This window comes from Corapipo altera, unplaced genomic scaffold, assembly GCF_003945725.1.
Source record: "Corapipo altera isolate COAL_440 unplaced genomic scaffold, ASM394572v1 249, whole genome shotgun sequence".
Lineage (NCBI taxonomy): Eukaryota > Metazoa > Chordata > Aves > Passeriformes > Pipridae > Corapipo > Corapipo altera.
The window spans coordinates 313645-385733 of record NW_020884982.1 but is presented as its reverse complement, the minus strand read 5'-3'; the positions used below and the strand labels follow the sequence as shown (position 1 = coordinate 385733).

The following is a 72089-nucleotide window of genomic DNA, read 5'->3' as shown; positions in this document are numbered from 1 at the left end:
CAATGGGTTATGATTGTAAGGGACAAATATCACACAATCTTGAGCTCAGGAGAAGCCTTATATAGTAACTTAGGTACTGTTGGAGGGACAAGCATGAGAGCAACTTCCCTTGGCTGGTGGAATCCCTCTAACCTCTTTTGGGATCACTTAGAGAGAGCCTGGCATGCCAGGCTCTAACTCTGCTGAGGGCTTTTCTGATGAACAGTCTTGTAAAATACTGTTCCAGCACAGGGGACGTGCCCATAAAGGTGTCAAACAAAATTCCTTAATTACAATGTTGATGCTTAGTTCTTTAGAAAAAAAAAAAAAAAAAAGAGTGGGAACATCTCCTTCAGGCTCTGTTCTCTCTCCCAAGACTGAAGAAATTTTAACTTTTTACTCTAATAACCAGAACTATAAAAGCCTTTTTCCTCTCAGAATATCGAACATCTTTTTAATAACATGTAATGAAGAGGATGTGGTTGAATAATGCAATTCTTTTGCCCCAGTTCTAATACTTTTTTTTTTATAGTGCTCATCTAAGTCACTAAAAGGAATTAATATTTTATTGCTTTCTATGAAAAATGCATAATGCCTTTCCCACAGCAGGGTTTCAAACTAGTTGCTGCAGTTCAGAATGACATCTCTTTCTGATTTTGCTCTAACTGGAGTCAATAAACCTCTGTGGGAAAATACCTAAATTATTTGTTAAAAGATTAAGAGGAGCCTCAAAATTCTCATGGAAATTGTTTTTGAGTTTTTACCATTAAGCTACTGTCCTGTTTCAGTTTCACAGCTCTGAAAAAAACAGAAATTAAAGTTTCTGCCTGTACACATCATCATATATTAACCCTTTCTAGACCTCTGGTTTGAGGTCTGATATTAGGAAAGAGGCTTTCTTTGCAAAAAAAAATATAATCCCCTAACCTTTTCCTGTTATATCCTGTCTGTGCAACAGGCAAGTCAAACCATGAGAACTAAGTATTTGCAAACAAGCCTTTTATCAGCCTAACACTGTCAATTCAACAAACACAACCAAGCTGACAGGTCTGTGTAATCAGAACTATTGTTGGCATCTTGACATTGGAGGAAAAATAAGGAACCTCACTTGGTTCTATGAAGAGCTTAAGCATCCCTAAAGCAGCCAGATTCATTGCCAGACATCTAAAAATAAATGATGTATTCTGGGCTTTTAAAAGCAAACAGAACCCCTCTCATTTCCAGTAGGTTCTTGGGAACAGCTTCTCCAGGATTTTTCCCCAAGGGAATTGTTTCACCCCAGGATAGTGGTCCCAATCCTGCAGGTTTTTACCCTGTTGAGAAGTGCTCTTTAGCATAACTAGCACCTAACATGAGGAATGGCTTGGCTAATAATTGGAAAGTGTGGAATTCTGAACTTCATATCTTTTGAAGAGACATTGCTATTAATATTTAGGAATAATAATTAAAAAAAAAGATCAGCTCAGGACAGAAATAGCATTAACTGTACTTCATTTTGTAAGGCATTTTGAGCTGTCATCAGAGCCAGCTATTGGAGTGGAGCCTTAAGGATTCCATCTATTTTTGTGAGCCCAAACTGACCAATAATTCTGAGGTAATTCTGCAAATGCTGAGGTCTTTGCCGCACGTCTTAGCCGATTGTAGCCCAGCAAAATTCTCTGTGTGTGCTCTCTAAACAAGAAAAACATTTCCCAAGCCCTCTGAGGAGGGCTCTTGCACAGATTCGTTCTCCTGCAGCCAACCAGTGCTCTCTCCTGAGCAGGGATACACATATCCCACAGGAGCACTGGAAGGATCAGGCTACTTTCCACTCCAGTGGGCCCATTTGGCAGAGCTCCTGCAAGGTGATGCAAGTATATGTTCTGAAAAAGGTCTGCTGCTCCTGCAGCCTCCTGGAACATCTTCTGTGGGGCAGCATTGAGCTGAGGGTCATTCCTCTGCCTGTGTTATTAGAAGAGCATTAGTGCTACCAAAAACCCATTTAGTGGATTTGCTTCCAGCATTCCTTCAGTTACATGTAAGCCTATCCAGTTTGTACTGACAGATTCAGAGTTATTTTTGACCGTGCATATCCTTCTATGAGGAGATGTCTTATCTGCTGTTTGTCTCTGAGTTCCATGGAAAATTGCAGCTGGATCCAGCTGAGGCAGAACAGATAGCAATGAAGCACTATCAAACCACATGGCCTTCCAGGACCTGAAGGAAGCCTACAAAAAAGATGGAGAAAGACTGTATTTACAAGGGCCTGGAGTGACAGGGCAAGAGGGAATGGCTTCACACTGACAGAGAGGAGGTTTAGATTGGATATTAGAGAGAAATTCTTCCCTGAGGGTGGTGAGGCCCTGGCACAGGTTGTCCAGAGAAGCTGTGGCTGCCCCATCCCTGGAAGTGTTGAAGGCCAGGTTGGATGGGGCTCTGAGCAACCTGGTCTAGTGGAAGGTGTCCCTGCCCATGGCAGGGGGTTGGAATGAGATGATCTTTTTGAGATCCCTTGTAACACAAACCCTTTTATGATTCTATGCCACCTCTTACCTCATGTCAGATGAATTCACTTGACCTATGACATCCAAGCAAATGACAACCTGAAGGAACACCATGTGTCTGTCTCCCATTTTTTTATTACTTTGCTGAACCAGAAATATTCTAGTGGAAACTCTGGATGCTTGTCATTAAGGAGTTTGGTGCCTTATCTGTCCATTTATTTCTGCATTTTTCCTGTCTGCTTCTAAGGAGGAAGGGAGTTCAACAGCAGTTCTGTGTAGGAACCAAAAGTCTGAGCAGCAGACCCCTGTGGTTTTCTGCTTCTCCCCTTTTCCAGTACTTGGCTTCCAAGGATGCTGCTGAGTGGGACAGGCAGGAGAGTGGTTGCTTTTCATCCCCACTTGAGAATTGCTTTTGAGTTTTTATGTTTCTCTGAAGCTGGAACCTTGTGAACAGGTAACCAAGGATTCCTTCTCTAGTCATCCGGGGGAGAAAGGGAAAAGTAAAAAGCTGTTTTCCTGTAAAATCTTGGTGTCTGATTACATGCATTTCCATCAGAAAACTGTCCCCATGGAGGATTCTCAGTCAACCCTGGTTAAAATGTAATTCCCAAATCCTTGCAAATAAAGGATTATTGTCTTCAATGTTTGAAAGAAGGTTTGTCTGATCCCCGATTTTTAATTCACAGAAAGAAAAGTGAAGGAAACTCTAAGAAAGAATCACTGTTTCTGAACCCAAAGTGTTATTGATTATCCCTGGACATACATGCAGAAATTTGCTGGCAGTCATCGGGATTACATTAGGATAACTGAGGTCCAAGGGACCCACAGGACACTGGGGTTGACTCCTCAGTTCCCAAAAGGCAACTGTATGCAAGATTTGGAAAATGAATGAACTAGGACCTTTTAACAGATATAGATTTAAATTGAAAATATAAACTTGATAGTTATTTAAAACCTGGCAGGGGGCTTTCTCCAGAGCCCAGCCCCAGTAGCTGCTCTTTTGAAGGTAGTACAGCAGGTAAAATTCATGGCAAGGTTACCAAAAACCTAAACACTTCTGAGGGCCGGCATTTGTGTGCCCCAAAATCATTGCAGTGGATGTACTGCCCATAAAATCAGAGGCACAGACGAATATCACAGTTATGATAATTGGGTGAGGAACAAAAATTAGAGATAATAAAATGCATTTCTTTCTCTGCTGTTCCCAAGTGATTACCATTACCTGCAAAAGCAGAACCACACTAGGGAATTCCATAATGAGTTCCAAGCACTACATGTTACTGAAACATTTTATTGATTTGAATCTGGGCCACTAAGATAATCAGATGATCGGAGCAGCTCTGCTGTGAGGAAAGCTTGAGAGAGTTGGGATTGTTCAGCCTGGAGAAGAGAAGGCTTTGGGGGGATCTAATTGTGGCCTTCCAGGACCTGAAGGGAGCCCACAAGAAAGATGGAGAGAGACTATTTCCAAGGGCCTGGAGTGACAGGACAAGGGGAATGGCTTCAAACTGACAGAGAGTAGGGTTAGATTGGATATTAGGAAGAAATTCTTCCCTATGAGGGTGGTGAGGCCCTGGCACAGGTTGCCCAGAGAAGCTGTGGCTGCCCCATCCCTGGAAGTGTTGAAGGCCAGGTTGGATGGGGCTCTGAGCAACCTGGGATAGTGGAAGGTGTCCCTGCCCATGGCAGGGGGGTTGAGATGAGATAATCTAAGATCCCTTGTAACCAAACCATTCTTTGATTCTATGATTTCTTAGGAAATATACCACTATTTCCACAGGGGGGAAAAAAAAAAAAACAGAACAAAACAAAAAAACCCCAAACAACAACAACAAAATGCAAACGAAAAACCAAAAGAGACTTACTTTTTTTTTCCTCCTATTCTTATTACAGAGGCACTACACTTGTTCTCAAGTTCAAATTCTTATCCCAGACACAAAGAATGATGTTTCCAGAGAAGCTTGGACTTAATAATGATGAGCATGAATTCATTATTCCATTTCCACAAGGAACTGCTGTGTTTGTGTATTTTTGGTATGTGTTGAAAAAAGGAAGTCTGACTTTCCAAATAGCTTCTTACCACTAGTCAGGACCACTGTCAGGTGCCTGACTTTGGACATTCAAAGTTAATGCTCTTCTGAATAATTAATCCTTTTTTTAAGAAAAATGGTGCATAAATGTTCTCAAACTGACTTTAAAGGAAACGTTGTGCTGAGTACAAAGATCATCTGATCAAGTTTTAAAGGAGGTAAAACACTTCACCAGCAAAGTGACAGGAGGTGAATACCTCAGGATTCATATAAAACAAAAGGTGTATTAAGCTCGAGTGGTTCAGATGAAAGAATCCTTTTATTCCAGGGTAGTTTGGGTACAAATTAAGTGAGTAGGCTCTAAGAACAGAACTATCTTTTCTGTATTATATTCAGTCATGTCAGACTCAGTGCTGAAAGTTTTCTGGAACTGTGTGTAAGTCCCTATTTTTAAGGGTCACCTTAGACATAATAATTCCATGTTTCAGTAATGCCTTCCACCCAAACTTTTTGACTCATCTTTAGAATTGCTGTCAGAGTCCCCTTTACTCTGCCCAGACACGTGGGTAGTTATTAAGCCAAATAACTGCAGGCTATGTACAAATCTTTAAGTGTATCTGGGTATGTTTACATGGCATACGTTTGGTTGCAAGGCTCTGCTTATTTGTAGAATTATTGACTGGTTCTACAAATACATATCTTTGCAATTTTATGCATGAAAATATTCTTGAATCATTTAGCAAGCTTTTGCACAATGCATCTGGAACTGCACCTTAGCAAGTACTGCAATCACTATTCTCTCTTCATGGGTTATTTTCTTGATTTAGTGATTCCAGACAGCGGAGAACAAATGACTGATGCACAGCAAGAACAGGGAAGGGGGCTTATTTTAAGGCAAACAGTTCAGAGACAGACTGTAGAATAACATGAATTTACATCACTGCAAAGTTTCAAATATTTATTTCAAGAGAAATCAGAATCGGGTGGCTCCAGACACTGAGGTAAATTTGTTCAATAATTTACTCAGAAAACAGCTCAGTGAGCTTTAAATCAAGGTTTTAGAAGAGGAACACTCTTAGTTTTGGTGCAGGGATGCTCAGTATTCTCCATAAGTTATCCCTATAGGAATCTTCTCCAGACAAACTCCTAAACCCTAGATGTTTCCCTAAAAAGCACACAGCCTTGGAACAGGCCAACCTTAGAGATGGGCTCCATTTTGTAGATGGAGAAAAGGCACAAGAGAAGTGCCAGAGGACACCAAGCAGAGCTGAGGTTACCTTTGCTTCAGTCCCATGCTCTAAAATAAGCCCCCAAGATGGGCATCCCAGATGCCCTTTTCTCCTCCTGGAGATGCCCAACTTGCATCTGTCTTTCAGGAAGGGAGAATGGCAAAATTATGAAACTACAGAAATCTTTCCCATCCTTTAGTGTGACCAGGGAAAGAAATTATATATTAGAAGCGAGGTCTTGCCTTCAGAGAAAGAAGCAGTGTTTTTCTAACATCACAGAGAACACCTGCTTGCTCAGCATCAGTCAGAAGTAATTCACCTGCAGGGAGCAGGGCAGAATAAGTGCTGAACTCACTGAAAACAGGTTCAGGCTCTTTAAAGGACATACACAATATATTCTGGCACTCGGCTCCCATTTCACAACAGGCGGATGGGAGGAAAGCGAAGCCTCCAAGTCTGCCACACTTCTCAGAGCTTCAGAGACACTGAAGGGAGTGTGAGAGCACCAAGTATAGGTTTGTAATTTAATTTATGTTTATTTTGGTCCAAGGCTGAGGTCAATGCACAATGAGGAGGTTATCAGATGACTCATATTAGCCTGAGCACTGTGCTGGGATAAAGTTAGTACTGTGCCTACTGGGAAGATGTAAGATTGTCAGATGGCCAGGGTACAGCCTTATATAATTCATTTCTATTCCTGAAGTAATTTTCTTGACCAAGTCTGAGAAGGGAACGAACATTCTTTTGTAGTGGTGTGGCAGGGTGGAAGTCTGGGCTTTACACATAATGTGCTCAGCTGCATTGGCAGGAAGACTCATCATTAACATGAATTACTTGCCCTTTTTAACACTTACCATGATAAGACACATACAGCACTATCCAGTTCTTTTTTCTACCTGGAAATGCACATATTCATTTCTAAGAAGCAGTTTTTTGCTGGTTTGCCTAATTAATGACACAAGCAGTAGGAGTAAGACAAAAACTGAAAGAAACCATATTTTTTTCTGCATTTAAGTCCAAGGCAAAAACTCCATGTTTTCTCCAGGACTCCTGTGTGTCATGGGAGAAACACAAAATCACAGACATGGCCCAGAGAGGACGTCAAGGAAACATGAAACAGGTGCTCTGCTCATGTATTTGAACGCAGGCCTGAAAAACAGACAGTCAAAATGTTTTAGCCATGATTACTCATCCTTTTGAATGAAGCATAAAATAATCCTCTTAAAGCATAAAGAGGGAATTTTTAGAAGTAAATTAATGTAATCTTGAAAAAATTCTTGCACCTGAACCTGCTAAGGGTTGTTTGGCTTTGAAAATGAGCCAGAGGAACTAGTGTCCAATCGACTAAGCAGAGATCAGCAGTGCCCCTTGACCATGGTGAAGGTTAACAGCTGGATTATAAAGAGGATGGTGAGTAGATAAATGAAAATCATTATTTACTTCAAAATTTTTCCAGGTTTGGATCCTTCAGGGCAAGAAAATATTGGTAACCTGGACAGAGTTCAGTGGAGGGGCACCAAAATGGTCCAGGGGCAAGAGAACTTGTCCTGTGAGGAGAAGCTGAGGCAATGGAGCTTGATAATACTTAAGATAAAGCTTTGGAGATATGTTTAAATCCACCTTCCAGTTCCTGACAGGCTTGTATCAGGAGCAAAGAGCAAGGGTCTTACGTGCTCAGCTACAGAACAAGAGATAATTGCTCTAATTTGAAGCAAGAGATGTTGTTACTGGACCTAAGGGTGGGGAAAAAAGGCACAACAATATAACAAAGCACAGGTACAGCTTACAAACATATGGAAACTAATTAAGAACAGTATGTGGCTCCCTGTCTTCAAAGGCTTCCCAGAACCATCACCTGGAAAGACAGAGAACAAAATGGGAGACAAAGGCCATGAAAATTTTTTCTTGAAACTGTGTATCCATGGTGGAAAAGAGACTGTTTCCAAGCACCTGGAGTGACAGGACAAGGGGCAATGGCTTAAAACTGACAGAGAGCAGGTTTAGATTGGATAGTAGGGAGAAATTCTTCCCTGTGAGGGTGGGGAGGCCCTGGCACAGGTTGCCCAGAGAAGCTGTGGCTGCCCCATCCCTGGAAGTGTTCCAGGCCAGGTTGGATGGGGCTCTGAGCAACCTGGGCTAGTGGAAGGTGTCCCTGCCCATTGCAGAGGGTTGGAATAAGATGATCTTTCAGGTCCCTTCCAATCCAAGCCCCTCCATAACTCTATGATTCTATGCAAATCCACATTTTTGGGAAAAACAGTTGGGCTTTGAGGCTTTCAAAAGTCAGGAAAAATTCTGAGCCCCTCAGTTTCTAAATAATTAACTCCCCTAACCCACATTGCGTGTCCTGATCTCCAGTTTGAGGCCTCATTATCCTAAGGATCAGTGGAACAAAAGCCTTTTAATCTTTTCTAGAAGTGTAGGTGCTAAATATAGATCTGGCTTAAACTATTAAAGTATAATACTCCAATTCATTTTAAAAGCAACAAAGCAATTAATCTTTATTTCTGCAGTTGTAGACCCAGTCTCTTCTTTAGACATGGATTCCTGCAGAGCTGCTTCTCCTTACCTTTTGTGGGATGATTAGTTAACACCAATGGCAGGGTATCATTTTCAAGGGCTCCCGTGTCACAGAAACTTTATCTCCAGAGGTCTTGAAGATTTAGAGAGGCAAAGCCAGGACTGATGTGCCCTGGTGTTGGCTGGCAGTTTGCCCTTGCAGGAGGACAGGCTGGGGATTCCAGAGGTGCCCTCCAGACAACACTTCTGTGATTTTCCAAAAGCCCCTCAACATGACTCTGGTAACTCATTGGTCATAGAAAAATCACACAGAATGGACCTTCTCAAATCCTCCAACTGCTCCACTCACCATCCTAATGCTAAAAGTCCTTTTTCCAAAAGCAAGATGGGGAATGACATCTGCATGGACAAGAGTAAACTCTGGAGAGTCAAAGGACTGATACCTCCTCCTGTTAAAGAGCCAGACAGAAAAATTACTGTGTGTGTCAGCTTAAAAAACAAAGGTCTTTTCTGCTAACTTCCCTAACTAGCCCTCAATGAAAAAAAAAAATATAAAGTGCTCTTTGAAAATTCTCTTGGCTACATCTGTATAAAACAGATTATGCTTCTTTTTCATTAACTTCAGATCAAAGCTCTTCACTTTTTAAGTATGGAACCAAAGGGATCAGGTAAAGTAAATATCATCTTCTCTCCAATTTCATGTACAAACACTGAGTTCTCAGGATGAGAAGACATGATTTAGTAGCATTTCTACAAAAGAAAAATCTGCATTTATATCCTGATTTTCACATGGATGGCTGGGCTCTCACTATTTTTTTATTGTGATGATTATATTTAACTACAGAGGACCCAGCTGACATTGTCCTGGACATTGTCCCTCTGCCAGGGACAGGCTGAATAGGAGTGAGGGGAATAAGCTTGTGCCTTGGAGCAGGTCTCACGTGAAGGGGACTAATGGGGGCATAAAGTCCCATCCTCACATGCAGGATGTACTTCTCCCCCTCCATGCAGTCACATGAATAAGTTTCTAAAAGCAGGACCAGATGAAGTGTTTACCCACCACCATTAGACATGTTGGACTAGATGTACTATTCTATGACATCTGCAAAAATAAAGTGAGTAGATACTTCAAATCCATATTAAAACGTGGCCCAAAGGCAACATCCAAGCTGTATTGCGCTCCACCACTGTACAAACACTGACAAAGATTTTTCCTGCCCAATCCAGTCATTCAGATTTAAATCTCACACAGCTGAGGATTGTCAGACTCTTGTTTTGAAACTTGTCTCCTGATGAGAAGTGCACAACCAGCTCTGCTCCCATCAACTGTATTAAAAATAAAAGTTTGATCCTGAGGTTAAACCAACATTTATGTGCCAGCTGCCAAACTTAAATGAACTTTCCTAACCAAGGCAAAAAGGCCAAAGATTTGTGCTAAGAAATCTATTATGAAATTTTATTCCCCAAATGGATGGTGCTGTTCCCATCTAAAAGAAGGGAACTGTACAAGTGCATGTTTACATCTCATACCCTCATTTGAACGCTATCATATGGAGCTGAATTTATTATTGGGGGTGGGGAAGAAATACATTTCAGACATGTTATCTATTATTTAAGTATCTATTCCTCAACTTTTTACTATTTTGATAATAATCTGCTAAGGAGAGAGACTATTTACAAGGGCATATTGGCTTCCAAAGTTTTCAAAAGCTATCCACAGAGAGGGTCATGGCCCTGTACACAAGGTAACATACTCCACTGAGAGGCCCTTTGAGTGATTTGGTAAGTGGAATGTGGCAATCCTGGAAGTTACACAGCAAGAGGAAAGCAAAGATGATCCAATAAGCCACAGATTCTTCAAGTTCACTCTAAATAGTACAGCTCTGGGAGAAGGCAGGTCCAACCTTCAAACTGGCATGGTTTATGTTAGTGTAAACTGGATTTTAAAATAATTGAGCCTATGTTGACATTTTTAGACCAATTCCCCAAAATTACTAGGAGTGAATGCAAAGTTACCATTTGTCTGAGAATCTTGAGGCACCAACCACTTGCAGCCAAGCTCCAACAGCTTCTCATATCTGTGAGATGCAAACAATTCCCCAGGAGCACTGGTGCTCCCACATGGGATACAAGGGGCTCCTGTAAGAAAGACACTGAACAGCATCAGAACAAAACCAGCCTGAGAAATCCTCATCAGCTTTTTTCCTGGCAGCTCTCATGCCTGCACATCTCCAAACAGGTCATAAAACACGGCCTCAGAGCAAGACCTGTGCTAAAAATGTCCAAGATCTGTGATTTGCTCGAGTGCCACCTGATTGCTCTCTGCCCAAACAGCTGCCCTTGTCTCTCTAGCAGTTCCACCACTGCCTAATTTCAACAAAATGCAACAGGAAGACATAAATCTCTGATACAGCAAGATTCCACAGAGGAGAGAAAGCCTAAAAGTTTCCCTTCTGAAGAAAAAAACCCCAAACACCTCAATAGTTATTAACAGGGAGAATTCTTCCACAATTCGTCCTTGAATGCACGTATAGGAAATAAGATGTGAAAGATTCCAACCCTCAAGTGGCTCCTGATGTGTGTCATGGGGTGTTTGCCCATGTGTTCCATGGGAAAACATAAGGTTTGTAGTGGTTCCACAAGTGGCTGGTGAGCAAGAGAAGCAGCACACAGAGCCTGCATTTTGATCTGTGTTTAAGAGATTCAGCAAAGGGTTTTCCTGCTGGATGGCCACATTTTAAGCCTGCTGTGAACTTGTGTAAGTGCCCTGTTAACACTTACAAAAGGTAAGGAGACACATTTGGGGCTAAATCCCTGTCTGTCTATCTCACTGCATGTTCCTAGCTTTAGTCAGTGGTGAATACAGACAGAAGTGGGAGGGGGGAGGAGATACAGTTCAACTATTTAGAAAACAGAACTCTTTTCTGATGGGTTATGCAGCTTCCCTCTATAATTTCAAAAAGTACTTCCAAGGAACAAGTGGGAGTTGCATTTCTCAACCTGAAAAGACCTAAGGCTTTGGGAATATCTTGTCCCACAAAAAGATAGGGTGTAATCCCCATAGAGAGATAGACATTGATTTCAAAGCTGTAGGAATAGCTCCTGAAGCACAGGGATATCACTTGGATGATTTACTTTTTATTAAATTAAATCAGTAGTAGGCTTAGTTTTTCATTAAAAATGTTGTTTAAGGAGGGGAAGGAGAGGTAGCCCCACTTTAAAGTTTTCCAAGTGAGATTTGGAAAAATTTAACAAAGAAGAAAACCAGACAAACAAAACCCATAAAACTTCATGGGAAATTGGGGGGGGGGGGAATGGCACTTCTGCACGGAAAAAGAAAACAGGAAAAGCAACTCTACCATCAATAAATTCTGAAGCTCACCTAGAATTTCTTGACAAGCATATCTCTTCAGTATCTACAGCAAGGCATAGTGCTGAAACTAAGGAGATTTGTCAGCAAATCCAGCCAGGTGCCTTAAACCTCATGGCTAAGGAAGCTATCCAACACAGAGCACTTCAGATCCACAGCTCACAAATCTGAAGACAAGCAGCAGCTGAGGCAGAGAGTCCCAGGATGTTTTATAGTGATTAAACAGGAACAAAAAAAGCCACAGGAAAAGAAAAATCTCTTCAATTAAAAGGATTAATTAATTAAAAGGATGACTCCTCCTCTGCAGCAGATCTATTTTTCCTTGGAGGGTGCTGGAGAGCCCGGGCAGAGGGCAGTGGCTGTCCTGGCTTTGAGGTGGCACAGCAGGCACAGGAACTCTATTTCCTGGGTGAATTTCAGCTCCTTCCATCCCAAAGTCAGGTCCTAAATCTGTCTAAATTGTGGTCTAGAACTATCTCCAGGCTCTGTTTAGACTGCAAACAGCTCTGGGTGATTGCCATCCACATACAAATGGAGATGCAATTGTGTGGTACCCAACGCCCCAATTTCCCAGCAATCACAGTGACCACACCACCACTCAATACATCACAGTGGTTTGATGCAAACTAAGCTTTTTCAAAGGAAGAAACTAAACAGGTTGGTGTACCTTTCCTTCCTGTAAGGCCACACTGTGGGGCGGATCACCACAGTGCCCAGGGAGAGGCCTGAGCAAGAGGCAGTGGCTCTACAACAAAATCATGTAGTACCAACTGTGAGAATTAAGATGAGGAGAGACCTCTGGAGGTCATCTAGAATTCCCTAGGCCATAGACTCAAACTTGGAGAGTAGATTTAGATTGGATATTAGGGAGAAATTCTCCCCTGTGAGTGTGGTGAGGCCCTGGTACAGGTTGCCCAGAGAAGCTGTGGCTGCCCCATCCCTGGAAGCATTCAAGGCCAGGTTGGATGGGGCCCTGAGCAACCTGGGCTAGTGGAAGGTGGCCTTGTTCATGACAGGGGGTTGGAACTGGATGATCTTTTAGGTCCCTTCTATCCCAAACCATTCTATGATACGGTTCTATGAAAAAACCCTGGTTTTGAAACTCCTCAAGGATGGAGATTTCACTGCCTCTTAGAGCTTTGCCAACAATGAACCACTGTCACGATGAAAACATTTTTCCCTTATACCACGTCAGAGAAGATACAGGAGTCACCATTACAGACCTGACATTGCAGGCTCAGAGCTTTTTACTTCCCACACAATTAGGAATTTAGACTGGAGCTATGCACAGCTGCATATCTATACAGAAATCTAAAATTAGTAATATCTTCTCTAATTTCTAGTCTACCTTATGACCCTCTCCTGCTGCAGATGTCTAAAATATACCAGTTTCTGCCTGAAGACAGCAAGCCAGGATTTGCAGATAAATGTTAAAATCCCAGAATAATCAAAACTGCTTAATCTCAGTCCATAAAAGGAAGGTGAATATCTACATACACTTTCCTTTGCTTACTCCCTCTTAACATCCCTTTCAGACTGAATAGAATTCCATCAGCTGTTCTTGGCCCTTAAGATAAATATCCTGCATTACTGCTACAGGTTCCTGTAACTTTCGAGTGCCCAATGAGAAACATTGTCAGAATTGATACATTTTTTCAAAAGCTCTGGTAATACTCTCAAGAGAAAAGGCTTTGCACGTTTATGAGCAGCAAATGCAAGTATTTACATGTTAAAACTGGATTGCAAGAGTCCTGGGACGGCCCCAACAAGCAGGACCCATGACATAGAGAATTCCCTGTCCTCTCTCTGCCTGACTGAGCAGGGTGATTTAAGGGATAGGAGACAATGGTGTGAGTCCCTCACAAGTGCATCTCCTTTGTGACTGCCCCACCGACCCAGGTGCCTTTGTACAATAAGACTGAGGCTTTGCAAGTGGAATTGAATGATGGTCCGTGAAGGGTGGAGGTGTTGCTGAGATTGTCAGCCTATGCCCTGCATCAAAACTGCTTCCATAAAGAAAAAGAGAGGGGTCATTGCCCTCTGAAGGGAAGAGAAAGCTTCACACCCTGGTACAGCCTGCAGATTATTATCCATCATTGATATTTCAATATCAATGGTCTGAGGGCAGCACCTTTTCAGAGTCCTGAGCCTCACCCAGCTCTGAAGCACCTCACATGCTCAAGCACAGATTTTTCTCATCCAAAGCCTGCTTTCTCCACAGCAGGAAACCCTTTGCCTTTCCTCTTGAGGTGAGCCACAGAGTTTGCCTTGGAGCCATGGGCTGCAGAAAACAGAGGACTTCAAGCCCTGGGACTGGATAGAAGTGAGGGCAACTCGTTCCTATGTTTTTGCAGGAGTTTTCTGAAAGCAATATGCCACTGGATACTGTGTTTTCAAAGCAATTTTTCTATGAAAGCGTCATTCCTTGGAAAATACTAAGGCAGCTTTCTTCTTGCTGTTTCTTCTACAGAGAAAGGTCAGCCTTCCACCTCTCAAGAAACTCCACCCTGGCACAGGGCTGACACACAGTAATGCTGCAGGCACAACCATTTGCATGGATTAAAAAGTAATTTTGCAAAAATCAATAATTCCTTCTCAGGTTTCAGAGCCCTAGTGGCAATAAATTGGAATGTCCTTGCCTGTGAACTCAATAGGAATTTCATTCAACCCAGCAGAAACAAATTCCAAAGTACATTTTATACTCCAAAACTGGTTCAGGTAGATGTTAATTTCTATATTCCTTAGCCTCCCTGCCATCATAAGCTTATTTTCAAAGCTGATGACCACCCAATATTCCCACTTCAGATGAAGATAAACTTTTTCTACCCTTTTTATTCTTTAAGCATTTATGTACCTTTTCTTTTTTTTTTTTTTTTACTGACTGTGTCTTGCATAAAGCATTGTTTTTTTCAAGTGGAGAGTACAAGGACATCTGTTTGCTTTGTGGTTTGCTTTGTTTTTTATCCTCACTGCCAAAAATACCTGGAGTTGAAACCAGAAACTATCAGTTCTAGAACACTGCTTATCTGGCTCTGACAATGAAGAGCCATATCATTAATTTGTTAAACAGGCTTCTCCAGAAAAATTGGAAAATCAATGAAAAAATTGGGTGAACTAAAGGACTAGAATCAGAGAAATTAGGTGAAATAAAGTGAGTAAAAGAGTGCATATTCAGAGATCAATAGGAATTTCTCCTCTCTATTATGTATTCAGAGACTAAAAAAAGAATGGAGATGAGGACTCATACTGCTTGATTACAGGATGATTGCAAGAGATCAATAGGACAAGGCTATGAAGGCAGTTCAGAAAATTCTTTTAATGAAAAGAAGCTAAAGACAATTACTTACTTTATTTTGCCTTAAGAAAATGAAGTTGAAAAGGGGATACAATTGCTTCTTTAGTTTCCCAGGAGGGAAAAAACCACAAAGCAGAGAAACTTCTAAGCCAAAAGACAATGCTGGCAGAAGAACACATGGTCTTGTTTGTTTACACTCCTCAAGGAAGGATGCAGGCTGAAAATTTGGGAGAAGTTTCTAACTATCAGAACTATGAAGTTCTGGAACAGCCTTCCAGCAGCAGGGGGCAGAACTGTTTTTGACCAGTTCTTCAATTGCAGGATTTATGAGACAACTTGCAAGACTTGGAGCACAAATATGATGATTTAAGGAGTCATAAGGGTCTAGTATTTCTGCTCACACTCCTGCTCATAGACACTGCACTGGAATTTAAAAAAAGGTGGTGGATGGGGACAGGAGGGAAGAGAAAAGTGGAGAATGAATGCTTTAACTTCCCCAAAATTGTGCTCAGCACATCAACACTGTTTCTTAGTGGCAAATCTTTTTGTAACTTCACTTATTAAAGGAGAATGAGTCAAAGTAAAGATCTAGCTTTTTCATTGTTGTTAATAGTATGGGCCACGTGTACGTTTTTCTGTGACTGTAGCTGAGAAAGGTTCAGGCTGCCAAAGAGCAAATAACCAACTAAAACACCTGAAAACAGAAAAAGAACCGAAGACAACTCACAACAACAAATCTCAAGCATAATCTGATGTGCTTTTTCCATACACTCCTAAGACTGCAAACAGCACTCTGCAATCTAGACGTGGACAGAGATTAGCAGGAGAGGTGAACAACCTTCAATTGGACCCTGGTAAAACTACTGCCATCTTTCTCTTTCCACCTGGTCTCAGTTTTTCCCATGTACTTCTTTTTATCTCTTTCTTCACATTTATGGGCTTGGCCTTTTGGAGTTTCCCTCTTTTGGTCTTCTTCTGCTGCAAAGCTTTTTGGAATAGGGAAAGATGTCAAAAGTCACAGGGAGAAAAGGAGGACCATGAGACTGGAGGAGGTGACCACAGGCCTATAGGCTGCACGGCCTGTGCATGTGTGAGAAATCACCCTAAACAGTATTGTTGGAAACTACTACAGCCCAGAGGCAGGAAGCACTTCCACAGGCTTTTCTGAATTATATTTACCAAAGTTCACTGAATCTTTCCTGTTTCTGCTAATCTTCTTGAGGTGATTAACTCACCAGAGTTAAAAAAGCTAAGCCAGGCCCTTTGCCAGAACTGCTCCCTTTTGATTGAAAACATAGTAGGAAGCAGGTAAAGTCTTTATTTAATCTACAGTGCAGATTAACATGGTTCTCCCTAATGTGCAAATATTTAACATGTGTGTGACATTTAGTCAGCATTCCATGTAGTACAGCACTTCGAACATGAAAAGCAAGTATTTTACACCACCCCCAGTCCCCACTGACACATTGTGTGCACACAGAGTAGTCCCTACAGACGGATACACCCCAGGGCAGCACAGCACTGATATTATATTACCTTTTGTGGCATTAGAAATCCAAAATTCAATTTCCAGGCTCCCCCACCCCTTCCCACATTTTATCCTAACACCAGAGAGAAACTTTCAGGCCAGAGGCTTCTATAGGGGAATGTATTTATTTGTGTAATACATTTATTATTACATTATGTAAATAAATGTATATACATTTATTTGTATATACATTTATTTATATAATATGTATATACATATAAATGTATATACATTTATTTACACAAATAAATACTATACAAACTAAAGGTAATTATATATATATATGTGTATATATATATATATATATATATAACATTTCTATCAGTCCTTTAAGCCCCTCCCTTTAACTTTAGTCCAGGAGAAGCCTTTTCAGGCTGCTGGGTAATGCAGTCTCTCTCGGCTCTGGGCTCCTGAACACTCCCTAACCAACCTTCAGCTGTTTGTTGCAGTTTTTCCTCCTCACAAAGTCCAAGAAAGTACCTTTGAGTCCTTTTTCCTCCATCTGCTGTGTGATCTCTCTTTCTCAGTCTCATACCTTGGTTCCACTTATACCTTTACAAGTGTGGAACATCAGAGAGGCAGCACAAATAGAATAGGACATTTTTTTCCAGAATCAGGTTTCCTGTGAACTTGAATAATTATTTCTTGGACTAGACAACCCAAAGACTCTTCACATGAACTTAACCCAAGGGACTGAGAAGGAACAATGCTTAGGAAGCAGTAGGAGTTTCCTAGGAGAAATTAAACCCCTGCTGGTTGTAGAGAAGCTGGCAAGGCTTGTCCAGTCCTCAGCAATTATTAACCCCCTTGCTCTTCCACATGACACTGCTGAGGGAGATCTGAAGCACATCAAGCATGGCCACATGGCTCAGAGGGCAATGATCAAGGGCATGGGACCCAGGTGGGGCTCCCCTTGTTCCTGTCAGTGGGATGGAGGGGCTTGAGGAGGAGTAGATGGATCTTGCAGGTCAGAACTGTTTGTACAGTTGGTTTTGGCTCCTATGACAATGGGACCCTCCCTGAAGATCAATGACAGCTTGGAAGGGGACAAGATTCATGTGATCAAGTGGGAAAAAAGTATCTTTTCCAACAGGTTGTCCAATGTCATGAGAAGAGCTTTAATGAAAGAGTGATAAAAGAGGGAGAGAGAGATGACCAGCAATCTAGTGAAGAAATGGTGGATTTTTGAGAACACTTGAATAGAAGGGACCTTTCTTGCAGTGAGGGGCCCAGAACTGGACACAGGACTTGAGGTGTGGCCTCACCAATGCCCGGTACAGATGGACAATCTGTATTTAGACTCCTAAAAGCTGATGTTCCTCAGTGAAATGCACAATAATCAACTTCACAGTATCGTAGCAGGGTCTGTACAAATGCACTCTGCCATATTTGCACCAGCAAGATGTTGTGAAGGATTCTTCCCTTAGGGGGGGAAACATTGGCTTATGTTTCTGGTGTGTTTAGAACTCTGGACAGTCTGATACAGTCCTTGAAATACTGCTTATTGCAGTGTCAGGCTTTGGGAAACAGCTCATCTGTGGAGGCTTCAAGCACTCAGACACATCAAAGGTTTTTCTCTAGAAAGGAAGCCGAAGAACAGTATGAGGAAGAAAAATGTTATACCCAGTTAGTCATCTCATTTCACAGGGAAGGATGGAAGGGTTGCTCTGTGAAGGGTCAAATGACAAAATCATAGAATAGTTTGGGTTAAAGGGACCTTAAAGATCATCTTGTTCCAACCCCCTGCCATGGGCAGGGACACCTTCCACTAGCCCAGGTTGCTCAGAGCCCCATCCAACCTGGCCTTCAACACTTCCAGGGATGGGGCAGCCACAGCTTCTCTGGACAGCCTGTGCCAGGGCCTCACCACCCTCACAGGGAAGAAGTTCTCCCTAATATCCAATCTAAATCTACCCTCTGTCAGTTTGAAGCCATTGCCCCTTGTCCTGTCACTCCAGGCCCTTGGAAATAGTCTCTCTGTATTTTTCTTGTAGACTCCCTTCAGGTCCTGGAAGGCCACAATTAGGTCACCCCAAAGCCTTGTCTTCTCCAGGCTGAACAATCTCAATTCTCTCAGCCTTTTCTCACAGTAGAGCTGCTCCATCCCTCTGATCACCTTGGCATCCCTCCTCTGGACTCACTCCAACAGGTCCCTGTCCTTGCTGTGCTGAGCCCCCAGAGCTGGAGGCAGCACTGTAGGAAAGGTCTCCTCAGAGCGGGGCAGAGGGGTAGTATAAAGAATTAAAAAAGAAGGTGGAGCCTGTTTTATGAATCTTGGAGTAGAATCAACTGCCCTGGTTGGAGCATTAAGTAGAAGAACAGTGGAACTGGTAGGTCATTGTCTGCTGCTGCCTGAAGGACACAGTGGAAGGCTGAATGTTGGATTGGCATCTTTTCCTTTGTGGCACTTCTACCTGTAGCTGCCACAAAGGTACATCTCATTCATTGTTCTAGAGAGCCTTGCCTTCTATTTCACTTAAAGACCATCCAACGAGCACCAGTGAAAATAATTCTAGTTTCAGGAGTCAATACCTCAATTCCAAAACATACCATTATTTTAAATGAATAATGTTAAATTAAGTCTATTACATGTTTTTTTTACACACACAAGCAGTACTCATCACAGAGAGCTGTAAGGCAAATTTAAGGTGCATAAATAAGATACTTTGAAGTGAGGTATGCTGTAGAACAGCAAGTAACAGCACGTTTAGCTTGTGTGAGGCAATTCATCACACAAGATAGGAGTTATCAGCTTAATTGTGGCCTTCCAGGACCTGAAGGGAGTCTACAAGAAAGTTGAGAGAGACTATTTCCAAGGGTCTGGAGTGACAGGACAAGGGGCAGTGGCTTCAAACTGAGAGAGGAGGGTTAGACTGGATATTAGGAAGGAATTCTTTCCTGTGAGGGTGGTGAGGCCCTGGCACAGGTTGCCCAGAGAAGCTGTGGCTGCCCCATCCCTGGAAGTGTTGAAGGCCAGGTTGGATGGGGCTCTGAGCAACCTGGGCTAGTGGAAGGTGTCCCTGTCCATGGCAGGGGGGTTGAACTAGATGGTCGTAAAGATCCCTTCCAACCCTGGCCTTTCTATGACAACCTCACAGCGTGGTACAAACTCTCACAGTCCAACAGCTACCCCAGAATTCACACACTGGAATTTCCTCTCTGTTTATCCCACAGCAATAAGTGTGTTTGCCATCATCATCTTGTTTCCAGGGCTTTTTTCCCTGCAAGCCCAAAGGCCTCTTTTAATAGGAGGGTATTCACCACTGACATTTAATAAACAGCAATTACTTGAGCTTTAATCTCTTCTGCAGGTTCTTCTACAAGGAATTCAAACCTTCAGGGAGAAAATCAACTGTTATGATGCTTTTCTGAGTTTTAACCAGAAGCATTTTTTTCCTCTCCCTAAAGAGCAACAAGCCCTGTCACAGTGTGGCATAGGTAACACACTGTGAATCTAATTAAGTGTATAATAAGGCAGCAGATTGCAGCACAGTGTGCTGTTACTTCAGTCTCAGAAACATGGAACTGATGCAGACTGAGCTGAACACATCAGGGACCATTTCCAGTAGGGGTGAAGAAGAATCCAGGCTCGGTTCATCCCCACTAATGGCACCTGCACACAGACACACAGAAATTCAAAGTATAAACGAGGTGCACAAGCAAATCTGGGCAGTGCTGTGGTTTTGCTCACATGGAGTTCCCTTGCATCATAGGTTTGTAAATATTTGTCTCAGTCTTTTTTGGATGTGGCTGTCAGTGGAGAGCTCTAACACAGCATCTCTTTTCCTTAAAATACAGCAAATTGTCTGTGTAATACAAGTATTCCCTCTTCATCGAACTCCTCTTCCCACAGAAGTAGTAGTTTCAGGATATGTGCCATTACACCATGTAGTTCCCAGGTTTGAATCCTGACACTTGCATAAATAACAATTCCAGTGAGAATTCCTGTTAAATAATCCACACAGAACTGACCTACATTTGCAAATCTCCTTTGAACCACTGTAACAAGAATACACATGGCATTAGAAGCAAAGACCTATCCTGTCACTGAATCCAGAGCTCTGTGGGTCCACCATAGCAGGGCTCAAGTAAGTGTGGTTTTTCTTCAAAGCTGCTGCCATTATCATTGCTGCTTCAGGCACTTTAAAACAGATGGCACATTTCTGGGGAATTTTGCAGGCGAGCACACACTGTTAGGTACAATTTTGCCTTGTCTGGGAGAGGATTCTGGGAGAACCAGGGACTCCAAGTAAATTCACAGTGAACAGATGGAAAAAACACACCCTGAAGTAACAGCAAGTCTCCCCCCCCCAAAAAAAAAAAAAAATCAGAGAAAACCCATCTTGAAATCTAATCTGGGATTACAAACAACTGGTAATCACCATATCTGAGAGGGTAGAATTTACTGGTGTTGGGGAAGTACAAAACAAATGCTGAAATCACATTTGCTGCAGGGAGTGGAGCTGAATGAACAACTGAAGTGCTGTTAGTGCTTGGTCTCAAGCACAAAGCTCCATGAAAAGCCCCAGTTCCCAAAATTCCAGGCACGAAGAGTGGGATATGATCCTGACCTACCCTGTGGGGTTGATGGACTCTCCATCTCTTTGGTCTTGCACAGTCTACTGAGGGTTTCAGACTGTGAGCAGCTCTGCCCTTTAGCCCTCTTGGTGCTGGCAATTAGTTGTCAAGCTGGTGGGTGTTCTCACCTCACCTGGATCTCAGTACAACAGAAAAAAGGCTCCCGGGCTGCTGAATATTTAAAAAAACCCATCAATCATAGGTTGTATACCAGAAAAATAAATGGAAAACACACTGCACTGGAAAACATGTGCAGGAAAAGAGGGATATAGCAGCTTAAATAGGGTGAACAAAGCCCAGGAATACCAAATCAAACCAGAGAAAAAAGGCAGATGCTTTTATGTTGTGCAAGAACGGAAAAATTGAGGCATGATATGGACAGGAATAGTGACAAACAGGTGAAAGCAATAGTAAATCATCTGACTTTCTGAAAACTACAGTTTTTCTGCTCTTGCTTTTGACACAAGATAGGTAAAATTCAAATAGTAATTTGGTTAAAGGTTGCCTACTGATCCTGACTGGACTGCACTTGATGCAAGCAGGGCACTGTACACTGTTGATAACAAGTACACCTGATGTTTCAACAGGGCTGTAGTTTCACAAAGAGGGAGGAAAATGGAAAGGTAATTATAAATTAATCTCCTGATTTTAGAAAAGTCAGGAAAAAAATAGTGAATGAAAGTAGTTGGGTTTTGTTATAATATTATTGATTATCACAGTTCCACCACAAGGTTTGGTCAGGACTAAAAAAAATCCCTCAGTGACAGTTTAAAAGATTCTGTCTCTTCCCTGATTTAGTTGTCCTGAAAGAGACTAATAATATTCCCTTAAATACCTCCTGTCTCCAGACTGGCTCTTCTCCCCATTCCACCAGACACTAAAGAATAAAAACCTTTTTTCTCCTCTTCTAATTCTTCCTCCCAATGTGGGTTCCTGTTGCTCACACAGTAAAGCCAAACTTGATGAAATGCAAAACCAAGGAGGAAAGCAAGGTGTTCTTCTGCATTTCTTAATTTTCCTCTTTCCAGGTTGGAAGAATTTCTTCACTGAAAGGGTTGTCAGGCATTGGAAGAGGCTGCCCACAGAGGTGGTGGAGTCTCCACTCCTGGAGGTGTTCAAAGAGTGACTGGATGTGGCACTTAAAGCTGTGGTTTAGTTGACAAGGTGGAGATTGGTCAAAGGTTGGATTCGATCTTGGAGGTGTTTTCCAATGAGTCTGTGATTCTAAAAGGGTAAGTTAAGTGAGGAATTTCAAATAGACATGAACCAGTTTTTGATGACTAGCATTTTTTAGATGAAAAATTCCAAATATTTACAGTAAAGATTAATTAATGGGGAAGTGAAGTGGATTGTTGTTTAACTTGTGCTGTGTCATTATATTTTATTTTGTTTCTTTAATGTCTATTCAAGAAAACACAAGGATGTGAGAGGTTATTCTTCCTATTTTAAAGATTTATAAATCCACTGGAGTGCAGGCTGGGAAAATTCTAAAGGCAGGCAAAAGAAGGGAATAAGGTGGTCTGGGTAGTAACAAAGAGTAATGAGTGGTTGGTCAGTGTGCTTGTCTTCCCATGCCCCACACCTGATCCCTCCTGCGTTCTTTTTAAATTCCATTTCTAGGAGTATTCCTGAGTGAGGGACTCTCTGTTCCATGTGCATTTGTGTGCTTGGAGGACTAAGTGCCAGCAACTGGAGATCACAGGTCCAAGGGACCTTGTGTGGGAAAACTGGAGTGGCTAGTGAGGGAAATCAAGCTTGGCAAAGGAACTGGTGACCTGCAGTTTATCACAAACTGAGAGCTAAACACTTCTTTCCTATCCAAACCCAACTCAAAGCTATAAAGCACATGTGAGAAACAGGTAAGGATCATCATGGCAAAACTGTAAAAGAGGCAAACACCTTTCGTTTTCATTTTCACTCTACCTATCACTTTGCCAAGTTACTGCTGTATTTAACACTTCCTTGGAACACAAACCTCTGCTTTGCCAAGGATGCCCTCAGCCTTCAGAACCCCACCAAATGCAGTGGCAGCACCAGCTTCATTTTAATTGGCAACAGTATTAGTTAGAGGTGAACTTCCGAAGAAAATTATATCTAAAGAATGTGTATGTGCTCCTATTTTTCTCCCTTCCCCTAGTAAGTCCCCATCCTGTTGGCCAAAGGCAGTGGGCAACTTCACAGAGAACAAAACCTCCCGTTTATCCACCTGTAGAAAGGCTAGAGCATCAGTTTTAATCTCACATACCAGTTGATTCATCTCCTCCAAGCAGAGGAGGTTTGCAATACTCAGGTTCAGGGATCATCTTAAGACATGTGAACTCAATAGTTTTAAAGTAAGGAACACGCACCTTCTGTTGCCAAAATCATAGATAGAATCATGGAATGCTTTGGGTTGGAAGGGACCTTAAAGGCCATCCAGTTCCAACCCCCCTGCCATGGCAAGGGACACCTTCCACTAGCCCAGGTTGCTCAGAGCCCCATCCAACCTGGCCTTGGACACTTCCAGGGATGGGGCAGCCACAGCTTCTCTGGGCAACCTGTGCCAGGGCCTCCCCACCCTCCCAGGGAAGAATTTCTCCCTAATATCCAATCTAACCCTACTCTCTGTCAGTTTTAAGCCATTCCCACTTGTCCTATCACTCCAGGCCCTTGTAAAAAGTCCCTCTCTGGCTTTCTTGTAAGCCTCCTTCAGGTCCTGGAAGGGGCTCCAAGGTCTCCATAGAGCCTTCTCCAGAAGAACCCCAGTTCTTTCAGCCTTTCCTCACAGCAGAGCTGCTCCATCCCTCTGATCACCTTGGCATCCCTCCTCTGGGCTCACTCCAACAGGTCCATGTCCTTTTCGTGCTGGGTCCCAATATGGATCCCTGAGGAACACCACTTGTCACTAATGACTATCAGGACATGGAGCCTTGACCACTTCTCTCTGGATGTGTATATATGTGTGTGTGTGTGCATAGATATATATACATATAGTCCCACACAAAGCAGAAAACGTTGAAGGAAAATCTTTAATGCGTTTTTAACCAGCTGTATCAGCCCAGAGGATGAATGTTGGCCAAGGAAGTTACAGAAGAGGTGGAAAAGCTGGAGAAGTATTTGCTGAGCAGCAGCTCCGACTACTGGCCAATTTGATGCAAGTCAAGACTGCAACGATGAGGGGCAAACCAACGTCCACATGTTGCTATACCTGCTCCGAATCAGAATCCCAACAACAAAATCCCTGAGGTTCCCTAGTGACAGAGAGAAAGGCAATTTGCATTTTCTATTTTTTCACATGCCCAGATTATGTTACATTTGCAAGCTTTCCCAGGAAGGAATGGTGTTCAGGCTGAGTGAACCCCAGGCTATAACTCCTTGCTAGAAGGAGAGAAAGAAGCCATGGAGCAGCACACCATCACTCTGTTCTCAGCTCTGCCACCAGCTTTCCTGTGCTGTTTTGCCAGCATCCTCCACCTTCTGCTTCCATAACTCTGCAATAACACCATCATGAATTACTCATAATTTGGATTACCTTAAATGTAACACTGCTCTGAGCTCCTCATTTCACATAATCCTATCCATGTGTCTCTCTTAGGGCAGAGGGAAAGGAAGAAGAAATAACAGCAGGGAGAGGTAACTACAGTGTAATTATTGCCAGTGTGAAGGCAATAATTACAGTTGTTAAAAATCTGCCCTCTAAACAACTGAAGAAACCCTTAAGGCTTCCAAAGTGATCCAAGAAAAAAAAAATGAGATCTAAGAATAAGGCAGCAAATAGGAAGGTTTAATTCCACCCAAGTCACCCGTTCCAAACGCAGTGATACACTATCAACAGTGGAAATTAAGTGCTATCATAATTTCAGCAGAAATATGCACATAATTAGCAGTAAGTCCAAACCACAGTCCGAACTGCTTAGTATACATAACCAGTCTTTGAGGAAACATAAGGTCCAAACCCTTCTCTCCACCCTTAGATGAAGACACTATTCCTACCCTATTTCCTAAAATGCAAGTATCCTTCAGTTTTACTTGCAGGGGGATCTCAAAAGGCAAACTGGGTTTTCTGCATTTGCCTTCTCCTTCTCGTTCCTCCATACCTTCCTCCTTCCACACTGAAAAACTATAGTAGCAGTTACCTTCCCAGGAAAGGATAAAGGCCATCAATATTTCCCACATGAACCAGTGAGGCCACACCTTGAGTCTTGTGTCCAGATCTGGGTCACTCCCTGCAAGAAGGACATTGAGGGGCTTGAGCATGTCCAGAGAAGGGCAACGGAGTCAGGGAAGGGTCTGGAGCCCCAGGTGTGGCTGAGGGAGCTGGGGGGGCTCAGCCTGGAGAAAGGGAGGCTCAGGGGGGACCTTCTCAGTCTCTTCAACTCTCTCACAGGAGGGTGGAGCCACGGGGGTCAGGTTCTTCTCCCAGGGAACAAGGGACAGGACAAAAAGAAATGGCCTCAAGCTGCACAAGGGAAGGTTCAGGTTGGACATCAGGAAGAATTTCTTCACTGAAAGAGTGATTAGACATTGGAAGGGTCTGCCCAGGGAAGTAGTGGAGTCCCCATCCCTGGAGGTGTTCAAGGAACAACTGGACATGGCACTCAGTGCTCTGGTCAGGTTGACAAGGTCACCGGTTGGACTCGATGATCTGGGAGGTGTTTTCCAACCCTGGTGATTCTACGAATTACAGTGATTTTGTTCTCTGGGCTGTATTACAAAAAAAGTTACTTTAAAAAAAAAATTTTAAAAAATCAAGACCTCTAGAGAAAGTGCTTTGGAAGGGTAACTAAGGAGAAATCACAGTGTGGTTCCTACAAGGTAGGAAGCAAAAGTGATATGTAAGACAAAGTATTGTGATGTGATACGCCCCTTTACCCATATTGCTGTCTGATGTGGAGCAGGCTGCTTAAAGCAAACTTCTCCTGGATATTCATCACTTGCCCATTCACTAATAGTCGTCTGAATTAAGACCCTGTAGGAGAGCTCTGTAGTGCAGCTGAAGGTACTGGAAAAGCTGTGCTTTGATTGAGGGGGGAAAAAAATAAACAAATTCCTGCACGATGGTGCATTCCCAGAATTGGCACCTCACATCACAGCATTGCCTTTGGCAGCTCTTACTGCAGCACTTTGCCATCTGAGAATGGAAACTGCTTGTCAGCCATGTGGGGCTACGTGATAATTGTGTCTCTCTGTACTCCACGAGCACTTGTGAAGGAGTTCAGGAACACGTTTTCACAGCAGGATGCGAACAACATGCGATGAATCAAGATTAGGGCCACACCTATTAGACGAGTGCTAATGAGATTACTCATTTATGGTTAGGGTCTGATAGAGAAAACCTTGCAGTCAGAAAAATAACAGAAGTTAAGGATTAAATTATTAACAACATGCACTTCGCTTCCAGTTTGTCCTAGCTTTTGAACTCCCAGACTTATTTTAAAGCCACTAAACTTATGTTATCAAAAGAAAAATAAACACTCCACAAGAATCAAATTGAATACTTCCTTAGAAGGTAGGATCAAAAACCTCTCACTATCACAAGAGCCCATCTCTTTCTAACAGAGTAAATATTAGCAGCAGCAGGTTTGATGTGGAAGAACAAAACGCGGAAGCTGTTGAAATCTAAGAAACACTTTACGCCCAGAAGTTTCACAGTAGTTTGGCAACAACACAGGGAGTGAGAGATTCTGATCTTCAGCAATCAGCTGAGGGAGCTGGGGGTGTTTAATCTGGAGAAAAGGAGGCTCAGGGGAGACCTTATCGCTCTCTACAACTGCCTGAAAGGAGGTTGGCATTTTCTTTAAGAGCTGTGCTCAGGGCGCAGAAGAGTCAAGAACCTAAAACCAGGGCTCTCTCTGAGACCTTATAATCTGAATAGGTGGCAGTGCCAGCAATCCCTATTGGCAAGGATGTATTTTAGGCAACCCAGTCCTGAACTGTAACATTCTTCACGTCACTTGAGCGCTGCTAAAGCTCAGTGATACGTTTGAGAGCCAAGGGAGAAACAGACTAATGTTAAGACACATTCCTTCTAATCCCAACCTTCAAAACGCTGTAATGCTCAGCAGCTAAGCTACAATTTGCTTTGATGACCTTTTAAAGAGCAAATCTGCACTGCAATAACAGTCCCCCACAACCGAGAAGGCAACACTCATGAAATACAGTTTACATGATTAATATATTTTACTCAGTATGTACACAGTTCTCCAAATAAATTGGGTCATACAAAGGCAGTTTAAGAAGTGTGATAAATCCTTCTTGCCAGGTGTCACATGGGATGTGTCTTTGGCTTTGCTTCCTCCAGCTCAGCATCCAACCAGCGGAATCCGCGGTGACGGCGCAGGACTTCGATGGCTTTTTGCTCCAGAGGTGTTGGTTGAATACCCAGGTCTTCAAAACCAGGAAGGTCAGGATGTTTCATGTCTGTGGTGTGAAACTTTAACAAGAATGAGGAGGGTAGGGAGAAAAAGAAAAAAAAGATAATTCACTTGATGAAATCAACAGCATTGCACCCAATGCAATCATTCACATACTGGTTTTTTCTCACTACTTTTCCTCGAGAAGAGGGGAAGATTCAGTGTGGCCCTACAGAACTATGGCTTAATTACACAAGGTATCGAGTACCAGTGACCTCAACATGAGATACAGGTGTTCTGCAATCAGAAAAAAGCCCTCCAGGCTTCAGGTTTGGATTCAGGACTGAGCAGCAGTGAGACATGCAAAAAGCATCTTCCTTTTCTCCCCATATATTATCAGGGAGGTTACTGCCTTGCAAGCACAAAATTAAGCCAAACTTGCAAGGGAAGTTCATTCTTGAACTCAAATTATGTACATTTTTCTTTGCCAAGAATATGTGTGTTGAATTGTCACCTCTGGTAGGTTGTTTTGCTCTGCTCGTGGTTTAGAACAGAGTCCCTTGTTCATGGTTTAGAAGAGGGACATATTTAATTTCATTACCACATTTGCAACACCTAAATCTTAGCACACGTAGATTCCTCTTATGCTGTTGTTCCTTGAAAGGTCTTTAGGTCAACCATGTGTAATATTGTATAGACTATTTAAGGATGAAAAGTTGGGAAAGAGGAACAATCAGACACAGAAGCGACACGGAGAAACTCCCCTCTTACATCTACACCCTGGGCCAATAAAGTCAATAGCATTACAACACCAATTCTCTTCAGCATGGGACAAATCCTCCCTTCCTTTATTCTACAGTTTTTCACAATGATTTTCAACCAGAACAGGAAACCAGTTTATTTTACAGATGGAGAAATGTGAACATGGAAATTAATTGCTTAGAGCTGTTCAGTGAGCAGCTCTAAGGACAGGACTCAGTTCTCCCAGATTCATAGTAGTATCCTGTCTCAAATTAATTTGGGGATAATCTGTCCAAAATAGGCTATTGATACTGTGTTACAACAAAAGGTCTTGAAACTTCAACTCTGAAAAATAGCTGGGAGACTCCCTCCCCCCCTCAGAGAGCAGCAAGCTTAGGAACTGTACATGATTATCTTTGCTAGCCTACTCATACGCCAAGTTTTGACATTAATACTTGCTAAATCCTACTTTTTCCTTGCTTGTAGTTGTTTTTCTCCACCCCCAGTGAAACAAACTGAGAAGACAGGAATAAACATGAAGCTGCAACATTTTCATGAGAAATACACTCTAATGTTAAGTGAGAATTTGGGCTGTATCCAGAGTTGTCAGTTCAACTTCAGTTGTTAAAAACACCATTATCTGGATGATATAAGTGCATCTTAATGCATCTAGAGGTACATAAATGGACCTAAGAGAGTGGGGAGTATCTCTCCTTTGGCTTTGCTATTTTCAATAGCATGTGTTTTTGGGGAAGGGGGCAGGGACACAGTGAAACAGGCAGCCTTGACCACTTTTTCCACTTAAGACATTTTTTAAAATATCCATTTTTGTACCATCCACACAGTCTGAGAGCAATTCTTTATACCCAAATTCTGGTCACTGAACTGACTGAAATGCTACACCACCTGATGTATAAACATTTCAGCACTCCTTGAATTCAAACCTACAAGTGCAAGTCACAAATACACAATGAAATGTTTCCCAAGAAGGATCTGGGGGTTGTCCCACACACTTACCCTGTCCACTTTGTCCCGTGTTGTCCACGGTTCAAATGGATTCATCTCAAAGAATCTTGCAACAAAACTGTAAACAGAAAGAGTATTGCAGAAGTACAGTCATTATTCACATGCACAGAAGAAAATGAACTGGTAAAAATATTTCACACATAACAGTGAGCAAGGGCTTGTTCTGTAGCTGTTCTTGCAAGCTATGAATTCATTAAAGCACCAGCCACCAAGTTCTTAGTTGTGTTTCTGGTAACTTTAACTGTTTGCTACTGAATTAGCAAGTATTCTATTATTTTACTGTGAAAGGGAATGGAGAAGCAAATATCTAGAAGTAAAAATGAGTGTTAGTGGGTGGGGAAAGTAAACCCCCACATCCAATTCCCCACACAGAGGCATTCAAGTCCTGCCCCTGGCCTTTCATCCAAACTCTGCTCCCCAGTGGTGTGGGCAGTAATCCAATTAGTCACCAAGTTTCCTTCAGTGCCTCCATGAAAAAACACACTTGCTGACAACTAAATGAGTTATCAGCCCTAGAAACAAGATGATGGAATCTGGAGCAATCTATAAAAAGGACGAGGATTAGTACATTTGCACTTTTCAGATATGAAGTTTCCCTTGAAACAAAGAAGATCTGGCAAAGAAAACAAGGCTACAGCTCTTGCTCAGTGTCTGAAGACCAACTTCTTACTGAAGTGCCCACCTGGCAGACTAAGATTTACTAAGTTATTGCACATAAACAGAACCAGGCTTATCTGCCTTTTAAACTCAGTCTTTTCTCAAAAATATGAAATACCACTTAGTTTAGCCCACAAATAAAGAAGTGTAATATGGACTGCAGCAGATGTGAATAAACTAATAAGCACCTTTTTAACAAGCTGCTCTGTGTCAGCTGAGCCATGTTAATCTGATGCCTCCTACATGCAACACAGAAACAGTCACCACAGTTTAAGATGTTCTATTATCCATCAGCAGTTCCATGGACCCAGTGGTGAGTCCTACTGGCAGATTGGCAGGAGGGCTCCAACACTGGTGACTGCTTTAGCTTATTAATTGGCATTGTACTAAGAGTAAGGAGGACAACCACCCCAAACATGAACACATCTCAACCATGCTGAGCACTGCTTCTGAAATGGCATTTATTATTGAGGTGCTCTTCGAAAGGATGTGATTATCCCTTAAGGATCAGGCCCAGGCTCAGATCTACACTGCACTTTTCCATGCACCAGTAATATACACAGTGCACATACAGCTGCAGAAACAGCTCAGAGCATGCAAACAGCCCACTGTAGTCAGCTGAAGTGATGCTACACCTTTCCCTTTTTATCTCCCAATTTATTACCATCTTTTAAAGATGTTACTGTCCTCATATCATAGACAAAGAAATGCTTGCTCACAACCACACTGCTCGAACTGCCAGGCCAAGATCTCAGTATGAACTTACCTCTAACACTGCCCCAAATCAATACAAAAGCCAGTTTCTGTCATCCATGTTAAATAACAACTGGTCAGAGCAAATAACCAATGCAACAGGTATTTATGCTTCTGTGTTGCCTCCCAGAGCCCCAGTTTCTTACTGAATCATAGAATGACAGGACGTGTAAGGTTGGAAGGGGCCACAGTGGGCCACCAGATCAAGCAGGGTCATCCCAGAGCACAAGACACAGGATTGCATCCAGATGGTTCTGGAATATCCCCTGTGAGGGAGACTCCACACCCTCTCTGGGCAATCTGTTCAGTGCTTGGTCACTGCACAGCAAAGAAGTTCTTCCTCATGTCCAGCTGAAACTTCCTGGGCATCAGTTCCTGCCCGTGGCCTCTTGTCCCATTGCTGGGCACCCCCGAGCAGAGCCTGGTCCATCCTCTGCCCCCTCCCTGCAGACACTGACACACATGGATGAGGTCCCCTCTCAGTGTCTCCTCTGGAGGCTGAACAGCCCCAGCTCCCTCAGCCTTATTAGGGTCCCACTTACTGGTAGAGAGGACGTGGGAGCGGGTAGGGAATGAAGGCTCGATAGGAAGTTGCGTAGATGTACTCGACCATGTCGTACAGGAGGTACCGGTGAGGGCTGAGGGAAGAAGCAACAAACATTACAGGTAAGTCAGGTGTACCTCAATATACTTAAATACTGGCACCAGGCAACAAAACATTTTAAAGCCTTCCAGCCCCAAGGGCCTGTTTTTTTCAATCCAAATGATTTGTCCACCCTGTGGCTCACGGGGAGCCCATGGTGGAGCAGGTTTCTCCTGGAGGACTCCAGCCTGTGGAAGGAGTTGGGGAAAAATATAGAGATGAGGAAGCAGCAGAAAGGCACTGTGGGGAATCTGGCTGCTAGCCAAGGCCAGTCCACCACAATGATACTGGATAAAGCGGATTCTGGGTGCTTTCAAAGCACACCTTTAACGTGCTCCCTCCGTGCTGACTCAAATTCCGAACACAGGATTTCCAGTGCTGGGATAATTTTGCAGTCTGTAATAGAAGGAAGCCAGAAGGCAAATGGAAAATTAAGGATGGTTTATTAACAACACAACCCATCTTTGGTAGCAAATGGCTGCAGGGAGATTGATTCACTTGCCTTTGCACGACTAAGAATATACAGATCTCTCCAAAAGCACGAGGAAGAAGCCAAGATAAATTTTCCCAAAAAATTGCATTCTCTCTCTCTCAGTATGGAGAGAAGGAAGTAGCCAGTCTCCTGCACACCTGCAGTAGTTTGAGAGAAACATATACCACTGGGAATTCTCATTCCTTTCTTGTTCAGACTTTGACTTGGCATTTTATACTCGATTTTTATAGATGCCTCTGAACTGAGCCATCAGGTATCTCCCTTGGCTTTCAAGGCAATTTGCTGGTATTCCACTCTGACAGGCCCAAGATCACACAAGATATCAAGGCCTGAGGTTGCATGAAAACTCAGCCTTCAATTGACACGTTCTTCAGAAAAATAACCACAATCAAAATCTGTTGATAAATGCTGGGAAAAAGAATCCCAAATTACTACTACTTTAGCTTGCAAAAGGAAATGAAATATTCTAATGGATATACTTCAAGGTAGGGCAGCATATGTGGGAGAATTCAAAGAATTCTACACTCAGATTTCCTTATGAACTTCATCCAGATTGCTGAATTATAGAACCTGAGAGATATCTGCACTTATGAAGTTACACTAAAGGATTTTTTCTTGACAAATTATCAAACATTAACAATACAACTGACCCAGGAATAGTCTCCCACTGAGTTGTCAGTACATGAACCCCTATTTTAGCAGAGAGCAAAGCTCTAGAGAGCATCAGTATTCAAGACACCTTTAAAAAGTGGATGAAGTAAAACTAATTCCATGGAGGAAAGAGAGGAACAGGCAAACCATAAAAACCTTCAGTCATTCAGAAACAGCAAAGACACCATGAGCTGTCACAGTTAAAACTCCATTCCACCATATAATACCAAAAAAATCCCACACACCCACAGAAATACTCTGCTCTTTTCCAAAATTAGTATTTGAAACACAAACTGGTAATTCCTCTCCAAAAATGTAAAGAGGTGTATCATGCACCTTTAGGCAAGGGTTATGCTGCACAGTTCCTTTGGTTTTCCAACACTCATTTGGAATGTCAGTTTAGACCAGCACTCATTCAAAGTCTTTTCAGGCATTGTTATGTTCCTGAAACCACAGCCTGGCATCCTTCCTTGGATTCCTGCCTCTGAAACCTGGGCACCGAACTCCTGGTCTTCTGTAAACTGCCAAAAAGTTAGACCATGAAACTGCAGGAACACATTTAAAGTTCAGCCCCTTCCATCTGGATGCAAATAGTGTTTTATTTAGTGCACAATTCTCAGTTTCTCCCACAGCTGGAACAGTTGCTTCTGCTGAGGCAGAGCTGACCTAAAACCAGATGCCTGTCCTTCCTTTTGGGGCAGGTGACTTTGGATTTGTATTGACACATGTTCAAGTTTACCCCCAGGGGGTAAAACAGTCCCTCAAAGGGTTAATTTCATCACATGTTGTGGGTTTGCATTAGTTGTGTCCATCTGACACCTCCACATCTATAAAAAGGGGGTTTGAATGGCTGTCCAGCATTTGTTTGCACTGGTTTTTCAGTGTGACACCTCCCATCGCCCCAGTGCTTCTAAAGCAACCTCAAGTTACTTGATTATTGTTGCGTTCTTTCAGACTACTGTTAGCTTCTTTCTCTCACTTCACTAGTTTTTGAGCAGAAGTCCCTCAGCATATTCCAAAGGGAGTTGAAGACCCACTTGCTGCCCGTTCCAGGGCACCTGCCATGATCACAACTTCCTCAGCAGCTCAGTTAAAGCACAGAACAAACTGGCACAACATGAGTAAGAGCCAAACTGACAGTAATCTCTGGATCGTGGGAATAAAGATTCATCACTGCAAGTCTCACAAAATGAGCATGGAAAAACCAATTTAACCTCAGATAAAATCCTAGTATCTTTGCAAAATCCAGACATGATGCACATTTTTGGTAGGTAGGAGGGGGAGACAGAGATGTGCATGCAATACAAAAAAAAAAGAAAGCTGTTCAGCATCATTTATATCTTAATTAGCAACTGTTTTCTTTACCAATGAATCTGATGTTCCTTTTACCACATGTTGGAATGAGACCAGTTCCAGTGCTGTGTTACGGGATCAAACATGGACCCATTACCTTCCATTTGCCACAGTTTATTCCCAATGACCCATGACTCCAATGACTTGGAGCTTCTGTACACAAAATATTCCAAGAGATCATAGACTCATAGAATGGTTTGGGTTGGAAGGGACCTTAAAGATCATCTCATTTCAACTCCCTGCCATGGGCAGGGACACCTTCCACTAGCCCAGGGTGCTCAGAGCCCCATCCAACCTGGCCCTGGACACTTCCAAGGAAGGGGCATCCACAGCTTCTCTGGGCAACCTGTAAACCCCCTGCCTTTAACAGGAGAACCACTGCCTCTAACTATTCTAATTCCAGGTGTTTTCCACACAGCTTTACCAGAATTTTCTCCAAATCTGTGTTGTCCAGCATGCTTCCCAAGATGCCTATTCCTCTGTGTGCACACACAGAACATGAAATGCAATGGGGCCCAAACTGGGATTTTCAGAGTACTCACAGGAACAGCTCGAGTCATTTTTCCTCCCAAAAAGGAGGTGGAATTTATTGCAGCTCAAACTGTGTGCATGGATGGAGAAATTAAATGTACTGTGCAGCATGCCAAAAAATGACACCAAAAAGAAGTACTTCAGTTAATTAGAATCAGAAAAGTGACCTACCCAGCCAAGGCATATGTTTTTCCTTTTGCATCAGGATTCTTAATTGCATTAATAATTGCCTTTGCTACATCAACCACCTGTGAGGAACAAATTCACACCGTTACCAACAGAAAACAGGAATATATGCACATACTAGTGTTTCAAAAATTATTTACATGTACCCAATCCACCCAGAGAGGATTTGGGATTGTTTGTTTTATTGAAAACTTACGTATACTGGTTGTTTCACTGTTTTTTTGCCCAGAGCAATGAGAGGCACACCACCAAACCAGCGCATGTCTGCCAGAAAGAGGGAGAAAATCTGTGAATCCTTTCAGGAAGCAAACAACCAAGACACTTTACAACATACTGAGTGTGGAACTCTTCTAAAAACTGACTCAACTTTAAAAAAAACCCACCAGAATTGGAAAGAATTCCCATCCAATTCCAGTAGCATTGTTTTCCACACACACAGTTTTCTTATAAACAAGGAGGGGAAGGCTGTATTTACTGTTTAGAGTGGTTCAGAGATATCCCAACTTCAAAAGACAGAAAACCAGGTTCCACTCTATCCTGTGCAGCAATTTGTTGCTCATACATCAGATATTATTGTTGCTTCTGAGCCCAGAACGACTCAGGTTGATTTGCATATTTGAGCATTACCAACTTGACAAACTCCTTTCAGGGTATAAACTACTTTGAGGGTTCAGATGAGCTGAGAATAATCTAAATTTAAAAAAAAACCCCCAAAACCAAAACCAAACAACAGTACACACCTTCCCTCAAAATAAAATAATTAAAAAAAAAAAATAAAATCAAAGAGCAAAGTCTAACTAGACTCAGAAAGAATTTAGTCAGGAGATAATTCACGATGTTTCTGTGTTTCCCACTATTCACATTCAGTAACAAAGTACATTTCTGATAAAAAACACACCTGCTTTTAGAAGCAATTCCCCTTTTCCTCTGTTCTCTACAGACAGTTATACAGATCACACATGGGTTTATTACTTCAAGAGCACATACTTGCATAATGATTGAGAAATCGGTCTTCTCTCCCAAACATCTCTGAGGGCTTCAAAATGATGGCATCTGGAAATTCTTCCCTCACTACCTTCTCTCCAACAGCCTGGCATTCAATGAAAGTGAACACATTCATTAGATCCACTCTGAACAAACCAGAAGTGGATGTCTGACTACAGAACTGAAAGAAATGACACCATCAGGAGGACAAAAACTATCTGTATCTAAGCCATTTGATCTTTGAGATGTTACACTCCAAAAGCCAAAAAAAATCCCACAGATCATTTCTTCTGCTTGAGATAAAATGCAGTCTCGCTAGTGAAGTGACACAAATTTAAAGGGACAAGTTCAAAAAGAAGCCTAAATAAATAAATAGGTTCATACTAAAGATAATGCAAAGTACAGTGAGACCAAACAAAACAAAAACAGCTGAAAAATTGACAATAGCTGTATTAAAAAAACAAAAAAAAATTAATAACACAAAATTATAGCTCCTAATAAGGAAAAAAATTATAGGATACCAAACCCAGATTTTTTTTTTTTGTACAAGAGCAGGTAACAATCCCACTCCAAGGGCTCATACCAGATACTCATCTGTTTTTGCAACATTCATTTTGGCATCAGCTACTTACTAGGTCATTCCAGCCTTAGATCTTAGGGCTGATATCAGATCCCAAACTGTCGACTCAGTTCTTCTTTCTTAATGACAGTGATTTGAGATGCAAAGATATTCAAGGGTAAAAGAAAGGAAAGAGTTTTCAGGAATACAACATCTATTTCCCTTCAGAGCACATGGAGTACTAAGGAAGATTTCAAGCTCCAGTAAGTAAAGTACCTCAAAAATGTCTCAGCTGCAGAAAACATTCCACAGCAAATTCACACACTGATTTCCTTCTAACAGACCCAGTTGGGGAAACAAACAAAATAAAATAAATAATTTTTTAAAATAGTAGGCTCTCAGAAAATATATTCAAAAGGATTCCAGACTTACTTTGCTCCTGAGGTACTTGGAAGGACTCTTCAGGTTGGCATTCAGGTGAGAAATGTGAATGAGCGTTTCCACACCAGCTTCCCTACTTATCTGTGCGATAGTTTGAGGAATATTTACAAATTCATCTTCAAATTTGAAGTTTCTAAAACAAGGCAAAACCCAAATTTTACTTTAAGAGCAACCAACCCTGGCTGCCTGCCAACCAGGGAGAAAAGCAATCACTAAGTATTACTTGAATGTATTTCAAAAACCTGTCTTTATGCTCTTTCTTACAGATTAAGTTTCCTTTCATGAGGGACTCTTCACATAATAAAAATCAGAGGCAAGTGAATTACAGATTCTCTGTTTTTCACATGTTAAATCAGCAAGAAAAATCCTCTTGCTCACTTGTCAGCAACAAATAGAAAACTCTGCCCAAGGGAAAACAGGTTATTTTTATTAAGAGAAGCCCTGCTGCATCTTGAGCTCTGAGCAAAGCTGTGTATTTACAAAACCTGTTCAAAATTTGACTTGATTTGATGAACTTATTTACCTTACAAAGGAGCTCAAGAATTCTGAGCAGTGCAAGTCAGGGCAGATGCCTGGCATTGGGGAAGTGGACAGAAACAAACCAAAAATCGCAGAGGTGCTCATGCAAATGGAAAAAAATCAAATTGTCAGAGCATTTAGAGCCATTTCAGAGGAGCCCTAACAAGGGGCCTTTATTAGGGGGTTAAACTGTAAACTAGTTGGGCATCTGATCAAGAACAACACAGAAGCTCTGTCTCCAAGCAGAACTGACACTATAGGCTGGCAATTCTTTGCAACTATCCCAAGATTTCTAGAAAGAGAACTGGTCTCTCATGTCTTTATGTTATCCTTGTAAGCACCCTTCAATCTTGTCCATTTGCTTTGGGTAACAAACATCTTATCCAAACTCTCTCTCTCTCTCTGTCCTTATCTACTCTCACAGCTCTTCAGATCCCACTGGACTCCAAAGAAACTCTTCAAAATAAGAAGTTATTTTTGACCCTTCAATAACTAATCTGATCCTGGGAACCATCACTTCTGCTCTACTCACAAAAATAGATTTAGAAACACACAAGAACAAACAACATCCCTCCTGTAACTATGGAGTTTCAAACAACATGGCACACACAGATGAGTCTGTACATGAATACAAGGCAGGGAGGAAAGTATTTCATGGCAGGCTTTCCTTATTTTGACTGATCTCTAAATCTGATCTTTTTTTTTTTTCTTCCTGCCCAAGTTTTTCAGAGACTTTGGGATGACTACAATGGTTACTCTGACCTTGTGTTTAACAGACCACAGAATTTTATCTCACGGTTTCAGCACCACCACTGACACCAACAGGTATAAAATATGTGATAAAAATATTTGTGCAAAGCAGTGGTAAGATGTGTAATGTCCAAAAGTCTTTAACTTGTACCAAGACTTGTCTGTTTGAATCTGTTGAAACTGTCCAGAGGACAGCTTGAGGTTTGAGGGGTTTCCAACTAGAATAAAACTTTGTGATGTTGTCCTCACACTTCCCTTCAGTAAAAAAGAAACCCTTCTTTAAGCAAATCATACTTTTTACACAAATCCCGAAATTTTGAGTGGGGAAGTAGCCATGAAATACATATCAGAGACAAAACAGAGATTACACTGTCCTTGTACAAACTGTACAGACTTTGTTTTTTTCCCCTCACTCCCACATTAAAGAAATTTCTTCTGTTTTGACAGGAATAAGTATTTGATCTCTATTCCAGGACAAATAATTATACCATTTGAGACTACTACTTCTGATCTATTAATACAATTTACCTACTGATTTTACAATTTGAACATCAAATGGCTGTTGATGAAAAAAAGAGCAACAGAGGTATTAGGTTTGTAAACACAGATGAAACTGATATCTGCATTTGTTTACCAGGACAGCAAAATCATGTACCTCATAAAGGCAAATCACACAATTAGGTTTTTGTCTGGCAGTTCTGCACAAGGCTTTAAATAAAGTGGACAGAACTGCATGCATACAAAAAAAAAATGAGGCTATTACAAGTATTCTTAACTTAAAAAAAACATGGGAATTTTTTAATGGATTTCAAAAAGGAACTATTCTTAGAAATTATCATTAAAAAATGCTTCTGCAGCTAATATTGTCTGTGCCAAAATTCTATCAAGGAATGATGTCAATAATCATAATCTCAGGGAGTCTCCATTAGCTATTCCTGTATATTAACATTTCCAGAGAGTAGGAAAAGCTTGATCAGAGCTTAGTCTAGTAGGCTACAACTCATCACTATGCCCAAGCGAAAGGACAAAATCTCACTTCTGTAATAATGTAAATATCAATATAATGTAAATATAAATGTCATATAAATATACTGTAAATATAAGAAACTGGTGAGCCTGTGTCATTTGTAGGAAGGCACTCAGGGAATACCTGTCAGGTGTGGGAAAGCAGCACATTGATCTTCCTGACAGAAGCTGGAAAATGATAGAAAGAATGCCCTTTTCCAGAGTGCATCATAACCAGGGTTCTAGGTAATCATTTAAAGAAACAGAAGAAATTTTATATGCACAATTTTGGCTTTGTCTTTTTGTAGAAGCCAAGAACAGTGAAAGCATCACTGCACACACATGCTAGCCACGTAAAAACAGGACTACAACATCCAACACCTGGTGCAAACCTATCAATATAAGAAAAAAAAGGCAAATTACCTTGTTTCCCACTCCTTTCCAACAAGATTAATGACCACATTGCTGTGTTCCACAGCCCTTCGGATGGAGTCTTTGTCCCTACAGTCCCACTCCTGTAACCAGAGCATTAATGGGAGAAAGGTGAGATAATGTGCAAACAGGCACCATCAGAGAAAGCTCTTCCACACCATTCCCATTTGGAGCTGTGTCTCTGAGAATGATTAACAGATTGCTTTGTATAGCAATCAGTTTGTGTTTGATCTGAAGACAGATCCAAAGCCAGAGCAAGGGACTTACAAAGAAGAGGAGCTGCCCCAGGTCCCCCATGGGCCGCAGGTACATGAGGTCATACTGATCACAGCGATAGGGGATGATCACCTGAGAGCCAATGCGACCTAAGAGCCAAAAAAAACCCCAAAAGTTTCATTTATCTCAAGCAAACACATCACTTTAGGTAGATGAACTTCTAAATAAACAAAGCTTCTTTTTTTCCCCCCCCAGCATTAAAGAACAACATCAGGTATAGGTATCTTGGATACTTGTCAACAAAGCTAAAAGTAGAACAGAAGCGAGTCTTTCAACCTAGATATTTGGAATTCTTAAACAAGATTTTTTGGTTTTTTTGAGTATTTAGGCTTTTAAGACAAAATACAGAAGCTTGCTAAAAAAACAACAACAACAAACAACGGTGTGTCCCATAAACATAGTAAAATACCCAAAAGTGTATCACACTTAAGGATATTTTTGTTTTTTTAAGTTGCATGAAAGGGAGAAGGGAGGAAAAAAAAAAAAAGCAAAGGCTATTTTCCAAAACTTAAAATACAAAAGGGCAATTTTAAAGAATTCTAACCAAATTCCTGCAAATATTTTAGTGAAGAATCAAATATGTGCTGTATCCTCAGATTTTCAGTCTACAGGCTGAAAAGCAATACTTGAAGGAGCATGACTTATTTTAATGACCTCAATCTTTAAAAGCTCCGAAATTTCCTAGATTAAAACTATTTAACTAATTAAAACCATAAAACAAATTTTACTAATTGCCACATATTGGCATTTTAGGAGACCAAACACTACAAAAGCATCGTGCAGAACACCTGTAAGACCCGAAATGCCAGAGGTTTCTAGGTCACCCTGCAACCTGAAGGAAAATCAGTTTCCTCAAACAGCTTTTATGGTTGTTTTTTTTTAATTAGCACTCCCAGTACATCACCTAAACGGTTGACAACATATCTTCCCAGGAAACCTGTGGCCCCAAAGACAGTGGCCACGATGCCACTGACAGAGGATCGTCCGCTCCTTCCATGAGGGATCACGGCGTGATGGACTTGGCGGCGCTGCTGCAGCACGGAGGGTGCTCCAGCCAGGACAGAAATCCCAGGCCCTGCAACACAGAACAGGAGTGTGGGACATTAACTGGCACCTGACACTGCTAACTTACAGCTTATGCTATTTTTCTCATTACAGATCCATGAAGGGGTTGGAATTAGATGATCTTTAAGGTCCCTGCCAAACCAAACCAGTCTATGGTTTGATGATAAACTGACAGGTAGAGAGTTTGGAAGGAAGGAACATGTTCCCTCCAACCAAATTAGGCAAAACAAAGAAGATTTTTGAAATCTGAAGTGTTTAGTGCTACTGCATGTCCATGCTCACAAAAAGAAAGGGACAGATGAAATACAAGCTGCATAAACACAAGGCAGACATCTGAGTGCAAGAGCTGCCACTGGAAAACCACCTTGGGGATACAACAGAAACCCAGTAAATCACTTCCCAACCTTTATTAAGTCATGGACATAAGCGTTTTCTGGACAAGAATAAGCAAGTTTAATGTTCTCAGTGTAAATCTAAGTAGCAAAAATCATAATGAAGATGAGTATTTGACATCAGAACAACAGATGCATTAGGGAAAAACAACACAAATGCTGCTTGTACACTGAATTAGGTTAAATGTGACCAGGTATTACCAGTTACACAGTGGCACTGACACTGCAGCCCTGATGTTAAGAAGACCAAAAGAATAGGGAATGTTTAGATATAAATTATATTGTTGCATCAGCTGACAGAACTCAAATCAGAAAATCCAGCAAGATCTCAGTGCCTGAAGGAGGTTTTTTCTCTACCCAAAAGTTTGTCTATTCCTATTCTCTTCATACCCCACAAACTGGAAAAAGATACATCTCCAATTTTGTCGTGAAAGACAGTTTGACAGTAAATAAACCAATAACACATACACTTGTACTTTTCAAACTGGTATACTATGCCTAGAAACTATGCTTCATAACTGGTTGATAGAAACAGGACAAAATAAGATATTTTGTCTTACACCTACTTAAAGTAGATATATGACTTCATAAAAAGCACCTTTACTACAAAATAGGCCCAAGCATAAACTGGGCATGGATTCTGTCTTTAAGGAGCAGATATACAGGGCCTTTCCACTACTGAAACAGAGACCTTGAGACTTGGAAAAAAAAGGAAGACACTCCCAGTTTCCTTACCCAAGCTTGGTACAAGTACAAAGGAACCCACTGAGGGATCTTGTTACCCTGTGGTGTTCCAGTAACAAGGGGCTTGTAATTTAATTTATTTTTTAGGAAATGCAGACTCACAGAAAAATGCCTGGGTTCTTTATAATCAGCAGGATTCCTTCAAGTATTTAAAAAAAAAAAAAGCTAGGTGATATGCTGAAGTGGTGAAGAGAAAGCTTGACAAGTCACACTCCCCAATGCTTTGTTTGTATGCACTTTTCTTTCTAAAAGTTTACTAAAAAAAATACACAATACTGATACTCATAATATTAAAAGTACTTCTGTTACTTTTAGATAGGAAAACATTTCAGGCCTTACAACACAAAACCTAAATGTAACAAGATTTCAGTCCACTGTGAGCACCTGTTGAAAAAACAGTATTATTAAACAGATCAACCCGTAAGAACGATGTGAAAGGTTAAAAATAAATACAAATGCGTATCTTTCAACTATTTTGTTGGCTTTTTTTGCTGCTATTTCTGCAAAAATTATTGAGTGACAGGCTCTTCATAGTGCTACCACTGGTATATTAACAAATAATTACTGTTTTGTGTTCTCCCACCTTTGCATACACACCTATTGTTGCTTGCCTTGCACTATAAGGAATTTAGTTATGAACATCTTTTCTTGTTCCATAAATCTGCCTGCAAGATGTGCCATAAATTATCACCATCTACGGCTATATGCCCAACCACTACTACATTCACTACAAATTCTGTTGCCCAGAGAAGCTGTGGATGCCCCATCCCTGGAAGTGTCCAAGGCCAGGTTGGATGGGGCTTGGAACAACCTGGGATAGTGAAAGGTGTCCTGCCCATGGCAGGGGGTTGGAACGAGATGATCTTTAAGGTCCCTTCCAACCCAAACCATGCTGTGATTCCGTGAATTAAACCTCAAATATCCACAGTAAACTCAAATCATCTTTTTCTCCACCCAAAAGTTTGTCTATCCCTATCCTCTCCATACCTTACAAACCAGCAGAAGATCCTACATCTCCGATTTTGTCCTGAAAGGCAGTTTGACAGCCACTTAAGTATAAACACACAGTAAAAACCCACGGCTCCTATTAAAAGTTTCTTAAATTCCTTCCTTACTTTTACCAACCAAACAAAACCTGTCTGTCACCTCCCACCTCACCCAACACAGGAGCGTGCGCGGAATCAACCTCAACAAAAACCGACTCTCTCTTCTGGCCGTAAGGGCCCAAACACAAGCTTTAAATATAATATTGGTAGTCGAACGTTACTATAAAAAGGTCAAAGTCACCTAAGAAACGGCAAAAGGAATGCAAAAAAAAGAGCAGTGACAGTCCCAGCGCGACAACCACGGCTACAGCCTGAGCCCACCCCTGGCAGCCCTTAGGGCTCCAAATCCCACTTCCCTGAGCAGAAGGGAGGCAGAAACCCGATCACTTCTGCCCTAGAAAATGTCATTTTGGCCAGCTGGCTCTCCAGCCGCTGCCCTGCGAGCTCCCTCACCCAGCGCTTCTCCGCAGGCTGAGCACTCCCCGACGCCTAGAAGGACATCGTGGGCACCCCCCTGGCTCGGCCGGAGGCCCCAGGACAGCCCGTTTCCCGGCGGGAGCGGTGCCCCGCGCTGACACTCACCTGCCCTTGGCAGCCACAGCCCGCGAGCGCAGCGAGTCGCGGCCGCCATCTTGTGCCTTCCCCGGGCCGGGCCGCGCATGCGCGGGGCCGCGGCCTCACCGCGGCTGCGCCGGGCGGGGGGACCCGGGACAGGGGGGACGCGGGATGGCGGGGGCACTGAATTACGGAATTAATTGGGCTGGGAGAGAGCTGTGGCGTCACCGAGAGCAACCTGCGAGCGAACACCGCCGTGACAACCGGACCATGGCACTGAGTGCCGCGTCCGGTTGTTCCTTGAACACCTCCAGGGACGGTGACTCCACCGCCTCCGTGGGCAGCCCCTTCCAATGCCTGACCACCCTTTCTGGGAAGAAATTGCCCCTGTTGTCCAACCTGAACCCCCTCTAGCACAGCTTAAGGGACTGTGTGCCCTTGTCCAATCTAGGAGCAGAGCCCGACCCCCACCTGGCTACACCCTCCTTTCAGATAGTTGTAGAGAGCAATAAGGTCCCCCCGAGCCTCCTTTTCTCCAGGATGAGCTCCACCCCCCCTCCCCGCCAGCTCCCTCAGCTGCTCCTCTTAGGACTGACTGTCCAGACTCTTCCCCAGCTCTGTTGCCCTTCTCTGGACACGCTCCAGTTCCTCACAAAATCACAGAATGGTTCAAGTTGGAAGGGACCACAGTGGGTCAGGTGGTTCCACCTCCCTGCTCCAGCAGGGTCATCCCAGAGCACAGGACACAGGATTGCATCCAGATGCTTCTGGAATATCCCCAGTGAGGGAGACTCCACACCCTCTCTGGGCAATCTGTTCAGTGCTCGCTCACTGCACAGCAAAGAAGTTCTTCCTCATGTCCAGCTGGAACTTCCTGGGCATCAGTTCCTGCCCATGGCCTCTTGTGCCATTGCTGGGCACCCTTGAGCAGAGCCTGGTCCATCCTCTGCCCCCTCCCTGCAGATATTTATACACATTAATGAGGTCTCCTTGTGATAAACAAAGTTTCGAGTTTCTATAAGTTTTTGAATAATAGTTTGTTATATGGTAAAAGCAAGCAGCTGGCTGGGTGACAGAAATGGGACCAGTTTCCCAAATCTGCACACCCCTACTACAGGGTAAATTTAGTATTTATCTTAGCTACTTCATGTATATTAATTATATAATATACATATACATTCTACAGGTTTTTGCTAAGAATATATGGGTTTTCTTACAGCTAAAGCTAAAAGGGTTATCTCTACAACCAGTCATAATTCATGCATTCTTGGATGAACAGGCGCCTAAAAATACATATTTTATTTTTGGGATAGTAGGGAGGTTTAGGACCTCTTGACCTTGTAAGGGTCTGTTTTATTTCTTTATGGGGTGTAATTAAGTTTTACAATCTGTTTGTTTTATTTTGAGGTAATCACCCATTTGTTTCACGAATCCCAATTATTTATATATAACATCCTCAATGACCTTCCTTAACTGAGGGACCCAGAACTGGACACAGTATTCAAGGTGTGGCCTCACCAGTGCCAAGTACAGAGGGGTAATCACTTCCCTGGTCCTGCTACCACATTATTGCTGATCCAAGCCAGGATGGCACTGGCCTTCTTGCCCACCTGGGCACACCTGGCCTCATGTTGAGGTGTCATATTGTCACTGTCCACCCACAGGAACATCCCTTCGCCTATATTAAGCCAAAATATTGATTAATCTCTCTTATGGGATGTGCTGTTTTGCAGGTCCTTGCACCTCATACCTGTCTTGTGGGAAATGAGACAAGTCCAACAATTGAAACTTTGGCCACTGCTGAACTGGACCAATTAAAAACATTTTTACCAACTCATTACTTATGCCTTGAATTACCTGGCCTCATCAAATTAGCCTTAAATAACCCTTAAAAAATCTTCTGATTACAGACATGCAACCACTAAAATTCCTGTTTCCCTCTATCACCTTCAGTCTTCGACATTTCACTGAGGCTCTTTGCCCTAAGCAAATGCTGCTCTGAATGTCACATCATGATCATATTGGGCACTCTGAATCTGCCACTGGCACTATTGTAGCCTTGTTTTTTTCCTGACTTCCCATTGTTTTTTGGTCTGCATGGAATAAAAATGGCCATTTTTTTGCAACCTGGCTTACACCACTGTAGCTGGGGCTCATATTCTCGAAAAAGTTTTTAGCACATCACAGGAAAATGCAGAAGAGACAGGGAATATTTCTGACAATTTAGACAGATTCCAAAATACTCAGTTTTACTTCATCTACTGTTCTGATGCAAATCCAAATAGCAACCCCGCCAGAACTGTGGCACAGAGAGGTGATTTGGGGCCTGGGGCAAAAATTTGGATGCTCTGTGAACTCTGTAGAATCACAGAATGGTTTGGGTTGGGTAGGACCTTAATGATCATCTCATTCTAAGCCCCTGCCATGGGCAGGGACACCTTCCACTAGACCAGGTTGCTCAGAGCCCCATCCAACCTGGCCTTCAACACTTCCAGGGATGGGGCAGCCAAAGCTTCTCTGGGCAACCTGTGCCAGGGCCTCACCACCCTCCCAGGGAAGAATTTCTTCCTAATATCCAATCTAAACCTCCTCTCTGTCAGTTTGAAGCCATTGCCCCTTGTCCTGTCACATCAGGCCCTTGGAAATAGCCTCTTCTCATCTTTCTTGTGGGCTCCCTTCAGGTCCTGGAAGGCCACCATTAGGTCACCCCAAAGCCTTCTCCTCTCCAGGCTGAACAACCCCAATTTCCTTCACACTTTTTTCTTTGACTGGTAGTCCAGGTGCACAAAGAATTAACCATGTTCATCTCGTTTTACTGGTAGCCAGGAACCACAGTAGCAAGCACCCTCCACCTCCTATCCCCAAACTTCCTACCCACACTGCTCTGTCAACCTTCGTTGTGCCTGACAGTCTCACTACAGCTTTTCTGAGCAGCCCAGCCTGCCTCAACACCTTCAGGAAAGCCAGATATTCTTAGATATAGTACAAAAAAAGCCGATGCTCACAACTGCAAATGTACTGGGTCCTCATGGGAAGCAGTGGGAATTTGCCAATCAGAACTTGGTCCCTAGGCTCATGTCAGGTGTGTAATACAGCTACATGGAAATGTCTGTCCACTTTCTGCATCTCACACAAATATTTTGTTCTTGATCAAAGTCAGAGCCTTTTGCTGTGGAGACTTAACCCTTAGTTGTTCTATGCCGTAACATAAATGTCCATGGGAAGTGACTTAAAACCAAATTTTAAGCTTGGACTAAAGGAAAAAAGATGAATTAATGCTAAGGCAAAGGACTATAAATCAGAAGATGTTTCTTCTATTCCTGGCTTGCCACTCCTGATTTTAGGAGAGATAAAGCAGAGCTTTGTGGAGTCCACTTTCCATTTGTAAAAGAATATTTTCCTGTTTCAACAGTGCTGGTTGACCAGATGTACTTATGTCTCATGGTGATGTAATCATTAAAAAAGCAGTAAGATAATGGAAATATCCAACTTGTTACAGCTCCAATTACAAGTTAACTAGGTTAAACGTGCAACTTGGAGGGAGCTGAATTTGATTTTTAAAACAATTTGGAACATCATAGTGCTGATTAAGGACTATCTCACTGTGTTTGAATCCCAGGGAACTTACAGCCCAACATCTAAAAGCAGCCTCAGGGCTACTGATCACCTGAAATGTGTGAGGATTTATTAGAGTCCCATGCTGGGTGTTTCTGGCATCTCTCAGCTCTCCCACACTGGGAACAGCAAATGCTGACTTTAAGGGCTGGCAGCTATGAATGGCATCCCTCAGCTTCCACACAACTCTGCACCCTTGGGCTCCTTGTGGAAATACTGATGTCACTCTGCTTTCTGGCTGGAGCAAGATAATCAGGGGACCAAAGGGCCTGCCTACTTAGTTAGAAAACCATCCTTTGAAAGCTCCCTGGGCCCAGCAGTGCTGACAATGTAGCAGAGTCCAGTTGATTCTTCAGATTATCCAGTGCATGTCAGAGATAAATAAGGACATGAGTTAATGCCTGGAGACCCCATTTGCTTTCTGATTTCACCATGTTTTTAATACTTCAGTATGTCTCAGTGGTTTCAGAAACCTCTGTCTCACTTCTGAGACTTCTCCCTTGTCCCAGGTGTGTCTTTTTTGGGAGGTGTGTGAAGAACAGACAGCAGATGCTCTCTTTGCCCTGAAAACCCCTTCTTCCCTTTTCTGCTGAGCTTCTCTGCCCAGGTGTTTGGGTGGCTTAGCCCAGACATCAGGAGGGGCTCAGGGAGGAAGGCAGAAAGAACCTCTGCTCTGTACATGCTGTGCTGCATCTGCTTCATGTTATCTCACATCTGTTTCATGCAAACTCTGTGAGCAGGGTTGGATTTGTCAGATGTTACGGAATTTCCCCGAGGTGTTCCCTCCTCATGCCACCATCAAAGCACACTTTGAATCAGAGTAAAAGCCATTTCTGAGTACAAGGACAGGCACATGCTGCAGAGACCTTTGTGTAGTGGGTTGTTTCCTGGGATTCTACTTGTGAATTTGGCTTAGATGAGAGCTCTATGCTGTAGATGGCAGAAGGGGATCACAGCATTGCAGCTGGACCAAGCTCAGGATTAGCACTCAGGAAACCAATTTTGCTGCTGCTCTGCTCCATGACATGTAGAAGTTATGTCACATTTTAAGTGGAATAATGATGCCTGCTTTCTGAAACACTTAGAGAGGTGCTAATGAAAAGCACTATATTAAAGTATTGATATTATTGTTATTGGTTAACTGTATTTCTTACAGGTAGCCTATTTTTAGGTTAATATCTCGATCATTCAGCTTCATCTGATTACAAAATATTATAACTTCTATAATACCTGAGCTTATTAACTGTTTCTTAGTAGTGCAATACGGTTATTGTTTTCTTTACCCTTGTAAGAGTGGCATCCTAAGTTATCCCAGCCTTTCCACGAATTGTCTTACTCGTAGTATACCAAAATAAAATAACTTTGAGAAAAACAGACTTGACTATCTCACATAAGACCTGCATAAACAAAATATTTTAGTGCTGACAATTAAAGGTTTTTCTTTGATAAACTAAAAGCTATAGTGGGTTAAATTCATCCTCAGCCGAAATTGATGTTACACCCACCTGTGGGGCCTCTGGGGCAGAAGTGTCACAGGAAGAGGAAGGTGAGGGCTCAAAACAACCACATCTGTTGGACCTCAGAGCAAGGAGCAGAGGGAACAGGGGGTGCCCACAGCACTGTTACAACACCAGTGGGAATTTGTGGCTAATTTTTGACCCCAGGGAAAAGAGTGAGCACCTACATCATTTGTCCTTCCAGTAATCTTGGATGTAAACTAAGGGGCAGTTGATACTTGCACTGCCCTGGATCCCACTTAGCTCATCTGACCCAGTGTCAGCATCCAATACTCTCTAATTAGGAGCTCTTAGGTATTTCACACTTGGAGAGGTTAACGTTTAATACCAGGTTTATGTACTTCTTTTCATATCCATGTCTTCTTTGGATTTCTGATTTTTTTTTACTCATTGATATATGATACTATTGACTGGCTGCAGAGCCAGAGAGCTCTGTGAAGCGGATCCTTACCTTCTTGGAGGTAAGACAGAACAGAATAGGGCGGTTGGAAATGTGTTTCTCTTAATTGTGTGTGTATCATCATCATCATCATGGCCGGGCTTCGTGAACAAAGATTTGGAAAGGGCTCTACCCACATTTGCTACAAGCGCACTGGTGGCTGAAGAGGCCAATGCAACATAGACAGGTCCGGTTGCAAAAGACACAGCAGAAAGACTCCTTGGATGGTATTGGCAAGACACGATTCTTTCTGCGTTGTCTTTTCTCCTTGAGATTGACCCTGGGTGCGTTCTCAAAGGAAGCAGCAGCGTTATAGATGGTGTGTCTGCAGACCTCCCAATTGGAGGCCCGAGTAGACCAGTGATGAAGACCAATGTGGCCAAGGCTGAGATGTTGTTTCAGGGAGTCCTTGTATCTCCTCTTTGGGGCTCCACTCTTGTGGCAGCCGCTGGCAAGTTCACCATAGAGCAGGATCTTAGGGAGGCGGTGGTTGGTCCTTCATCCTTGAGACATGCCCTACCCAGCGCAGCTGTGTTCTCAGTAACATGGCCTCGATACTTGTGACTGCTGCTTGTTCTAGAACAGACGTATTAGTCATATAATCTGACCAGTGGATGTTTAGGATTGTACAGAGGCAGCGTTGATGGAAGCGTTCTGGGAGATGCAGGTGGTGGCGGTAGATGACCCATGATTCAGATCCGTATAGGAGAGTAGACAGCACAATGGCTTTGTAAACACTGATCTTGGTGCTTTTCTTCAAGTGTTTATTTTGCCAGACTCTTTTATGGAGTTTTCCAAAAGCACTATATGCCTTTGCTAACCTGTTGTCTACCTCCCCGTCAATCTTACCATCCGAGGGGATGATGCTTCCCAGGTAATTAAACTGCTGGACTGATTTGAGCTCTGATTCACCAGTGGTGATATGGGGATGATGGAAGACTTCCTGAGGTGCAGGTTGATAGAAGACTTCTGTGTTCTTTAAGCTGACTTCCAGCCCAAAAAGCTCAGCAGCGTCTGCAAAGCAGGATGTTAAACGCTGCAGGGCTGCTTCTGTGTGAGTGACAAGGGCAGCATCATCAGCGTAAAGCAGCTCCTGGAGGAGATGATTTAAGGTCTTGGTGTGGGCCTTCAGCGCCTTAGGTTGAAAAGGCTTCCGTCAGTACAATATCGAATGTAGATACCGTCCTGATCATCGAGGTCTGCCGTGGCCCTTTGGAGCATCATGCTGAAAAAGATTGTGAATAGGGTTGGTGCAAGAACGCAGCCTTGTTTCACACCATTAGTTATTAGAAAGGGCTCAGAAAGTGCATCGCCATATCTGACTTGGTTGTACTGATCCTCATGGAGTGAGATGATCATTTTAAGGAACTTGGGGGGACATCCTAAATGCTCCAAAAGCTGCCACAGACCTTTTCCGCTCACAGAATCGAAAGCCTTGGTGAGATCAACAAAGGTTACATAAAGACCTTGGTTCTGTTCCCTACACTTCTCTTGCAGTTGTCTGAGAACAAATACCATGTCTGTGGTGCTCCTGTTGGCTCTGAAACCACATTGGCTTTCAGGTAGAATTCCTTCTGCTATAGCAGGTATTAGTCTGTTCAAAAGTATTCTTGCCAGGATTTTGCCAGCAATGGAGAACAGAGTAATACCTCAGTAATTTGAACAGTCTGATTTAATTCCTTTCTTCTTATACAAGGTGATGATGACTGCGTCACGAAGGTCCGATGGTAGTACACCTTGTTCCCAACAGCGCACCCCAAACTCGTGAAATATAGCAAGGAGTGCCTGGCCCCCGTGCTTCCAGACTTCAAATGGAATTCCATCAACCCCAGCTGCCTTGCCAGTTTTCACCTGCTGTATGGCCTTAAGAGTTTCTCCCAAAGTAGGAGCAATATCCAATTTATTCTTCACCAGTTGTTGTGTAATGTATTGAATTGCTGAGTCTGGAACTACACGGCTAGTACTGAAAAGAGTCTGAGAAAAAACACCCAAGAAAGAGAATTGAGCGGTTACACATTTTTAAGCAAGTTACACTTTTATCTCATTATTTGCTAATAAACAAAACACCCTCTGCTACCAAATACCAAATGTTTGTACATGTGCAACACAACTTTTGTTTCCTCTCCCTGCCTAATTTTAGAACTGCCACCTCTTCAATGTAGGGTTGTTGCTTTTATTTTACAGTGGTTACTGCAGCTTTGCAGTAAGGACTTTATTGTCTAAATAAGGGAAAGCAAAATTCCTTCGTTTCTTGTGCTGTAAATTAGGCAAGCACAGGCAGAGAACCAAGACTTAGAATTCCTCATCTGATAGATACATGTTTTCTTATCAGCTGAAGTAAACCATCGCATCATTTCTCAGCCCATGTTCCTTGGTGCTTAGTAACATTACCCTTGGCACAAGCCAGGAACGTTTGAGCTAAGATTTAGTGTGTAAATCCAAACCAAGTACTTCTGAGTTAAAGCCAGACCTGGGTAAGTCTAGACTAGCACTTTCAGGCTGCTCAGGTTTCTTAGAGGACCTAAAAAAGTGCATTTCCTGTATATGAGAATAAAGATGTCAAAGGGGAGTATTTCTGGAAGCTTGTATAGTTCAGTCTGCATTCTCTGGGTAGCAGTCACATGTTCAAAATTTTGACTGATTATTCTTTGACAGTCTACTAACTTTCTCTCTCTTCAAATTCATGCAGCCGCATACCCTGAGTTTAACCGAATGTTTGGGTTTTGTTTAATATCCAAATACTGATACAAAGATTGATCAGGAAAAATTGGCAAAACTCTCTATTGGGGATTGCTTGTAATGGGTTTAGAGAGAAACTATATGGAGGATAACTGGAAAACCCCATTGCTAAGTAGCAATTGAAGAAGAAAGTACAGGTGCAAGGAAGAAGAGGTAGAAGAATAAGAGGCCATAAATAAATAATGTTTTTTTCTGCTGAACTTTTATGATAGTCCCTGGTATTCTGATTTTAAATATATACATATATATATCTTTCACAAATGACAGAAAAGATGGTGGAGTTAGTCTGAGGGAGGTAGAGGAAAAGAGGTCACTCTATTCAGGGGATGAGTGTGCCACTGGTAAAATGGCTTATTCCCAATCCTAGGAGGCTAAACCCAGTCCCTGCTGTTCTGCTGTTAGCTGGCTGAGCTACAAAGACATCAATAAGCTTGTGCCTGTCTTGAGGAGCACACCTGCAGCTATGTCTGCAGTTTTGAAGTCTGCCACAAACATATGCTTATGTCAGTACTAAGGGTAAAAGATATTCTCCAGATCCAAACCCTTCTTATGCTAATGCCATTTTCAGATATTCAGAGGAGATGAGCCCCAGGAGTTCTGACACCAGAATTAGTGCTGTCTGCTGAAGTGGAAGAAGGAGCGGACAGATGACATGTTGTGTCCTCACATTTTTCCCAGTATTCTCTGTGCTGTTTATGGTGACATGTACATAATTTTTTCATTCCATCCTGCTGCAGATGCTGACTCAGGGAGCAGTTCTAGGCAAAAGGACTAGATGTTTCAAATCTCCATACAGGTTCAGAAGCTGAAAAATATTCCAAGATGCCTGATCATAAACCCCCTAGCTGTTCTAGGCTTCTCCTGCACTCTTTCCTTTGGAAATGTGTGTCTCCTCCATTGTGTGGAAAGGTGGAGCTGGCTGTAGAGCATTGTGTGCTGCTGGAGTAGATGGCTGACTGTACACTGACTGTAAGAAACACAAACTCAGGGGAAGAGTGATTCATGGTTTTAACTATGCTGAAATTAGAACTGTCCACAGAAATGAGGCTGAAATAGGGGCTGTCAGGTACCACTAACCATCACTTATGAGGCAACAGTAGCCCTAAACAGAAAACAATAAGACAAGCTTTGTTGGTATGATGGCAAAACAACCTAATCTTTATTCATATTAGTATTCCCATAATTTATGCCACTGCTGGGGATGGTTGTTATCACTGACAGCAAACTGCTGAGATCAGTATCACACTGATCACCAGGACCAAGCAGAATTTCACCTGGTACTCACGCAGAATTTCTGGACGTGGAAAGAGACTTTGTGCCAAGGGACAAAAACGTGTGTAAAGAACAATTATGCATTTCCATTTTGTTTTATTCCTGAGACTGATTCGGGAATATGATCCATTTCAAAGCTTGAGCTGGTTTCAAAAACACCCTGAGAGGTGTTCATTCAGCACTGAAAAGCATATGGGTGATGGAAATTCAAGACAACCATCTGCCGAGGGGCAGAGTTTCCAACAGTGCCGTGTATCATCAGGAGGATTCAGTGTCTGTGGTGAACATATTAGTGTGGATGCCACCAGATTTTCACTTGAAGTCAAAAAACACTCCAGATCCAAAGGATCCAAAGGGCACAAATGATGAGGCCACTAAGTGAAGGTAAGTGAGAGTTAGAAGTTTCCTTTTATGCTGACAGACTCTCTAAGCTTGTCATTGCAATGGCACCTGAAGAGATTAATGAAAAGTCAGATGGCCTTGATCCATATTTTGCTGTCCTTGGAAGGCCTGGTTATAAATCTGTAGGAATTGGTAAAAATAAAGATAAAAATAATCCATCTGTAAATGTTACTCATGTCAATATGAAAGAAACTAAATTTTATATCAAAATAAACAAGCCTTCCAATAGAAATGAGCTTTTCTAGAAGAGAAGGGTAGGACAACAGGAGAAGGAAAAATACCATCACAAAGATATTTTGGCCAAGATGAATTTTGTAAATAATTTAAGCAAGGAGATACTAATTTTTGCAAATAATGTGGTTTCAGTCACAGTGGTCTCATGGAGGACCATGAGGTCAAGCAAGTGACTCAAATACAGCTTGTAATTATGCTGAAACTAAGGCCATGGTTTCAGATTTAGTAGACTCCTGTATGAAAAACTTACATGGTACAGCAGACAAGCTCTTGAGTAATTCGGATTTTGCTTCTTCAGTGAAGCAAACTCTGTTCACCCCAGGCCATTTTCAGGCTGCAGAAATTTTGCAAGCAATGTTGAATCATTTTCATCCTATGTTGACAGTGCAAAAGCCTGGAGGAGATAACACCTACAGATTGCCTCTGTGAAAACAGGCTCAAGGGCAGATGCAAAGGCTCAGAATTGAAGTCTGCAACAACAAGAACTGAAACACTGACAAAAGAAAAGGAAATGACCTGTCCAGATGCAGTAGGTAACCACATTATTAAGCAAGAGTTTGCCCTCTGATGAACAACAAAACTAATGCATCCAGTGCTCGAAATCACAACTAAGAAGGGATCTGAAACAAGATCCCCAAAAAACATGCCCTGGAGTTCAGAAATTTGGGATGTAGGCAAAGTATTACCAGATTCATGGTCTTAATTGTGGTTGGATTATTGCCCATAGATTGTCAAGTAATCTAGCAGGAAAATGCCAATAAGGAAGCAACAGAAAGTGGCAATGCTGGCAAAGCAGGTCCCACTGTCTATGGGTTGTCATTACAGGAGTCTCATGATACCACTTTCCAAACATTTTTCCAGAAGATGTCAGTATCCACCAAAAGAAATTGAAGAACCAGGTTCATACAGGTCAGAACCTCAAAGGCAGAAGCCCGAAAATGACACGTTGGGTGCTACATTAATAACAATCTGGGGGTTAATAAACAAAAATAGAAGAAGCTTTTTTGTTTGCATGGTAGAAGGTCAGTCTGGAAATCCAGTGCTGATGAAACAAACCACAATAGTGACAAAACCACTAAGGGACATATTGACCTCCCAGATACTGAAGAATCTTGGGGTCTTATGGGGAACAAAAATCTCTCTTTTTAAACTAGTGCCTGCAGTGTGGTTGCAATCTGGGCTATTACAAATCTACTATCTTGTTTCAAAATAGTAAACTAACAGGAATAAAGATGTGTGGAAAAATACATACCTTTATCTGACGGATTAGTGGGAATGGGGGAGACCTCCAGGCTTTAGGCTGCTAGCCCATTACCTGTGAGGTGAATGCCCTTCCCCCCACCCCAGCACGTGGCCCTGTGACCCCGCAAGGAGCACACAGACCACCAGGGAGGGACGGAGTTTATTGTGGGGTAGGGGTTTATAAGGCTTTCAGGAGGGTCAAAAGGGGACCAATCACAAGTTCAGGGTCACATAGAAAAAACAATCAGGTGAAGGGTCAACAGCCAATAGAAAGGGGTTAACAAAGGCCAATGGGAAACACCTCAGGATACCTTCCCAGGACACCTTGTGTGGGAGCACAGGGGGTGTTGGGAAGAAGAGGCAATGACTCTGCAAAAAGGTAAAAGCCATTTTAAAACTGTTTAAACCACCTTAAAAACTTCGGTTTCTATAGCATTTGAACTGCTTTCATTTTCTTCACTAGTCCATCTCTGACAGGACTTCTTCCATTCTGCATATGGCAAATCCATTGCCACACCTTTAGCTCAGCACAAAGGTGGTACAAAATTATCTTATATGCTGTATTCCCCAAAAATTCAGTTAGTCTAATCTTAAAGGTAACAAATACATTTGCTTTCAACATTTATTATATAAGCTGTTTACATTCACAGATATAAAGAAATATTTACATTATAAACATTATGTGTTGCTCACAAACATTTTTACCCATAATTCTGGATTGCTACAGATTTCATCTATCAAATCATAAAATCATAGACACATAAAATCATAAAGACTGCTCCTTGAACAGTAAATCCAATCCTAGGAACAACTCTTACAGAAATACTGAAGTAATGGAGCAGATTTAGAAGACAGAAAATTGACAGAGGTCTCCAAGATGTCATTTTTTGAATAAATAAATATATCTATGTGGGCTATAAGATTTCACATGAATGGACATTGTCATAGGTTTACTTGTTCCAAACATCCAAGCAGAAATTTTCCTTTCCCCTGACCCACTGTAAGAGAAGGAGGTTGAATGAGGAGGAGGAAGGGGTAATTAACTATACAAAAGAACTGATTGGCAGACCTGCATTCCCGGCTAATAGCCCTTCTAAAAAACTGCAGGGAGGGGGAAGGAGTTTTTCTCCTCCTCTGCTCACAAGCAGGGGACACTTCACTTTTTGCCTTAATGGAGGTAAGAGGTGTGTGTGTGTTGAAAAAGCTTTGAGGCCGTTTTGCTCTCAACCTGATCATGTGGCTGCTCTCTGGCCTCAGCTTGCCTGTGCGCTGCCCTGTCTCCAGCTCGAACCTGCTCAGAATTCATCAGAGAGTTTGTCCTCGAGGAAAGAGGGCAGTCCTGACCGCAGCCAGCTGCAGACAACGTGAGTTTCACGGGAAAGAAACCGCCCTTCTTTACCCTTCTCCCCTTCCCCTTCTTGGTGGGGGAGAAATCTCCATTTCGGCTTCTCCTGCGATCTGGGGCCGTACACTGAAGCCAGGCAAGGCCTAGAAAGCAAATGTAATAATATAGCAATACGAAAAGTAGAGAGTTAAATTCGGAATGTAGATTTTAAGCAAAAGCACAGAAAACTTGGTCTTAGAAACAGCGGAGGCAATAATTCATTAAAGTGTGCAGAACACAGTGACACAGAAGCATATGTACTCAGGAAAACAGAAAGAACTAAATACTAAATTAAGTATATAGAAGGAAAACAAGGACTGATAAAGAAGGAAAGTGAGTCAAAACATAGGTACACCTTGCCAAGATATCAGGAACTTCTGCCAAATACGCTAGAAAGGTAGCCAAAGTAGGAAAGTTCACAAAGTTCATGAAGATGATGATAGAGGGGCCAGGGGCCTATGAGGCTGAAGAATAGGAACGACCCTCCTAGATTCTCCCCAAATTGAAGACCACACCTCTAACTCAGCCTAAACTCCACCTGTTACGAATATTAAAAATGTATGTTACAATAGCATGAATATTCATATTGTATTATGCAATTACTTGCCAAAAATTGTATAAAAAGACCAGCTGTGAGTTGCTGGATCAAAGCAGTTGCCCAGGGCGATCTGGCTGCTTCCTGGTGCCGTGAATAAAACATACCTCCTGCTTAAAGGCTGCAAACTTTGTCTCTGAGCAGTTTCTCCATTCCTGCCTTGTTGGGGGCATGAAATTGGCATCAAACTGGCGAGCCAGGCAACCACCAGAGCCCAGCAGTGTCCCCTGCCAACTGTGATTAGAATCGCTCTAGAGGACAGAGAAGTATCAGACTGTTTCCTTTTTGAAGGGGACTTTTGGGTACAGAGTTATTGCTTAGTTGTTTTTGTGTTCTGTTACTGGTTTTGCCAATATACATATATCCTTTAATAAAGGGTTGTTATTTCTTCCTTTTTCCATACTTCCTTGATTGGAGCCTCTTAATTTCGGATTTACAATTGCTGAGAGAGAGGAGTTTGGTCTACCTCATAACTCATCCTCCTTAGCAAAACACTCCAGTCTCTTTAAACTGCAACAGGCATATAACATGATGGCTGCTTGGGCAAGAGATCTTTAAATATTAAAGCAAGAATAGAAGTTATTTAGAAATGTATTAGAAGGCATAGCTAAAATAATAAAGTGAATGCCAGTGAGTGATCACTACCTTCATCAGGATTTATATCTGTGTACTTTGTAGCTGTTGCTGGCCAGTAATTTGTGTTGCTTTATGAACATTTACACAGCCCAGTAGATGTATATTACGGTTACAAAGAACATCAGTGAATGGAGGGCTCACACCTTTCTGTTCCTCACAGCCTATGGGATGTGTATTTGCCCAATTTGATCACGTTTATGCTAGTGTTCAACCTGGAATCACTCACCACCCTCATATGGAAGAACTTCTTCCTAATATCCAACCTAACTCTACCCTCTGTCAATTTGAAGCCATTCCTCCCTGTCCTGTCACTCCAGGCCCTTTGAAATAGTCTCTCTCCATCTTCCTTGTGGGCTCCCTTCAGGCACTGGAAGGCCACCATTAGGTCACCCCAAAGCTTCCCTTCTCCAGGCTGAACAATCCCAAAATCCCAGTTCTCTCAGTCTTTCCTCAGAGCGGAGCTGCTCCATCCCTCTGATCATCTTGATGAGGCCCTGGCACAGGTTGCCCAGAGAAACTGTGGCTGCCCCATCCCTGGAAGGGTTCCAGGCCAGGTTGGATGGGGCTCTGAGCAACCTGGTCTAGTGGAAGGTATCCCTGCCCATGGTAGGGAGTTGGAACTGGATGGTCTTTAAGGTTCCTTCCAAACTAAACCATTCCATCATTCTATGACCCTACTGAGTTCGGTAAACAACTGACCATCTGTACCCTAAAGGGCTCCTGAGACAGACCTGAGACCACAGTGGGGATGCAGCAGGAGTCTTGAGTGGCCTGGGCTGTATCTTCCTGGATGGCTGAGCTCCCTGCATGGGCAGATTTTGCCAGTCCAGTATTTTTCAGCAGGAGCAGGAGGCTGGCATGGCTTTTGCCAGAGGTCGTGCTGTGTTTTCCCCCACCGAAGGCCCTCAGAGAGGATCGTGCACAATGAATTCAATAAATGGTTTTGTCCAACACAGCTTCTCTGTTCTTCATCTGGTGAAGCCCGACATCGAACTCTTTCAATGTTTTCTTAAGATACAGGAATAGAAAGAAAAAAATATCAGATAACAAAATTCCTCTCACAGTGAACAGGAAAAACTTCATGGAGAAAAGCACTCTGCACAGCTGGAGGACCACACAGATCACCCTCATTTGCCAGAGTATAGCAATGATCTCATTTCAGTGCATGATGTAGTTAGAACAGGGAGGTCTAATTAAAGCTTTCTGTGGATGGAGGAACAGTATCAAGAGCAGGGAGAAGGGGAAGAGTTGTTTTACTCCATGGCTGTCATGTTAACAGGGCTAGGAGGCAGACTTCTCAGACTGTAGTTTAGTTCCTTTGGAAGCATTACTTTCCTCCCAAATGGACAGGTAAGAGCTGGGAACATCCATTTGAATTGGTTAGAAAAGGGCACAACAAGCACAAAGTGAGTGTTGGAGGCAGAGGGAACCAAGCTTATTTTTATATCTGGTACAGGACATCTGACTCTTGCATGTAAGCACAAACAGGTTCCCTGTGGGAGTCCATGGATCCCACATGGAGCAAACATAGACTTTCCCATTGCTGCCACGAGCTGACGTGAGGTCTTTCATGAGGGTTGGACTTGTGCTTATGGCAGGAGCTGCTGAGTGTGCCACTGACTGAATGGAAAACTGTGTGTTAAAGAAAACATCTGAAACAAAATTACTGCTCCTGGACTCTGTGGTAATAGGTCCCTGAAATGAGTGTGTTGTTTTTCTCTGTAACAAGGTAAAAAGGTGCTGCCACCCATATACCAGGTGGGGTGTAATATTTCTGTCATCTCTGTCTAGCCACATTTTAAGGCTCCTTGCAGGGGTCTGGAGTTGGAATTGATTGCTCTTGTTGAGTGGAGATGGAATTTTCCTCAATGGCTTTGGATTTCCTTGTGAACAGAAAGGTAGGGAGCAGAGTTAGTAGCCAAGGCAGGTAAAAGAGACTATGTCTAATAACTTGTGAGAACTGAAAAATTAAGAGATTGTCATAATCTCTGTTTGTGGGTTTTTTAGTAGTTCTTGGTGCTGCTTTCCATGATTTATCTGATCACCTGAATTCTTCCCCACCTACTTGCCTAGTTTTTTTCTTCCAACAAATCTCAAAAAATTTTAAGTATCCAGTATGGGTACAATTCTGTGTCCACAGAAGCCAGCAAGAGGAATTTTAATGTTCACTGATGTCAGTGATTCAAGACTGCCTTACTACACATAAACTGGGGAGGGGTGGAAGGGTGGCTGTTCCTCGTGTTCAGCCAGACTGTCTTCAGGACATATCTCCAGAGACAGATGATGGTCTCCAGGTGAAGCTTCAGGGACTCAAATTTTCAATCAAGGTATAAATCAGCTGGTAGACTGTTACCATGAGTGCTGGGAGATTTATCTGTGTACCTCAGATTGCAGCAGCAAATGTGAATTTGGAGGTCCCAGCTGAGCTCCAGCCCTCACAGTGGTGCTTTAAACACATCTATCTGATCCACTGTCCTCAATCAGTCAGAAGACTCCTTTGTAAAATAAATGATTTCCAGGTTTCACGTTCCCATTGAGGATATTAATTCAGATTATATTTCCCCAAGTATGTTAGCATGTATTTTCCAGGCTGAATCCTGTTTTATTTTCAGCCCACATTTCAGATGCCTGTGTGTTATTTCTCTGTCATCTTTCATTTGCAGTTCTTCGTCTCTTATGTATATTTTCTTAAACTTTAGTTTGTATATAAATGAATTTAAAACATTACTGCACACCTTTCCAAGTTTAGCATGTTCTTGGCTAACACTCCTGTTTGTAGGCACAAAATTAAAGAAGATAAATTTACAGGAGACCCAAAGAGGTCTCCTGGTCTATTCCCCTGTTATAGCATCAGCACTAACTAAATTGTTCCTACCAAACATGTGACTAGTCTTTGCTTAAAAGTCTCCAAAATTAAAAATTCCATTATTTCTCCAGACAATGTATTCTGAAAAAGTGGTGCAGTGTTTAGTTTAGTTTAGGTTTCTCCTGATAGAGTTGCAATGGCTGAATAATCACTCTGATCCTTCCTCTTAACCAGTTTTCATTCCAGTATCTTCCTTGAGGTTGCCCTGAAATCTCTGTTCCCTTAAAGACATGTCTAGTTATCAGTTAGGGTCAAAGCAAGGAATATTACCCATTCCTTAATAGTTTCGTTACTACTTTTTTGTTGTTTTGTTTTCCAGGTTTACCTTGAGAGTTGTCCATAACAGAAGGGTTCCCAAGGACACACTTTGACTTGCCATTTAAAATGTATAACAGCACAGCCACTGCAATAGCGCCACAAAGACATCTTGGGAAACATTTTACACAAGACTCCCAGTGAGAGCAGATTCTAAGAAATCTCAGTTATATTTGGCAGTGTAGTGATTGTAGGTCAATTCTTGGATTTTTTATTTTAAAGCAGCAGTTCAGTGCTGGCAAAGGGAGTCATCCTGACCAGCACAGTGACTCCAGCCTGCAGCTCCCTGGACTTTTTGGGAAACAGAGTGGCATTTACATTCATCTCACTGTTCCTCCAGATCAGTCAGATGTGGACTGATAAATTCATTATTATTGCCTTCATGCCCTTTCCTTCCCAGTCTTCTTACTCCAGACCACTATGAAGAATGAAAAATATTTTGTGTCTATAGCCACTGGTCACCGAGCACGTTACTGCAACCATCTTTTTGCTTAATGTGACTCTCTGAATAGTCATTGGTTGGTAGCAACCCATGGTAACTATGGGCCTCAATTGGATCTCATCCAGTCCCTCACAGACCAATTCAACACTCAGAGAGACACAGAAATCTTTCCATAGGCTTGAAAATGCATTACCTTGGGCCATCTCCCCAGACTTCACCTTCTATCACAATTATTCTGAGACACTCAGCTGTTACTTTGGAGTCTCACTTAGCCACAAGTAAAGCTAAAGGCTTCCTCCCCCAAAATGCCTGAAAATTGCATTTTGATTCTATTTTAATCCATGAATATTTCACACTGGTGTGTTGTTGAGGACAACCAGGCCCCAGACACGCCAGAAGGTTTTAGCAGGATCAAATTGGCACAGATCAAAGATGACCCCTGGAGGACTAATAACTGCTGGCAGAAGGGTGTGCTGGGGATATGGTTGTGCTGGGTCTTTAAGGAGAGATTCCACTGCCTTCAACCAATTGTCTGACATGTTCAGATCACTGAGTGCTTTTTAGGAGTTCACCAGCTGGGAACCAGAATTGGCAGAGAGCCGGTGAAGGGCGGGATGATGTTAGGAAGGGTTCTCTTGCTGGAATCAAGAGAAAGCTTTGCTCAGCCTGTTCACCTCTTTCTCTGACCCACTTCCAAATCTCTCTCTGGACAGTGGAAAACTGCAGGCATCAGCTCATCTTGGAATGACCATGATCTACCTGTGCTCCATATCTCTTCTGTCATTTTTTTACTCCCTTTTCCTAACTTTTTTTTTCATTTCAGGCCATTCTTTCCCTCTGTCTTTTCTGCTCCTTCACATTCTTTCACTCATATCTCTCCTCACACCCATCTGTGCTTGATTTGGTTGGTTTTTGTGCAGTTTAAATGTATAGCGAGAGACAGTCGTCACCCTGAAGAGTTTATACTATGAGCGGCAAGAAAATAGAAGCAAAATGAGTTTCCCAAGGTCCTACAGCAGGTCAGTGGCAGAGCAGGAATTAGTGCTGAAGTATCTCAGCTTGGTCTCCTGAGTCTCAGCCTAGTCTCTGTCTATGTGTTACCTTTCTTCCTCTTTCTGTGTGTTAAAGTACATATATTGTTCCTGGCAGATCATCTGTCCCTGCAGGACCAACCTGGAGAGTGTCAGACAGTTTTTGTACCATTATTTTCTGGTGGTGTCTTCCCACACCTTTTCCCAGAGCTTTGCCCCCAAAGTTGAGGCATCTCCTGGGATCTGCAAAAAAAAATTCTATGCTGTGTCTGCTCCAAAGCTTTATAAGCTTTTAACACTCTTTCTGCTCCTCAAGGTGTGTCATAGCTCCTTGGTACAAGGCATGGGACACAGGGATAAGCGGAAATAACACAACCAATGCTATTTACACCCCCTGGGTTTAGCTTGCTTAACCACAGAGTGGACACAGCTCTTGTTACAACTAGTTTTGTGGACAGAAACCCACTGAGCCTGCCCTGCTGAATCCCTCTTCTCACCTACGATACAGCTTTAACACCAGCCACTCCTTTACTTTTTACAGCAACTGGAAAAACTTGGGAATTAACACATTTCTAGAATAAATTTTCTAGATGAAATTATCTTGTTAACCTCTTTCACCTTTCCTTTGCCACATTTGCCAGCTCTGCCACCTCAGCTTTTGGTGGAAACTCTGCAGAGGTACTTCTAAGAGCTCATATGTGGAATAGCCAGGGAAGTCCATGCAAAAAAGTACCTCTAGAAGGCTAATCCTGAGAGATTTTCCCCTCTCCCCCTTCCTTCTTCCTTAATATCCTCCTCACTTGCTCCAAACATGGGGTATTATCACTTCAACAGTCACCAGGTAAAAAAAAGCCTGTACTTTCAGTCACTTGAACAAGTGCTTGTTTAAGTGTTTTGGGTTTTTTTTCCCCAGTCCTGTGGAAAGAAAGCTGAATTTCTAATCACTAACTTTGTCAAAGTCAGTCTGGGCCATATTAGCATCTAAGAAAGCAAAACAAACTTGAACCCAGTACACAAGCTCAGTTGAGAGGCAAACAGGAGGCATAAAATTAAGAATCTCTGTGGACGGTTTCCTCTCCACAGAAAATCCTGAGCCTGGAGACATTTTGACAAGCCAAATGCTGGACCTGTATGATTAGAGGTGCTGCTGTCAGTAGATTTATTCTGTGGGTCTCTCCCGAGATTATCCCCAGCTCTGTGGTTTTGCATCCTGGTGCAGGGCATTTTGTGCTTTGATTGCGTATGTGTCGGAGATATTCATTAGGCTTCCAGGAGGATATTCCATAGCTGTAAGCCTTTTAAATGGCATACAATGTGTTTCTTATTTCCCTATGGCATTCTACTTGCATCTGCTTGGTATGTGGGACGTCCAGGCCAGCCGCGTTTCAGTGGAGCATTTGTCTCCCAGTGATGGAGCACGTGGCTGATAATGCAGGGACATGTAAGCATTCATGGTGCTTTTCTTTTGAAAGCACGTGCCTGGTGTTTAATACAGTCCATACTTTTGGGGACAAAAACAAGACAAGGATTGTTCTCTGCACCCAAGAATGGCAGCAAAAAGTAGCAGAGCGTTTGCACTCGTGGAAACTTTGCATTTAAGGTTCGTAGAAAATAGTCTTGAAATTCCTCCTCCTCCTAAGGCAACGATGAGGATTCATACAGAATGTTGATTATGTTTGCTGGTTTATTTGCTAGCAAAAGCCCTGGATCTGTCTAAGAGGCTACAGAATCAGTGCATTCCTGCTTCACAATGAAATAGTTTACTGAGGGCTGCAGCAGACAAGTAGGGTGAAGCCTGAGGAATGCTGCAAGAATATCTTAGAGACAAATCCTCCCGTTCCTCCTTTTTTTTTTCCTTTCTTTTCTGCACTCATCAAAGAGGAGAAAGGAGAAAAGCCTAAGACAGGGGCTGGGATTCCTTAAATTCCTCAAACACCATGCAGCTGCCTAAGTGCCCTTGCCTCTCCCAAGTGTTTTCCCACAGGTCACTAAGCATCTGAACATCTGCTGCTGGATAGATGTACTTCACTCCTCTCCCTGACCAGGGGGAGTGCACTGAACCCTGGTTAAGCTCCATTAGTCTCCACAGGAGCTCTCCGTGTAGTTCAGCTGCAGAGTTGAGTCTAATCAATGTTTTCAGAGCACACTTCCTAGGTGAGGCTCCACACACAGGAGGAGTTTCTTTCCTTGCCTCATGCTGGGCACTTGGATAAAGTAGTAAACATCCAGAGTCAAATCTCTCCTCAGCCCAAGCGCATGTGTATTTGTATCTCCAAAGTAAATGGTGAATACTTAGAACAACAACTTCAGAACAAAAGACTTCCTGGGTGCCTTCCTCAGTAAAGGACTCTGAATTCCATTGAATGATTTGGATGCCTAAAAGCTAAGAAGCCTTTCATGGATCCAGCAAGGAAAGCTTCCTCACAGAGACTGGGTAGACGTGCTAGAAGAAATCCATAGTTATTAGGACAGCTGTTTTCCCTGCCTTCCCTTTTCAGCCGTTCCAAGTTTTACATAAAAGGGACACTGGGTGTATATTCTGCTGTTTCCAACATGGAGACATTTAGGGCGGCAGAGACTTAGCTCCATTAGACCATAATACTTCATAAAAAATTGCAAATATCATTTCATATTCACTAAGGAACTGCCATGGGTTTTAGTCCTTTAACTCACTCAAAGGTCTGAAAATCTCCATATCATGCTTTTTAAGGGGGAGAACTGCAGCACTGTAGTAACTCAGAATCTTAACAAGACATAACTGTACACATTTTGTTTCCCCACTTAAAATTTTGCATGGCATGACAGAGCAGAAGGCGCCATCGAATGGGCTCAGTATCCCCTTTCACAAATAAAGCGTGTACAAAGTGTGTCAGCATTTCAACTGGGGCCCTTCTCCTGAAGGCCTTTAATTAGTGCAGAACGCAGACTTCAGTTCTTTTGCCAGGGTAGATGAAAATGATTTTGGAAGACAGCCCAGACAGAGGAATTTGTCATAGGTTAGAACTGTTCCAGCTCTAAGAACCAAGTGTATAGCTTATGCAAATCACTTTGCTAAACACAGATTCTGTGTTAGTTTTTTTAAGGCTTTTTCTTTGACTGGCAACAAGAGCTCACTTGCCAGATCTTGTCTGAAATCAAAAAGAAGGGATTCCTTCTCTACGCCCAGAAAAGAAAAATGTTTCTAGTCTAAAACATGTCGAGAAAGAGCCGGCATGTAAGAATAAGGCAAATGTTCCTAGGAAGTAGAAATGGAAAAGTCCAATGACATCACTGCTCCATCTGCCCAGGGCCGTCGGATTCCTCCGTACAATGCGCTCCACAGTAATTGAGGATGAGGCTGGAAGAAGTGCTGAGCAGTGTCTCAGGCTGCACTGAAGAAATGGCCCTACAAAGTGAATGTCGGACAATTTGCCTGATATCTGGCAGGTGCTGCAGCTTTTCTTTCCCTCCAAAAGCCCTGTTCATGGTGCACAGTGCAGGTGGGTCTGGCATCTGTTTCAGATTATTAATGCTGAGTTTTGCCAACTGTTCTCAAGTTCTTTGGTTCTTTAAATTTTGCCAGACCAACATTTGAAATATTGACAAAATCTGCAAGAAAGCAAAGCTTGAGTGAGAACTGCCCAGTCTCCCATTTTAAGTTTTCCAAATGTAGGTGCATACTTATATCAGAGATGAAATTCAGCTCAAAAACAAAACTTCATATACCTTGTTCTGCCACACCACCATTATGTCTCCATTTAGAAGTTCCTGAAAATGCCTCGAAATGGCAATACTCTGCAGGGATTGGCCACCACCAGTGTTCAGGTTAGTACAGGGCATCAAAAAGACTTGAAACATGATCATCTGCCGTAGAAAGTCTCTGCTCATTTTGTTTATGTGACGCGTTGAATCAGAGCTGAATGGCTTTGTCATCCCAAAGTACAAAACCTCATTAGATTAATTTTGGTTTGCTGTTTTCATTGTATCACCTTAAAAATTCTTTTTGAACTGTACAGGAGTGTAATTTCAAGACCATTAAAAAAAAAAATCTCCCTGTCCTTGGTAAATCTGGAGATTCAAATGAGAAATTCTTAAAATATAACAGGTGTTTCCATTTAAGGTTTAGGGTCTGAGCCACCCATCATAAGGATTTATGTATCTCTTAATTTATTACAAGGCATAAAATACAGAATAAACATTGCTAGTAAAATACTTTAAAATTATTAAAGTATCTATATTATGATCTTTGGGAGTCAAAGCTTTGACAATTTCATATGATTATATTATGAGCATATATATCCCTATATTATACATTACACATATTATTGTATGCATTCTTTTAAAATAAATAGCATATGCATGGATATATAATACATCCATACTATACATATTCTTGTATTCATTTTATTTAAATAAATATTTAAAAATTATGAAGGATATGACACAAACATAGATAGTGATTAACAGATACTTCTAGTTTTGTTCTCTACAAGCTTGTGAATCTAATTTCTATAATAATTCCAAGATATAATGACTACAGTAATTTCCAGTTACAAAGTCATATTTAAGATTGAAAATCTTTTAAAAAAGACCTTTAATTGTCACTTTGATTCCCTGTTCCTGTGGTTCTCAGCTTATTATAATCTTGCTCTGACACCTACAGGAAAAGAATTTGATTATATTGTCACAGACTGATACTCATTTCCTGCTCTGAATCTCACACAAACTTAAGGAATTGCTTCCATCTTTCATTGCTGCTATTTTTCATCCCAGGACTGTGGGCAATTGCTGAGGCCTGGCAAATACAGTTTAAAGTCAACCCAGGTGTATCTAGAAAAAAAAAACAACCAACCAAACAAACAAAAAAACAAGTAGCCATATGGGTTAAAATGGGAATATTTGGTACGTTTATAGGTGCAAGAACTGAAATCCTAACATAGGAGGAAAGGCTGGGAGAGTTGGGATTGTTCAGCCTGGAGAAGAGAAGGCTTTGGGGGGACCTAACTGTGGCCTTCCAGGACCTGAAGGGAGCCCACAAGAAAGATGGGGAGAGACTATTTCCAAGGGCCTGGAGTGACAGGACAAGGGGCAATGGCTTCAAACTGACAGAGAGTAGGGTTAGACTGGATATTAGGAAGAAATTCTTCCCTGTGAGGGTGGTGAGGCCCTGGCACAGGTTGTCCAGAGAAGCTGTGGCTGCCCCATCCCTGGAAGTGTTGAAGGCCAGGTTGGATGGGGCTCTGAGCAACCTGGGCTAGTGGAAGGTGTCCCTGCCCATGGCAGGGTGTTGGAACTGGATGATCTTTAAAGTCCTTTCCGACCCAGGCCATTCTATGATTCTGCGTTTAGTGGTTGCAGTGACAAAAGTCCCAGCAGATGGTGCCAGCACTTCCCTCAGTGAAAGAAATTAAACGTAATTCCAAAACGAGGCACTGAGTGTTCATCGAAAAGAAACTGGATAAAGGCTTTAGGCTTTGCATCCTGTCTGGTTCAGTAGAGGCCATGGAGTGATGACACTGGTGTATATAATGGCAGGGTAAATGTAAGAAAGATCCATTCTTTTTAAGAATTCAAATAGTTTCAGAAATATGTTTGGTTTTAGCTGGTTTTAAAGCAGCTTTTTTATTTTATGGTTTTTTTAATACACAGAATTTTTTTCACGAGTCTGCAGAGTTCAGTGGAAGGAGATGGCAGACCTGGCTTGGAAGCAGAGGTACTGCTACTGAAAGTAGGATTGTCACCACAAGCAGTGTGCCATAAACGCTTCAAGGCTTAGGCAAAAAAAAATCACTGGTCAAGGTTAAACCGTAGGCTTCACCATGGCCAGCACCTCCACAGTTTTAAAGTTACTTTTGCATTAGAGGCTTGTTAGCATTTAAAGCTCTATTAAGTAACAGTGCTTAACTGTTTTGTTCGTTTGTTTGTTTTTATCAAGTCCAAAACAGCAAAACTTCAGAAATACCACTTTTATACTCCAGTGGGAGGATAAGAACTTTATTCAGATTTAACCACAACTCTACAGTGGGCCTTTAGAGGTGTGCTGCATTAGTTTCTCTGCTTCCCATGCTGTTTTCTACCAGAAGGCTTAAGTATTTCCCTTTTTCCCGCTTTATCCTTCACAGAGCAGCAGAGATCTGAAACAGAACCTCCAGTCACAACAGCAAGACCTCAGTTTGTCTCAAGGTCCTCTTAGAGTGACATGTGAACTTGCCTCGTCCTACATTTAATCCACTTCAGCTGATTGAACTTACAGGCATGTCAGTGGAAGAAAACATAGGTACTGCCTGCTGCTGGAGACTGAAAAACATCCCAAAATATGTCAGTCTCTGCCTTTTGCAAAGGAAATATGTTGGTCAGAGAATAAGCTGCATTCCCAGTAGGATCTTTGAAGCTGACACAAAGCATTTCTAGGAATTATGCATGTTTCTTTCGATGGCAATTCAATGCATTTCTCCCTCTCTCTCCCCCACCTGCCCAAATCTTTAGCTCCAGTCCAACAGAGTGGCTGAGAACAGCCACTGACATCCTTCCCCAGACACATAAACGTAAAAAAAACCCCTGGGGCCCGATTGTATCTGTCATTTGTACCCACATTCGTGGGCTGCGAAGGCTGGAAACAATCCTCCCCCCTCCTGTGCCAGGGCTGCAGAGTTATTGTTGTTCCCGCTGTTTTGTCCCGCGGCGGTGACCCCGGGATCCCCTGCATGGAGCACAGACACACAGGGAGCAAAACCCAGCACTCAAAAACTGCTCCTAAAGTGCCTGAGATAAACAAGAGGGGGGTGACATTTGCTGTCTCCATTTTGCAGCCAGGGTCAGTGAGACCAATGGCACGCAGAAAGCCTCCGGCAGAGTCAGGGACTGAGCCTTTGGAGCTTGTAGGATCTGTTGGTCAAAGTTATTGTTGGTCTGTCCCAAAACAGCTCCTGCCTCTCCAGTGTGTGGCTGTTACTCCCTCTTGGCACTTCCCAGGGCCCCAGGCCTGGTGGATAGACAGGTCTGAGGGAGCTCAGCTGTGGCACAAGGCTCTCCTGGCAACCAGCAGCTCCCTGAGGTTCCCTCAGTGTGATCTCAGTTCCCAACCAGGTCGAGTCAGCTGCGTTTGCCGACAGTGTGCAAAGTGTGAGCAGGTGGCTCCACTCCTGCCTCTCCAGCCCCAGCTTGGCAGAGGTCTCTGCAAACTGCCGTTCACAGCGAACACTCCTCCTTTTCCCCTTCCCAGCTCCAGCACCTTCCTCAACATTATTCCACCTCTCTGCATCACCAGTCCTCCTGTTCTCTTTCCCTTTCATGTAGCACACCCTGGCATTTTGGGCACTGTGGTGGTTCCTTTGCATGTACTGTGGAGAAAGTGCAGAATCATAGAGTCATGGAATCACAGAATGGTTTGGGTTGGAAGGACTTTAAAGATCATTTCATTCCAACCCCCCTGCGGTGGGGGGGACACCTTCCACTAGCCCAGGTTGCTCAGAGCCCCATCCAACCTGGCCTTCAACACTTCCAGGGATGGGGCAGCCACAGCTTCTCTGGACAACCTGTGCCAGGGCCTCCCCACCCTCACAGGGAAGAATTTCTCCCTAATATCCAGTCTAACCCTACTCTCTGTCAGTTTGAAGCCATTGCCCCTTGTCCTGTCACTCCAGGCCCTTGGAAATAGTCTCTCCCCATCTTTCTTGTGGGCTCCCTTCAGGTCTTGGAAGGCCACAATTAGGTCCCCCCAAAGCCTTCTCTTCTCCAGGCTGAACAATCCCAATTCTCTCAGCATTCCCTCATAAGGAGAGGTGCTCCATCCTTCTGATCACCTCTGGGCTTGCTCCCAAATCCCTCCCTTGTACTCCTTGCCTTGTCCATGACTGCAGCTCATCATGGCTGGAGTGGGAGCATTTCTACACTGCACCACTACAACTCACATCTGTGCCTCCATCTCTACTCTGGTCTCAATTTTCAACATATAAGCTATATGTTCCCCCTTTATTTCATTTTCTTCTCTGCTCTTTTCAACTTTCTGCCTTGTGCATATCTGATACTTGAATTAGTCTCTTGTATTTTCTGTTTATGATCTTTGTACAGTTTAATTCCTATTATGTCTATTTGGTTCCTATGTTAAGCAAAGTTTATTGCTGGGGCTGATCCAAATCTGGAAGGCAAATGTCATCGCTTTTTTTCCTTCCCATCAAAACTTGAGGTTTCACGTTCAGCTCTCTGTGTGGGTGCGAGTTTTGCTATTTTTGGAAACATTTTAGTCAAAATCTCCAACTCTGTTGTCCAACAAAATCTGAAATTCTGCTGAAAGTTTTCACTGCAGCTCTGAGTTCCAGCCAGCTCTGCACTACTGCTGCAGTTCTAAAATAATGTCATTTTGTGGCCATTTCTTAATAAATAGCTGACAACTTGGCGGGGGGAACAGTCCTTTCTCTTTAAAAGGATTGGTTGCCCTTCAGAGTCCATCTCACACAATAAAAATAAGATGCCTAAAAGAAATCAGAAAGATCTCCCAGCTTCAAGAGAACTAAATTTTGAAGGGAATTTCAAGATTGTTAAATTTTGTCAACAGACAGAGCAAGGCTCTTTGCAAGCAATGTATATTCTGTTTCCTGTCATGGCCAGCTATGCATATATTTAGCACAGGAAAAACACTCTGAAATGTCAACTCAAAAGATGAAGCAGAACTCAGAAGATGCCAACAGAAAAGCACCACAAGTTCAGAGGGGGTTTACAGCTTATATCATGGGTAAAACCTGTATTTTCTGCTGTATTCATAACTTTGGATTCATTACAGGGTGGCTGAGGTGCCCAGAAAGTGGGTTGGGAAGACAGCTCCCTGCACATGGCAGGATCACTTGATGGTGTTTCACAGCAGGCTCAGGAGGGTTTTGTTACGTCATGGCTTTGAACTTCACCCCTACACCTCCTTGGACTGTGTCACAGCTCCTCACTTCCATTGTTCAGAACTGGACATCCCACAGAATTTTATTACAGGTAGACACAAACACAGAGACATTGCACAGCTGACTATTTTAAGAAGCATGTGTTGCTGTGCACCCTGTTTCCAAGAGGTAGAGAAAACGTGAGGACCTTAAATCAGATCACAACTCTTCCAGGTATTAAGGTAACGAATAACAGGCCTGTAAAGATGCTTTCACTACTTTTTTCTGATTGTGGAAAAAAATATGTGTCTGACACTGCTCACCTGCATAATGCTGAGAAGATCTGGCCATGACAGCAACGAAAGACACAACCTGACACTTAAGCACCCACCAAATTTCATGGAGGTGCTTAATGACCAGTTTTCTATGGGCTGGATTATTTTTTTAAACCTCTAGAGTGCTCTGCCAAACTGAGGGACTCAAACCACATCACTGAGGTGTCCAAAAGATAGACAGCAATGTAACCTAGCAGGAGTCCTAGCGAACCCACTATTCCTGCATGTAGGAAAATGACTGGATGGGATATAAACCCAGTCTCAAGCTCTCGCTGGGCACAGCGACATCTCAGCTCTGCATTCTCCACGCAGCTCTTGTGGCAGCTGCTCGCAACAATGGGGGCTCTATTCCTCCTTGTCCAGGGAGGAAAACACAAGCATGGTGAAAACACAAGCTACTCAGACAAGATTAAATGCAACTCATGTAGTGATGAATACAACCAGAAGCACTGAGGTTTCTATTCTCAGGGCTGTTCCCCACTACCTAGAGTAGATGCCACTCTGGGACTCCTGAGCTCACTTCTACCAGTGTCCATTTGTGTGTTCCTTGTTCCCAGCATGGACATGAAAGTGTGCAGGAGTCCTATGTGAGCTCAGCTAGAAGGAGTTTTTGAGTAAATCTGTGAGCAGACCTGCAACTGAATGCAAGGACAACAGTATTTCTACCACTACTATCATAAAAGAAGTGCCTAGGACAGACCCCAGTGTGGATCACAGAGCTCTGCCAGTTCATGCTAGCCCTTGACCAACTGACTGTACCTTCCTCTAAATTAGAAAACAAAGACATTTACACGAAAAAGCAGAAGGGTCAGGAGGAAAAGTTTCCATTAGTAGAAATTTTCAGACTATTTCAGATGACAGCTTTTATGCAGAAAAAATTAACAAGAAAATACACATTATACTGTTATACTTCGGAAAATTCTGTCCCAAATCAGCACAGTACTGTGATTAACTGAGTGAATGGGTTGCACTGCATAGTCTGTCTTGTAACAGTTGGGAGAACAGTCTTTTCCCTTGATAACCCCTGAGTGTC

At 42.6% G+C, this 72089-nt stretch overlaps 1 protein-coding gene across 1 annotated transcript; it reads right to left on the bottom strand.

The window, feature by feature from the left end:
* Positions 1-27147: 27147 nt before the first annotated feature.
* Positions 27148-43270, bottom strand: NDUFA9 (NADH:ubiquinone oxidoreductase subunit A9). The gene is made up of 11 exons (XM_027665940.1): positions 43174-43270; positions 40249-40419; positions 39336-39433; positions 39060-39151; positions 36354-36495; positions 35366-35468; positions 34575-34642; positions 34364-34440; positions 31064-31159; positions 29103-29169; positions 27148-27424 (listed from the first exon to the last, which is right to left on the bottom strand). The coding sequence occupies exons 1-11, from the start codon at positions 43250-43252 to the stop codon at positions 27257-27259; spliced, it is 1161 nt and encodes a 386-aa protein (XP_027521741.1). The 5' UTR covers positions 43253-43270; the 3' UTR covers positions 27148-27256.
* Positions 43271-72089: the final 28819 nt, after the last annotated feature.

What these genes read in the sequence shown, in the direction of transcription:
- NDUFA9 (XM_027665940.1), bottom strand. Translation starts at nt 43,252, where the DNA reads ATGCGCGGCCCGGCCCGGGGAAGGCACAAGATGGCGGCCGCGACTCGC. An exon ending in TGGGGCAGCTCCTCTTCTTT is followed by an intron (nt 39,152 to 39,335) that starts GTAAGTCCCTTG and finishes CTCTGGTTACAG; the next exon opens with GAGTGGGACTGTAGGGACAA. An exon ending in CAGTGAAACAACCAGTATAC is followed by an intron (nt 34,441 to 34,574) that starts GTAAGTTTTCAA and finishes TGTTCCTCACAG; the next exon opens with GTGGTTGATGTAGCAAAGGC.